This window comes from Augochlora pura, chromosome 6 (genome assembly GCF_028453695.1).
Source record: "Augochlora pura isolate Apur16 chromosome 6, APUR_v2.2.1, whole genome shotgun sequence".
In the NCBI taxonomy this organism is placed as follows: Eukaryota; Metazoa; Arthropoda; class Insecta; order Hymenoptera; family Halictidae; genus Augochlora; species Augochlora pura.
The window spans coordinates 10883518-10954841 of NC_135777.1; the positions used below are offsets into that span (position 1 = coordinate 10883518).

Here is a 71324-nt window from a genome sequence, read left to right on the forward strand (position 1 = left end):
TATATAGTGAAGTAAAGGATTGAAAATGAAAGTACCTGTTTTGTACGCTGGTGGAAACTTAGCAAAGGGACCGTGAAAGGATAATCTGTTTGAGAAGCGAATAAAGAAGGCAGATCGCGGGATCGGAACGAGCAGAGACTGAAGAGCGAGGATTCGAAGCGTCGTCGTACAGCCCGGTAACCTTGCTCTATTATTCCCCTAAATAAAAGAAACCATAAATCGCGGGTGTATGGGGCCGTGGAGGAGCCACGGCGCGGCTCCATTATATCTTTCGCGATGAACGGTGCCCTTCTTCGTCGGCCATTATGCCGCGGAGAGATAGTAAGGAAGGAGCCACCCCTTTATCTCGGCAGACTCCGCGGAGAGAGAGAGACTAATGCCCGGAAATCAAGGGTTAATTCCTCGGCGTCGTAAAGCATTTTATCTGGCCCCGGTTCTGGCTGCCGCTGCCGCGCCGCACCGCGGGAAATATTAAAATATAGCGATACACCGACAGAGACTAACGCAGCCGTACACTTTTTCGAAATGGCGGACGGCGGACTTAATCGTGAGCGAGCCCACCGATTTCAAAAGATTTAACAAGAATAACTTAAACTATGTACAGTTCGAATGACCATTACTATTGTCTTAAATAATAATAATAATGTTTATTGTGTCAACAGAATGGACTTTTTGTTACATTAATACGAACAGTAATGATGGAAATAATCAAGCAGCGGGTTTTATGTATCTTTGACAAAAATGACTAGGTTCAATAAAAAACTTGTAAAGACACTAAATGAAGTTAAGAATGCTTTGATATTATTAGACAATTTAGTGAAATGATTCAGATTATTTTTATCGATGCCGCGATTCTCGCAATTAATTTGAGCCAAATTCGTTTTGCATTAAAATCCTCGGACTAGTGATAACAATAATAACAGTAAGATAACTGTGATGGTGGAGAATAGCAATAACGAATTAATTTGTATACAGACAATAGTCAGAGATGTTGCGCCGTTGACCAAGAAGAGTAAACTTTAGACGAAGTGATATGTTATAATTATATCTTAAGATTGTCATATATGTCTCAATGAAATAAGATGCAAGCCTTAGAAATCTGTGTTAAACACTCACAGTTAACAGTAAGAGATATTTTGTGTAGGAAGCACATATTACTTTATTTATTTACCTATAGATAAATAAATAAATAAATGAATCATTCAATAGTGAAATGAACTAAAGAAATATAGAGATGCTGAAATGTGATTATACGTGAAGAAAATACAATGAAAGACTTTATAATACAAATCGATTAGGAGAAACAGCGAGTTGCCAAAAAGCTGGCGACAATGTTTCGATAATGAAATGTAAATCATTCAATGACTCGGTATAGTCGCCGAATAAAATGTTACATTGGAGCGAATGAGTGTATGAGAACGCAGCAAGCGGAACGCGAGAGGACCACAATGATTTCACGAGGCCACAATGCGAACATGCCAGGCCGGAAGGGGGTGCGGACCTTCGACACCTGATCCCCACTAAAGATCGTATCTGGAAAATTGGATTCGGTGTCAGGGTGACCGCTGAAACGTATAAGCAGCTCGTAAAATACTTTTTAGCGCCCGACCGACTTCGCCGCGGAGGATTAAGCTTTGCGGACAGATAAGAATTCCGAATCTGGATCGACGAGCGTTTATTCACCCCCGTAGGATCGTAACGATTAACGGCGATCCCTGACTCGACTCGACTCACGCGCATATTCAATCAGAACCGATCTTTCACGCCAGGAAACTGCAGGGTGCCTCCGCTGGATTCGGGGTTCGATTGGAAACCATATCTCTTATTTGTTAACGCCATGTCCGTCCCTCGTGTCTACTTTCGCTCGTCTCTTCTCGCTTTCCGGGAAGCTCTGTATCAGATAATGCGAAAAGGAAGCGTTACTCGCTAAAACGATTAAATATTGCTGCGATGGTTTCGTTGCTTGTTCTTTTTTATTTCTCTGAAATCCCTTTTCAGAGCCACTAAAACGTGTTTTCATATTTTCAATGAAATAAATGTCTACGGCATCAATTTTGCACGATTGAGTCAATTTGTTACGATCAAGCAAATGAAGCTGGAAAAACGAGGGACGAACGAGGGTTAAAGGTTGTAGTTTCTCTGTAGATATCGTGGGACCCTTTCGAGAACGGGCAACTAGCAAAATATCGCCTTGGAAAGTCATTCTTTCCATGGCAATGGAGTCAATTCGGGTCAGCGAATTGCCTTATTGAGGAGCAGGCCGGAGGGACCTTCAGTGTCTCAGATGGAACGCAAAATCGAGTTACGTCGGCGCCATTGCCGCTGCAATAAGTGACGTAGGAAAGGTGCCGAGGTAGTATACGTGAAGGATGGCTATTACCGTTCCCGAACCGGTCGCTCGTCTCCGTCGAATATGGAACTTTCTCAATTTTATATTATTCATATGTGCGTTCTTTTCAATCGTGCGATCGAAATCACAGATAGAATCAAAATAGGAGAATGCCTAAAGAAAAGAATCGATGCCGAATTAACGTGAAGGTGTCGCGAGGCGAATTATAAAGCGAATTTTTTCAATCGAAAATGATTGGAAAATGGAAGATCGCTGCTGAATTCAAAAGTATTCAAGGGACGGAAATGAAATTGAGAACCCGGACGAGCTCGTCGGTAGAACGGTGTTGGGACAGCAGGGTCGGCCGATGACGTAAAAAAGCGCCCGGGGACAGTGGGACGCGGTGGGATGCAGGGTGACGCGGGGGGAGGGGGGGGGGGGGGGGGGGGGGGGGGGGGGGGGGGACACGGGGTAGCTCGGAATAAGGCGCGGAGACGTTTATTCGCTCGGACAGGAGCCGAGTGACCGAGTCAAGTTGAACGTACAGCTTGGTCACACTCGGTTTCATCTAATAAAAAGGCAAGACTTCTCCATCCTTCTGCGATTCCCCGACCGTCCCCGGTTACCCCCAGTCACCAGATCAGAGTGTGCTTCACTTCCAGCTCCACGATTCCAACATTTCCAACCGGCCGCGATACCCTCGGGCACGGCCGTCGAGCTTCGTTTCGATGGACCGCCCCAGAGACAGATATACCGATGAATATCAACAGACAATCTTAGTTTTCTTCCCACCCTATCAATATCTGTAGTCCTTCATCAGCGTGAACGCGCCTATCAAAAGCTGAAACGTTTGATGACCAATCGTAACCAAAACTGCTATTTTATCTAGCTTTGCTTTAGATGTATGTATCATGAATCGTATCGTTGACACAGTCTAACCGTTTTAGAAAAATTACACAGAACACTCTATGGCCTATTTAATGCCTTCAATCGTGTCATCGTTAACGTTAACGATTTTAATAGATTTTTCATGATTCCTCTGATTTTTCTATTTTATTTTCACGTTTTAGATAATCTTGTTATGTATTTTGTATTATTATAAGATTCTCCCACATTTTGTCTTGAGATTCTTCTAGTATCAGGGTTTCGCGTTCATTATTAAACAAATAAATAAAGCTTAATAGAATCTGGGTTTGGCCCGAAGTACACCGGATAAGGTGTTAAGTGTTTTAACCAGATCCACATCAGACGTTTGGTCGAAGGGAATTGTTACTTGCCCGGTTCTGGGCTAAGTGGTGAACGATCTATAACATGGCGCGGCCACATTCTTCAAAAAAGTATTCCTGTTCTTTAAGGAAGCAGTTCCTACCATAAATTAGCCGAGGGCGAGATAGCGTCGGAACACGTGCCCTCAATCTCCCTTAAAAATAAGCTGTCGCTAACATCCATCGTGACGAAAGTTAAATTCTGAACGTGGCCAAAGTTTCGCCGTGCTTCCAAGTATCTTGACACTTGTAGCAGCCATAAAAAGATGTATTAAAACCAGAGCTTAACTATCCGAGTTCTAGCTCGATATTTTTGAAACTACAAAGTTTACGAGTAACTTGTATTTCTATTAACAGGAAAAATCTATCGCAGAGTTGCGCGAGGGGCGTAGAGGGAAAATCGAGGGTCCACGGAAACATCGCGAAACCCCCTTCGAGAACTCTACGAGGATCTGAGCGCAGTACGTCGTCGTCGTCGTCGTCGTCGTCGTGATTTTTTCTCGTGGCGCTCGTCAGGGTGCTGTCCGATATAATCCGCAGTTGATCAGATTAAACGGCGCGCAGAGGGCGAACCGTACCGAACCGAACCGGAGACAGCCGCGAGGGTGTGGCGGTCCGCTAGGAGCAACCACCACCACCGTTTGCCACCACTGCCGTCGCCACCACCGCCAACGCCAACGCCAACCATTACCGTCGGAATCGCAGCGCGAGCACCGTGTCGCCGGATGAAAGAGGCTCAAACTCACCGTGCCGTAAAATAACATTGTCCCGGGCGGTGGTACAGCCCCGAGGACACTCGCTGGAAGCTGGAAAAAGGGTGGACGAGGCGAAAACTCGAGAGGTTTCTTTATTTTCTCCGCCGAACTCGACGTACTTACGTTAAGTACCACGCCGCGTTCCGCGATGGCGAACGAACCACCGAAAGAACGCCATTGGCGCGGCCTTGGGTGGCTCCTTCAACCCTTGCGCAATAATTCCTCGAAAATTCTGACCCCTCGTCCTATGCTTACCAATTCCTTACCTCGCGATCAACAATTTGAACCTAGAATTTCTCTACCTTTCGTAGAGCCGCAACCACTTTGAAGTAACTCAATATCGAGTCTCGATTGGAAACCATGAAATTAGGAAGGTGAACTTCGTCGGACAATCGTAAATGGAAAATGTTGACGGAAAACTATCGCGGTGCAGCGACAGTTGAACGGCAGGTGACTGTAATGATCACCGTCGGTAAGGAAAGGAGAATATTTTCGGCTACGCTACTGCGGCCGAAAGGGGTGGCAGGGGTAGTGGAGCGAAACGCGATGGGCGGTGGTCTGGGGAAACAGGGTGTCGGGGGTGGAGATTACGGCGGGACAAGCAATATTAAGCGGCCAGGAACAAAAAGACGATACAGCACGCCGGATTACCCGCGATGCACCGCGTTGTCCCGTGAAATTGATACGCGAGTTGCTTTTTAACGGGAACGCCGGCGAGCACGGAACCCCGAGCGTGCGCCGCCCCGGAAATATTCGTCGCGATTTAGATAACGCGACACTGGTACAAAAGGGGCGATTTGCTCTGCGGAAGGGGGACCGTCGAGGGGGAGGGCAGCTAACGAGGAAAGACTGAAAATAATTAGATCGTCGATCACTCGGGAGACGACGATGCTCTCTTTCGGCGGGCTTGCTTTTAACGCGCCTTCGAACGCGATCCCGTTAACTCTAGGTCGCGACGCAACAACTTTATCAACGAATATATCCGCTTAAGATAGTTCCTAAAGATTCTACGAACCTTATCGGATAAGTCCAGGAAGTTCCGGAAGGATACGCGTGATAACTCTAATCGCTGGAACCCTTTGGACCAAACTCTATTTCGCAGTCCTTCGTGAAGAACCGGACGAAGTACGAGATCGCGAATACGGTGTTCAATTGGAAACCGAACTCCTAGCTGTTTGCTCGTTTGCCGCCCTCCCGAAAACTGATTAAAACCGGCGGGCAAGAAATCGGCAATAAAACGTTTCGAAACGTTTCCCGTGTGTATCCGCGGTTGCTTCCCAGTCCGCGCACGTACCGCGGTTTATCTAAATATTGCTATGGAAGAAAAAAGGAACGGGTTCGCAGCGAGAGCAGCGGTATCGGTCGCGTGGGAAACATTACTCTCTCAAGCGGGTACGATCCCTATCCTCGTGGACCGATTCGAGCCTCGAAATTTTGAGTACCGCGCCCAGGAAACCCGCCGCCGACGAACGAACTCGCTAAGAATCGCGTGAAACAGTGTACCGAGGACTATCAAGGACGCGCCCTAAGGGAATATTATTTCTGACCATAATGAGGCTCACCCTATCCAATCGTCTCCCTTGGCGAAACCTAACCGGATTCGCAATATGCGGGCCACGATCCGATTCCACGATCTCTCGAGTCCGATCGATTCCACGATTACAGAATAATAAGCGGGACACACAAAGGGAGCCTCTGCGAACCCTTCGGCTACAAGGATCAATCGGCGCGCAAACGCTCGTCACCGCAATTAGCTCTTGTAAATATCCGATCTTGTAAATATCAGATTTTGGTCGATAATCGATCGATTCGAATCGCGAAACCCGTGCAACTTCCGCTAATTGTTCTTCTAGGCCTTCTTTGTTCGGCACTTTACACCTTCTTTCGCAGGTGATTTGAAGTTTGTAAGCCTTATACGCTACCTGGTATAGACTTTTGGACACTTGTGCACTATTTATTTATTTATCTATTTTATTGGATTGTTATGAAAATATGAGTTATGTTATTAGTACAATTCTGTGGTACAAATTTGATTCGAGATTTCATCTTAGATGATTTGAGGAAAGGATAAAGCATGATTTAGAATCATTTTAAAATTGGTTTTGCGGTGACGTTTAAGTCTGTTCATTACGAGAGCTTCGCAATTGCTTTTTATTTATTGTTTGAACGTCTACATTGTTTTCAATTGTTACAATGTGTTATACATGGTGAAAGACACTTGGAAAAAATGCAGAAAGACACCCTAAAAACTGTAGATACCGTGAGTAATAGAAGCTATTATTGCCCAGAAAAGCGGACACATAGATGAGCGTAATGTTTAATAATTTTCATTAATTTATTACGGAATTTTTCAATCTACAATACATTTAACGCTATCAACACTTTAATAAAATTCATAAATGTTCATTGTATGTGAATATATAACAATAAAATAAAGTTATAAATCTTTGTAGCGTATCTTAGTCAGTGTTCAAATACTCTCGCAAATAGTTTTTTTATTCAACGTGGTATATTAAATCTTAAACAATGGGGAGCGCCAGAAGACTCTTGCTTAATTTTTCTAAATTATACTACTCTACATAAATAATAATAATAATCATAATAATACTTTACATAAATGTGTCGCTAACAACGTATCTATACGTTAGATAAACGAAGCTACTGCTACTAATAATAATAATTAAACCGTAGATCTTCATACAAAATAAAAATAGTTTTCAATCTTTTCCCTTTCTTAAATAATTTTAATAAATTTAAATTAATAGATAAAAGTTCTTAATCCTTTTTCATCTTTTCATTACTTTTTATTCCATTTCTGCCATAAAGGCATGTAATCCCCAGTCTAATAATAATAATAATAATAATAATAATAATAATCATAATAATAATAATAATAATATCTACTCGCGCGAAAAGAATTCAACTCGCAAGTTCAGGAACCGGCTGATCGATGCCTGAGCGCAGCATTATTCACCCTTTATTGGATTTGCCGATTTTTCCACCACGATGTGCGATACGCGGCCTACCGTGACGACTCATGACCTGCAACGCTGCAACGTGATCTTACACCGATGCGACAACCACATAAATCCAACTATCTCTCCCCCGATTGCAACCACCGCGACGTTAAAGTCGCAACAGGATCGTCGATAATGGATTTTGGACGGTTCCGCGACGATTCTTTGAGATACGAAATACTTCATCGACTACGTTCAACGTCGATTTAGACAGTCGTTCGATTCGAGTACAGTGGCGTTCGAATCGATAATTTCGGTTGGTTTTATTCGACGAGATATATTGTATGCGTCAACTGTTGCATCGTATCCATGTTTCCCTATATATTTATTTATCTAATATATTTATCCCTGTTTTCCAATGTGTTATTTATTTATTTTTTTATTTGTTTACGTGTAAAAGTAACAGCGAAGAATACACGTTACAGAAACTGAGTAAACTCAAATAGAAATATTGCCAGGTAAAAATTAGAGCACGGAAGGCTTTGAAAAGATTAGCATGCGTGTGAACATTGTTGGTAAGCATAAACATACGGTTGTAAGCGTCGAAAAATCCACGATAAGTGCGATGCTGTTCGACATTGTAACTGTTCATGGTAACGAAGATACGAAGTCATGGAATATAGTTACTTAAAACTTTGTTAGCAATCAAAACGTTGATTAACTGCCTTCTATTTTGTAATGTTTAACATCTCTTTCTACCTTAACTGTAATTTTAAGTATAACTCAATTATATCAATGTATTCGCAATAAAAAGTATGCGTGATTATTAATAACTTTACAGTTATCTTATATTACATAAAACGAAGACGAGAATCAAAGTCGTAGAAACTGCACAGAGTCGAGGTCACTCGATAACCGTTATGCGAACGTTCGTATGGCCGGCGTGTCACGTCGTTTCGATGATCACCCGTATTGTCTGAATTTCTGAATCATCTTCCGGCTCGTCTCGGCCGCGATATGGCCGAAGAAGGTGGCTGGCTCTGTACTTCCGTGCGAGCTATTCGTCCAGATCTAAAGATTTGGAACGCACCGCGCACCGCATTTGCATACACCACCGATTTCAATGCTTTCCGCGCCTGCAATCCCCCCACCCCCCTCCCCCTCCCAACCCCCCACCCTATCCGCGCCCCTCCCAACCCCGACAATTCGCCCAGGACTTAGTTCTTTCCACCGTCTCCGATGCAAATTACAATATTCCCGTGCTATTCGCTCGGATATGAAAATATATGCGTCTCCTGATCAAAATAACGCGCTTTCCTCCCCATCGCGCCCGAACCGAACAGCCAGCCAACCTTCTCTTTTCCTGCACCTGAACAACTTTTCAACTGTTCAGTTCTGCAAAAATTCTCATCCTTAATTCGAATATTCCGGCAACGAGTATCCAACGAACACCTGAGAGATCACCTAGAAAGCAATTCATTTCATTTCATTAAGAGAAGGCAATACGTAAGAAAAACAAATGAAAATTTAGGCAATAGCAGGTACTATCGCTTATTGACATTTGCAAAGTGATTTATTGTACAATATGCATGATCTTCCTGGTACAATTAGCCATCATTCTTCCGATACAATTTTGAGATCCATATGTTTTGCGAATATTGTTTTTGGAATAAAATCGTGTGTAACACAGGGATGACAATTGAATAAATTACCAGAGACGAAATATGAATTCTGATTACAGTACTTAAAAACAAGGTATTGGTAATTTTTTTTCTTCCATTACGTACGGTTTAAAGATTTCTATTTTTAGGTAAGTCTTCATAGTCACGTAATTCAAAACTGATGGAATAACCGCTACGACAAGCTACAAGGCGAAGAAGTGTTGCAATGTTATTGCAAGAATTAGCAGGAAAAATATAAAACGCCAGAGAAATTCTAAAAACTCAACATCGTTTGCGAATTATTTTTCAGCTTACTAAATTGATTAAAGGAAGAAAGGAACTCGGTGCTTGTTTACTATGATTATATAAGATCCGTAATCCAGTGATCGCAGTATAGAGAGGTAGAATGATACTGCCATATTCGAGAATAAGTCCTGGTCAGAGTACAGTAGAGAATCGTAAGTGAATTGGTGTTGTTGAAGAATTTGGATGGTCTACGAACAAGTTCTAGATAGCTGAGAGTACGTGAGCTAATTTCTTAAACGATAAGCCGGCGAGACCGCGAAAACGAATAAGGCGTGGAACGGAAGAGTTCCAGGCGGAGTGGGGCGACGCGGAAAGGAATCAGTGGAAGGGAGGATGGGGTTCTGAAACGGGAAATTTGCAATCGAGAGAAACACCCGTGAATATATGGCCGCCTTCCGCAGCCACGACGGATTTTACTAATAACCGATACTCGAAGCGAACCGTGGAATATTATAATTGATTTATTGGGGGAAGGATGCGCGGCGTCGGATTTATCAGCGCCTCCGTTGAATTCTGCTCTTCGGGCCGATCGAACGGAACGACGGGGAACGATAGACCGCATCCGGTTTCGCTTGCGACCGTGGCAAGCACGAAGGCCGTATCGCATTCATTTCGCGCGTTGTTTCTGGCCTGCGCGCGGTGTCGCGTATCAACCGCGCCATGAGAATTCATTCGTCGCCGCTTAGGCCTCCAAGTGGCAAAGTTCGCCAGCATTTATTCCCGATAATCGATACCCGAAGCCAACCGTGAAATATTATAATTGATTTATAGGGACAACAACGTCGGATTTATCAGCCGCCTCCGTTCTGCTCTGTTCCGCTTCGTTCTGTGCCGCGGAACCGATCGAACGTAACGACACGACCGACGATAGACCGCGTCCGGTGATGAAATCGTGGAGTGCACCGGCGCATTCGTTCGATGCCGTGCTCGGTTATGCAATTAGCTATTGTCGAGCGTGCGGCCGGCGAGCCGTGAGAACGAGGACCCCAGGAATCTGCCCTGTGCTCCACCCAACCCGAAGAAAACCCCTCCTCCAGCTTCGAATCAGACTTCGCCTTTCCGCGGACATCCAATCGCAGACTTGCGCGCAAAACTTTTCGAAGCAAGTTTAGGGAAAAGAACAGCTCCGCAGCGTAGACGAAACGGCGCGGAACAAAGAGAAGATTTTTCGGAAGCTGAGCGAAGAAGGAACGTACAGGAAGGCGAACGTAAAAGGACCGCGATCCGCGATGCATCTTGCCGGAATTATGACGATACCTTGCAACGGCGACGAGTCGCGACGGCTCCGGAGCTCAGCTCGAATTTCACCGGGGACTGTACTCTCTGATTTACTTCGCAGCGATTTGCCGGGAAATCGAATTACCTCCGCGGCGAGCACGCGGAGCAACCTCGAATTAAGAAACACTGAGACTTGCGGAAAATATCGAGCCGATATAAATCAAGGCACCCCGGATACCTTCTTTTTCTCGTCCACGATTTCGCTGGGAATTCATTATTGCCGGGATCGATGCTCGATGCCGTTCTTCCCTCTTAACAAACAACGCGTCATCATTGGCCGCGAGTTACGAACAGCGACAGCCGCGAAACTTCGACCAGACGAAGAGATCGGAGGGAGGACTATTTTATTAATTAATCGTCGGGACTCCAAGGAGAACGTCCTCTCTCTCTCTCTCCCTCTCTCTTCCTCTCTCTCTCCTTTTCTCTCTTTCTCTCTGAGCGACCCCGATATTCCTAGGCACTTTATGTCCCGGAAAGGAACATCTAGACAGTTAAAAACTTGGTTCGATTGTCCATAAAGCGTGCATCGTTCGGCATTCTGTTTCCAAGGTACTTAGGTCGGCTTTATTTCGCGTGCTTTACGACCAGGACATATCTGTCGTACGAGTCAATTCGGGAGACGCACGGATTTTTGTGCATACGTCTTGCCGTCCTTGCCGGCCAATCGACGACATCCGCGGATTTCGTCGCCGTTCCGCGAACACGGCTCCCCGGCATTTACAACCTCTGTAAAAAAGTTTACAATATCCTGCTTTAATCGTTCCGTCGCGCGACGGTTGAAACGCTCCGGAACATATCCGCGAACGATCGTGTTGCTGGCAATGTTTGTTTCGCTCGCGACTACACAGATTGATGACACGTTCGATGGAAGAACAAGTACATAGTGCGACGATTAATTCTTAAGTTAAAATCTGTCGAGCATTAGCATCCATAGAATGGTTAATTATTTGTCTCTTTAATGTGCCTGCCAATTGAATGATAAACGACAAAGTTGTGACAGTTCTTCCTGGCCAAATCTTTAATCGGCGTTGAAACTGTATTATGGAACAAAAAATGGTCATTAAATTTAATGTAAGACTTGGTAAAAGTGCATTGGAAACGTTCCGCTTAATGCAGCAAGTGCATAGCTATGCTTGTGGCATAAACGACTTTTGGATGATAAAGAATCGCTAATAGACGACCAACGTACAGGGAGGTCGATTTCAATTGGAAAACCTGAAATAATAAATTAAATACGTAATTTTTGTTGCGTATTATTAATGGTCCAGTCTTAAAAATGAATTGTTACAGTTTATATTTCAATGGTCGAACTGGAGGGGGCACGTTCAACCGTTTGTTGCATTTCGGGAGAGGCGAGAGGAGAAAGGAGAGAGAGAGACGAAAGACGAAAGGCGGTCCAGATTTTCGGATCCGAGAGCCGAGCGGCTGTCGATGGCCGGATTAAGACGAGGACTGCACTTTGTCCCGTCGTTCGGAGGCCGTGCTGATTGCATCTGGCATTTGTGTCACGCCCTTGAGTGCCCAGTCGATATGCCTGGACAAATTGGGAATTGGTATTCCGTTCGTGGCGGCCGCGACCACGGCCAGACGGATTTGCGAAGGAACACCTTAGGCTAAAGAAGGATACCTAAAGGGGTCGGGCTAGGGTGGTTCCGTGGATCCGCTAAACTTGGTCAAATCGCTTCCCGACGATCACCTCGCGCCGGAATACTAAGCTCTCGGCAAAAGAGAAGCGTACGTTGCCAAGCGTTCCTTTTCTCTCGGATCGTTAACTGTCGTAACCGGTCGCGACCGTGGATTCTCTTGGCCAGCAGGGGAATGCGACCCAGCTGGTAATCTCTCGTTCCGATTACTCCCGCGAGGTTAACGGATCGACCGGGTCCGTGATCATCGATCACTCCTCTGCTCCTTATGTTGCCCTTGTGACGAGATACTCGAACGAAGAAGACATTCTCTCGTTCCCCCGGCTTGACTGAAACGCTTCGCTCGAGCTTTTTGTTATCAGCAGGCCACAGCTCGACGCTACCCTCCCGCTCTGGGTATCGATATCCCTCGACCGGATTCTGACCCTTTTCGGGAATATGGCTGACCGAGCCACCGGAAGGATCGCCGTGTAAAAACTCGAACGCCGTATTTCGGGCTGTCTCGAAACTTTCCGACGACGTCCCTCGCCGGAACATCCGCGAGCACATGCGCCTCGAATCCGATTTCGCGGGCAAATCCCGGAATATACGCGGTCTCGTTCCCTGGAAATGGTTCTTGGGCCGCGGGAACCACGAGCTGGAAATTTTTATCGGAACCGCGTTGATCCGCGGTCGGCCGAGCAGCAGTTAATCGCCGTCGAGCTGTTCCCGTGTCTCCGTCGGAAACCAACAATTATCGCGATCGTCGCGATTATCGCGACTACCGCTCGCGACAATTGCTCGCTTCCGGTGCCGAAAGCAGGGAGTCGCTCTCTCCCCGATCGACGCGAGGGAATTATTCTTTCGACCGTACGATCGCCATCCGAGCCACAGCACGGCGCTCGTTTCGGCACGGGCAAGGGTTGATAATAAATTCAAATTTAGGGGTGCGCGCAATCTGTGATTCAGCGCCATTAAGCACAGGATTCCGTAAAGGACGCCCGCGGTGCCGGGCCTCGTACTTTCTCTCAACTTGGCACGTCCGCGAGTGGCCGGGTCTTTAAACCCGCTAAGAGGTGAAAGAGATCGCCCCTCCTACTCTCCACCCGGCGCATCAATTCATACTTTCGGTAATTTTACAACCGCCGGCCGGCGGAAAGATAAATATCCTTGTCGCCGTTTCGTTTTTTTCTGGTCGAACACGATGGAATTAATACGTGGCGATCGCGTCGATCTTAATCTTACCATCGCATTGCATCGATAAAAATTATTGAGACGGCCTGTGATTCGTAGCCAATCCTTGAGGCCCTTCTTGAGAACAATCACAAGTTCTGCTTTCGCGAAGACGATCTTATTTGTGCAACGATTAATCTAGGTGGTGTCTTAAGATCATGCTTAGCACAATATAGTCCAGACTGTTTGTGCGAAAACTTTTGTCTGTAGTCGACATATTTTAAGGTTGTCTCATCATTTCACAAAGTAATAATTTTTAAAGATTACTTTATGTATAAAAAGACAGTTATGTTAAATTATAAGAAATATTGCAGCATTAAAGATCTTCTACTTTGTTTACTGCTTTTACTGCAACAAAATTACTACATATTTACAGTCATCCGGCAATGTACGAACAGTCAAGAAAATGACTACTGTTTGTCATTCGGACGGTAATGTATGAAGACGGTCTTACAAATGAGACCCTGCTATGAATACGACCCAGTCTTGTCTACTCAATAACACTGCTTCCATTTCACTCTGCGACTCAGTCGAAACGAAAAAATTGATATTCGATAGCATTGATCTCGCAGCGAACGCTTTATCGTCGATTACCGGGTAGCCCCCGGTCGTTAATGCGTTTTCGATCGCGAAACAACACTCCCTTGGATTCGCGATAGTGACGGCGCACCGGGGATTCGTCGTCGAAGAGATTGCAAAAAGGAGAAACGAGGGCCGCAGCTCGCCGGAGACGCGTTCGCGAGGAGGAAGAAAATCCAGTTGGTTTTCTTCGAGGCTTCCAGCCGCCTCAATATTGTCGCTATCTCTTGTATACAGTTGCCGCCATATTCCTCGGGAAGCCGCCATATTACCAGAAACTTCCACCCCCTTTTATGTGGCTCGCCGCGGACCGTCACCGCGAAAACTACCCCTATAAAAGTTGACGACTTAGATCGCGGGGCGTATGCCTTGGCGCTTCTCTGGCGCTCCTCTGGTCGAAGCCAGCCACGGTAACGTCGAACACACTTACGATCCTGCGGAACGCCTCGAAATATTTCCCCGTACACCCTCCGCGGCTTTCGCGGAGAACGGAAGAGGAGGAGAGACCCGACAAACGAGCACTCGCTGCGGAGAAACCTCGGGATGACATCTTTAAATCGGTACCGGTTTCGAACAACCGAGAATTGAATTACAGTCCTTAAAATAACGAAGAGGTTCTGAATTTCTAAAAGTAATGCAGGCTGACTAGCCGATCAATGATTTTGCAGATTTCTTTTTGCCGATTCCGAGTCGCGGAAATCTTATGTCGCTGAAGCACAGACGGTTGCAGCAGTTTTCAGTCGTGTAGAACATTAAATGGACATATCCTAGCACTAACTATGAGAGAGAGAGAGAGAGAGTGACAAGGCTGATTACTTCGATGATAGCTAGATTCAGATGTGGAGAAAAAGAGAGAGTGAAGAGGGGGCAGGGACTGAAAGAAAGAAGAAGAAAATTTATGTAGATTTTGCAATGAAAATCGACATTGCATGTAATTAATGAATGTAAAGAAATGAAAGAGGATATCGTATAAACAATATATATGATATACTCGAGGCAATGTCGAAAACCTGTATGAGGAATATAATCATAAGGAAAAGACAGAAGTAGAGGGAGGGAAAATGGGTTAATGATTTATTGACTTTGTAAATTTCACATATAGGAAGCAAAATGTACACTGCCTTTCAAAGGCTGAGAAGCAAGTTTAATAGACGTTTTGCTACTACGTCACATGTAGGCTATGGAAGACAGCCCCAATATCGAAGCTTCTTTCCAACTACAGCACATTTACGCGATACCGTCGGGTCCGCCTCGCGTAAATTGGAATGATTCGAAAAGCGACAGAGAACCCTACGGGATGTTCTTTCCGGAGAGTTAATACAGTCGCCCTGCAAAAAAAAATGATCGTGAAGGAGGTTCGATTATGCCAGCCGGGACTTTATCATACTGCTCGTAAATTCCCCTCCCGCGAGAAGCAATCTGCGTCTTCGGCCTTCGAGTAGAGGAGAAGAGGTCGGTAATCCCGTAGATACCGAACGATAAAACGGGAAAGAAGAAGGCGAAACGAGGCGATCCTGAAGTGGCCCGTAATGAAGGAGGCCAAGATAAATATGGAAAGAGGGCTCGCGCTACCCATCCGGCCTCAATATGCTGGAAAGTGTCCCGCTGACGTAGCGTTTCCGAATGGGACCGAATGTCCGAGGGATTAGTTCGACGTCATCGTGGCCTGTACAAGCTGAAATAAAGAAATCAAAACGAGCCGACACTCGGTAACAGCGAGGGCTTCGAAGCACGGACAATATCGAGATTCTTCTCAACTTCGTACAAGGCACCGTAAATTTTAATTCGTTTCGATAGAATCTGTCCCGAAAAAATGCCATTTTTGTCGAGTTTCGATATCGATCGTTCCGAACAAGGTCCCGATTCGTGATTGAAAGCGCGAACGATAAGTCTCGCTAAGTAAGTAACGACTCGACACCGAGGCTGGCTTAAATAAACGGAAGCGGGGTAGTCCGCTTTGCGGCTAATATCACCGATGTATGTATGAGGGCACGATATGTATAGGGGAGGGGTGCATAAATATGTGCGTATGCGTCACCGCACGCATAAGTGCCGATGAGGGGATTTGTAAATGATCTGAACGTCGCGCGTCAATCACTTACGCCGCACGGTCTCCTAACAAGCATGGAACATCTCACACTTTGACCTTCCTCGACGAAGCAAATAATTTCTTTATTTCAATTCGCAACAGAGTATATATTGCAATAAACGATCTCGCGCATTTGCCGTTGCTCGTGTAGAGAATAATAACGGGAAGAAGAAAATCGTAGAAAAAAACTTGAGAGTGGATACGGGTTCGGTTAAAAGTTCTGAAACGCGTAGGAAACGTCTTTCCGCGATTCCAAGGGTATCCGATGAGGCCCCGTGGCTCTTTGGAAGGGAAGTCGGCTTAGACTCGTTTTCCCCGCAAAGCAGGTCGCGACATCCGGCGAGGATCCGCAAAAAAATATATTCCGCCGTCTGATATACCGTAAAGAAGGAGCCCGGGATGGGTCTCTGTTAAGACGTCGGAAACAGCGCAAAAAGAATCTTTCGAGGCGGCGAAGGGGCGAAATTACGTCGAAAAGTCTGGAGAATTTATCGGGGCACTTTTTAAACTCCGCCTTCGCGCGATTAGCATATTATTTCTATGGAAGCCCCGGGTGGAAAGACCGGGCACGGCTCCTGCGCCGGTGTAACGCGGCCAGGAGCATATCAAATATGTTGATAAATGATCCCTTTGAGCGATGAATAGACGGCCGTCGAGCGCCGGGCTATCCGTATCCTTTTTCTCGTTCTGCGCGGCGAACATTTGAATGTCAGAAGAAAACGCCTTTACTGGCTGTGCTCTGCGTTCTACGGTTGCTCCTATCCTTCCTCTCATCGTCCATTTCATCCCCAAACCCGGGAACAAAATCACAAGCGTCTGCGTCTTCTCTGCTCGCGAGTATTCCGACCGAACCGAAAATATCTTGATTCGTTAGACCTCCGATCGAATATTGAATTCGCCTGCTTCTCCCCTGAGTATTACGCTCGCGGAATTCCGCGGCGCAACTGTGGCCGCGAGCTCAACCTTTGGAACCCCTTGCGAATCGCTCCTAGGAAATTGCTTCTACGGGTAGCTGCATTCGTATTTAACCCTTCGACGATTTTATCTGGGTTTACCTTGACCTAACAATATGGAGACTCCGTCTATTTTCTTTAATATTTAATGCTTAATGAGTAATGTAATGCTCTAATGTAATGTAAATGTAAGTGAAGTAATAGTAATGTAATAATAATGTAATTTTTCATTTTTAACGTTTAATGTTTAATATTTAATGCATGGGTTATGTCCGAATATAATTACATTGTGTGAGGTAACTGGGAATAGATCACATAATTTGATGGCCGAAAGAAAAGACATTGAATTAAGAAATTGATAGAATTAACGTTTGATCTTCAAATGTAGTTCACGATGCGCCAAAAAAGTCGATATTCGGATCAAGTTTGTTTGCATACATATTTACATATCCTATTAACGGGGTCGGATATTTTAACGACTGTTTCAATCAACAAACTCGGTCGGAAACCAGGCGAAATTCGTGAAAGCTGCCCACTTTCGATAAGTTGAATAACTAAACTAGAATATAAAGAAAACGATTCTACATGTTTCAGAAGTACATTTTGGCAATGGCTCTTGGAAGAGCTCTAAGGCAAAATCAGGATGTAGCTTTGATCAAGAACTCCTTGACGAGAAGATAGAGATGGGGCCAGTTTGAATGCCGGTTGCCGATGCTAAACAGTCGGATTTCCGTTTCGCCAATCAGTTCTGACCAACCGCCCTTTACCAATTTCCATACGATTCTCGTTGGAAGACAGAAAAGGGGAACAGAAGGACAATATTCCATGTCCGTTGGTGGCCGAATTCGTCGATAGACTTCGCGTTTTGGTTTGCGTGCTCGATAATTAAAGAGCAACGACGAAACGATAAAAGTTTCGCAACAAACCGACCGCGTGAAATCGCAAAAATACGGTGCTGGCGGAAAATTGCGATATTTCACCGTGCTCGCGATACTGCTGTACCGAGATACAGCGATACAGCGAAAGCGGGTGTACAGGGGATCGAAATATTTCGGCTGGATGTTGAACAAATTTTATCGTTCGATTGTGTTTTACGGGCCGCGAACAATAACGTTCTGACAATTAGCATCATAAAAGGAGGAACACACGTCGGAGAGCATAACGAGAACAGAATAAATTTTCTTGCTCGGCCAAATTAATTGTTAAGCACTGCGGGGGTGGATTATTATTATACCGGTGACGGCACAGTTCGATGCAATGTTCGCATCCCAATAATAGATCTCTGCATTGTTAGCAAGGGATATAGAATCGTCGATTTTATCCCACGAGGTCGAAAACACGGGGAATAGCTGCGGGATAACTTATCGACGACCGTTCCGAACGATACATCACCAAGAATTGTGCGATCGTATGCCACCGTGGCATTATCATAATTATCACCGCATAATTCCATCGTTTGCGAGCCAGGTGGGCCGTCGTCGAGAGAGATTTAACACTCTAGCTTACAATCCTATTGCAATTTCTGTGTCTGTCGGTGCGATTACGCAGCAAAAGTTACGTATAAAACTAAAGCACGCGAAATAGTACAGATTAATTGGATGTTTTTCTCGATAATGCATTTAAATTTCCCGCCAATTCCAAATCGTATTGACCACCTATGAACAAGTACAAGAAACTATTTTATGTGTTAACATCAGTCTATAATACAGTGAACTACAAAGCGTTTACCAGTACTGTCGATAGATGACTCCTCGCAGCGTTGAATTTCGCGGCAATCGAATGATAATTTACAATTCGATTTAACCGTTCGAGAAATGATAATTAAATATTAATCAGCGATACTGATGCACGACTAAATGTCATCAAATTCAAATCATTGAGAACAATTGGGAAATTGCACATTTTCTTCTGTACACACTGTTAGCCTAGTGAAGATTTAACGATATTCTAAATATGGTGGTCCAAGGGTCTGAAAGGTACGAGCCTCTGACTGCGTCCTTCGATGAATTAATTTCCTTAGCGTAAGAAAATCAATGTGTAAAATTAGTTTCAATGATCGTTGGAATCTTGGTAATGTTCCGCGACATTTCACAGTAACTGTGAAGATTGAAATTTGTAAAATGCTCGGCAACTTTCGCATCTTGTCCTCAATGCTTGTCAGCGGGCGTTATCGAGAACCTAAAAAAAAAAAGAACAGTACTACTCATAACGATGTTCTGCTCAGCGAGCATCTCTTTCTCTCTCGTCGGAACGATCACTAAAGTTAGAAATAAATTGAACGTGTGTTAGTGCGGCTGGTCTATTTCTGTATCCGCACCCTAGAACAAAGTCATGACGGTACATACTGATCGCGGCTAAAGTCGAGCTAACGTCTTTCTTTCTCGATGCTTTTTTGTACGAGCAGCAACTGCTAAGCTGATATTCCGAATTCCGACAGTGACGTTCTCGAGGAACAGATAACTTGGCTGCCGGCGATCGACAATCAACAATTTCCCGTTGATAATCAAACTCGACAATAACATCAGTGTTTCTCCAACTGTGCGCAGTAAATCGCAATGATCAACCGGCTCTAACAAACGAACATCGAACAGTATTAAACAGGTGCGTAATTGGTACTCAATTAGTACTTGCCAAGGGTTATTACACCAACAAATACCTTTTGCCGCCTCGTTTGCCACTACATGTTCTGAACAATTGTGTGTAAGTGTCAACACCAAATTAATAAATGTTCATCTTATAAAAGTGACAGTGCTACTAGTAAAATAACGAAACTCGTCGCCGACTCGTCATCCCTTTTCTTCGAGTTGTTAAAGATATCGATATTCGATACAGCTTGCGATTATTTTTGTAATGTACTCTGTCCGCCGGAATGTTTCTATCTCTATTGTGCGTAGACAGAAGAACGTCGTAGATCTCACTCCCCCTCCCCTCCCTTTCACATTTTATATTTAACATAAAACTAGTTTAAGTACAGTACATACATAAGTTAGAACTTGCCTTGTACAGTGCTTTACAATACTTACGAAAATTTGAATCCAATAATGTTTGAATTGAAAAGGTACAAGATCGAGTTTCGAGAACGACTTCGTGTAGTGGCAGACAGTCGATAAAATTCATTGTGGTGTTCGCTGTGGAGATCGATGAGCCTATCAAATCCTTAATGTTGTGAGGTTATCCGCTGTTTATATTTCTCTTCACAGAATCATTTCTCAAGACTACCATGACGATACACCGAACGCGTGTAGAGATTCTATTATTTCTGATTGCGATTCTCGGATTCTTCTCATGTGGAAATGCAGCATCCGCACATATCCACACTCACCAGCATAACAAATCCAACAGTAATGAAAGAACAGAAGATGGTGCGTTTAGTCCGCGAGATATGGACCATTATGCAGGAGGAGAACACCATCAGGAATTCGATCATGAAGCTATTCTTGGTAATTTTTTAAATACTGTGTGTGAAAGTATACGGTTCAAACATAGTGTTTTAGCTATATATGTAATGCGAACAATGTTGTCTTACATTTATGTTTATAGGAAGCGTGAAAGAGGCAGAAGAATTTGACAAGCTTCCTATAGAGGAATCTAAAAGACGCTTAGGAATTTTACTGACCAAAATGGATTTAAATAACAACAAATTTATCGAGAGAAATGAACTAAAAGCATGGATCTTAAGATCATTTAGGTACACATATTTGAATGGTTGTAATTTAGTTAAAAGAAATGTTAATGGGTATTTATCTTATCTTCAGCATGCTTTCTGACGAGGACTCTCAAGACCGATTGGAAGATACAGATTCAGATAAGGATGGTAAAGTCAGTTGGGCTGAAGTTTTACAAGATATGTATGGCTCGGATTCGGAAGACCTAGAAGCAGATGTTAAACTTATTACTGATGACAAGCAAACATTCGAGGCAGCTGATATGAACAAAGATGGATATCTTGATCCGGATGAGTTCAAAGCTTATACTCATCCTGAGGAAACACCTAGAATGTTTCCACTACTTTTAAGACAAGCTTTGGATGACAAAGACATAGACAAGGATGGATACATTAGTTTTCAGGAGTTCATTGGTAACAGAGCTAAATCAGAAAATAAAGAATGGTTGTTGGTAGAAAAGGATAAATTTGATTTCGAACATGACAAAGATAAGGATGGGAGACTCGATTCAGATGAAATACTTTCTTGGCTAGTACCTAGTAACGAGTACGTTGAAAACTTCCATTATTTTTTATCAATTTCTTATTATATCTTGATGATGTCTGTATTAATTGGACAATAAATATTACAGTGAAATCGCAAGCGATGAAGTTGATCATCTGTTTGCTGCGTCTGACGACGATCACGACGATAGATTGTCTTTTGAAGAAGTCTTGGACCATCACGATGCTTTCGTCGGAAGTGAAGCTACTGATTATGGAGATCACTTACAAGATATTGAGCGTTTCCAAGATGAACTATGAGAAGCAGTGGCTAAGCAAGTTAGCGAAATCTTCATCTTTTGCGTAATATCTGTCAGAATTTTACGTCTATGAAAGTATTTTTAATAGTTCTGAATGCCGCCCTTTCAGCTATAATATGTTTTGGTGTTCCTATTTATGCTGCATTTAGCGTACGTTTGTATTAAGATCGAACAGAATCGCACAAAACTTATTTAAAATACTCAAAGCATAATTTCGCCAGTCTTCCAATTTTTATGAATTTTTGGTGCCATAAATACGGTGATACATTGCTTTAGCACAAGTAGAATTTACATTTCTTCTAAGTAGTAAGAGTTACCAAAAACATATTGTCTCATTTTTATTACTTTTCAGTAAATGATTATGTTCATGCACTAATTTCAAATTCTTCTCTACATGTAACGATTATTAGAGAGAAAGTTATGGACTTTGAGGAACCTTGTAATTTATCTAAACAGCGAATTAAGTCATTCAATTCCTCCGATATTATAAATCATCATAACATACGTAATAAAAATTAAAATCTTTAGTAGTCATTCAGACATACTCCTTGAAATAAATTTGTCTACTTTTCGTATTCTATGACGAACAATATGTATTGTGATGAATTTTTGTAATAAAATATGCTTTATATCTTAGATATTCTCGTGCCATTAAAAAAAAAAAACAGAAAGTATTTAAAGGATATAACAAGATAAACGAGTCAAAAGTTATTTTAAAAAAAAAACATTTCCAGGCCATTTCTAAACCTCTTACCTTGTTATATCTTTTAAACGTCACATTTTTGTTGATAACATATTAAATAAACGAATTATATATACACAGTGTCTATAAATTTTTTAACATATAATAAATTATTAAATCGGTTTCACAGACTTGAAGTCCCTAGAGATTTTACTAGAAGAGGCGCCACCATTACTGGTATAATTTACTCCGTCGATTTCTTTTGGTTAACAGTTTGAGCATTTCGCCGCCATTTACTAACTGGCGCTCTACAGAAATTAAAAGAAACTTCTTAATGTCACCGTAAGAGGTGCGACTGTAATGCTGTATAATAGTATTACTTGACATATCGTTTATATGTTTTGAGTCAGAAATATTAACTATAAAATATTTTTGTCCACTTATTGAGTATTAATACAGAATTTCTTAAAATGCCTTACGCTAATCAACCATCAGTCCACATTTCAGACTTAACCGAGGAGAATGTAAAGTTTCAAGTTGAGGATACCGAGTTAAGGTACAAAAGGTTATGCTGGAATTTATGATCTTATAATCGAATTTAACATAACAAGCATTTAAAATAATTGCAGTGTAGCGAATAGTATGAGACGCGTATTTATTGCTGAAACGCCTACTATGGCTATCGATTGGATTCAATTGGAAGCTAATTCGACTGTTTTAAGTGATGAATTCTTGGCTCATAGAATCGGTATGATACCGTTGATTAGTGACGACGTAAGTAATAAAACGATTAATGAACTATAAGTTTCACAGTTAAAATGAAAGATTTATATTAAATTATTTAGGTTGTCGATAGGATACAATATACAAGAGACTGTCAATGTATGGATTTTTGTCCAGAATGTAGCGTAGAGTTTACCCTTGATGTGAAGTGTACAGAGGATCAAACAAGACATGTAACTACAGCAGATTTTAAGTCCAGTGACCCTCGAGTTCTTCCTGTTACATCGAGACACAGAGAAGATGATGCTAGCGAATATGGAGAAACAGATGGTTGGTGCTTTTGGAAATAATATTAATGTCTTAAGGCATATATTGTGATTATTTATTGTACAATAGAATAAATGAATGTTTCTTCTTTCAAGAGATACTAATAGTAAAGCTACGTAAGGGACAAGAATTAAAATTAAGGGCATATGCGAAAAAAGGTTTCGGGAAGGAGCATGCAAAGTGGAACCCAACTGCAGGAGTGAGCTTTGAGTATGATCCAGACAATTCTATGAGGCACACTTTGTTCCCGAAACCTGACGAATGGCCAAAATCAGAATATAGTGAATTAGAAGAAGATCAATGTAAGTATTAAGAAGTTTGTGTGGATTGAGTAATCTATTCAATTAATTATTTTAAATCATTTTAGATGAAGCACCATTTAATTGGGAAGCTAAACCAAATAAATACTATTTTAATGTCGAAAGCAGTGGTGCCTTGAAACCTGAAAACATTGTAATGATGGGAATTGCAGCATTAAAGAACAAATTGTCTAATTTACAGACACAATTGAGTCATGAAGTTCAAAGTGATGCATTGAGCATTCATCACTAAAGAATATATAGGATTAATATTTTTGAAATCAAATCATTCCCAATCATTCATTATAAAATAAAATTTTCATTACAATAATTGTTCGTAATTATTCTCTCCTAGTTGTAACGATCAACATATAGTGTTCTGTTTTTGTGTAGTGGCAATGGAATGACGTTTCCCGCCCAAATCTAGGAACTTTTCCTTATTATGTGCTGCCAAACCACGGACTATATATGGTTTAAGACAAGGTTCGGAATTAATATTACAGACTATTCTGTAATGTGCTTCAGAGTGGTATCATCCAATTTCATTTGTAAGATTTTTATTACAGTAAATTTTAGAGCAATTTCCGAAAACGTCTCTACCATATGCAGTTAATTCCAAGTTCTGGTCTAAGATACAGTAATGGGACCTACTACTGCACGCTTTTCTTACTCAAATTGACGCGCATATCCCATCCATTTTACAACGCATTCAATCCACAGTGAATCCTGTTTCAGCAATTTGTACATCGATCCTCGCTAATAAATCAAGCTGCGGCCTAGAAATGTGCGGGAGTAAAAGTTATTACTGTATACTTATAAATATGGATTCAGATAATCTAGCTGTACCGAGATAAACCATTTACGCGACGACATGTGAACGAGATATATAAGCTATGCTTCGATTTCAATATCTTGTTAATTTTTGCAAGAAATAAATAAATAGATGTATACATATGTTCCTTTTATAGTATTTAGGATAATAGTTGTAGCTTTATCTGTACGATTTTAAATAGTATTCATAACATATGCACTTTGGAGATTATAATATAGTATTGATAATACTACAAGAAATGTTTGACTAATTATTTTCTTAAAACTTATTCTAGTTTAAATAAATAGAAAGAATTATTCATTTTCATTGACATTATTAAATTATACGTTTAGATTTATTGATTAAAAAATATAATATGTTTTGTCAGTTTACTGCGAAATTTTGAATTTTAGCCATTTTGAATTATCTTTTTCCACATATGGCGTCACAAGTTCTTCATTATCTTTGCTTCACTGGATTCTTAAATTTTCTCAATTTTCTGTACGTGTACTATACACAGGTTGTATGTATTATGTTTTGTATAATTTATGGTCCTGTGCACGGTGTATAATATTATACATGTATGTACCGTGGTTTACGATATGGTCTAAGGACGCGACGCTTAAAAAATCTTTGTTCACTGTGTTCAGTTCAGTGACGAAGTAACAGAACTTGTTTTCCCTATTGAGTTACCGTAAAGTGATAACACGAGAAACACTCGTGTAATTTTCCCTGCAGTATGTACATCAAACAGGTACTGAAATCTAACGATTAACTCTATTTTCGAATGATTGTTACCTTTTGCGCGCTTTATATTAGTTCCTCTTCGACTGACGCTCATCATTAGAAACAAATGTCATGTATTGTTCTAGTTTAACGCGAACAAATTTTGTTATTGATGAATTGTATTTAATAAATACAAAATATTTTTTCTCCTCGTTAAAATTATAAGTAAAGTATTAATGACAACGAAAACTGTCTGTCGATACGTTTGTACACAAACGCATTAAAAATATTACTACTTCATAAATGTGCCCAAAGTTGATCAAATGATTAAATGCATGACAGAACGGTTTTTTGATTGATTTTACAGTATTTTAATTCTATAAGTATGAATGTTACTATTCTATGTAATAAATTTGTTTACATTTAGGTGATTATTCAAGGATTTAAATCATATCGTGAACAGACAGTTGTAGAACCTTTTGATCCGAGGCACAATGTAGTAGGTACGTGAAAATGTTCTATTAAATTTATGCTAAATAATTTCTTCATGAAATTCATGTAATTTGTGTCTTATTTCAAGTGGGCAGAAATGGTTCTGGCAAGAGTAACTTCTTTTATGCGATACAATTTGTTTTGAGTGATGAGTTTTCTCACCTCAGACCAGAACAGAGGCAGGCTTTATTGCATGAGGGCACAGGACCAAGAGTTATTTCAGCACATGTGGAAATTATATTTGACAATTCTGATGGAAGACTGCCGGTACATAATATTTAAATTAACATTATTAATGTGTTTTGTAATTTTATTTTATATCTTAATTATTTCTTGTAGATTGATAAAGAAGAAATATATTTGAGGCGAGTGATTGGCTCAAAGAAGGACCAATATTTCCTTAATAAGAGAATAGTGACTAGAAATGATGTAATGAACTTGTTGGAGTCTGCAGGATTTTCAAGATCAAATCCATATTATATTGTAAAGCAAGGAAAGGTACGTTTTGTAATAAATTTTTGACTTGTGCAAAGAAGTGGAAGATATAATCGATTATTCTTCGTAGATAAATCAAATGGCAACGGCACCTGATTCTCAGAGACTTAAATTATTGAGAGAAGTAGCTGGTACTAGAGTATACGATGACAGAAGAGAAGAATCAAAATTTATTTTAAAGGAAACAGAAGGAAAATTGGAAAAAATTCAAGATTTTTTACGAACAATAGGTAAGTCTTAATTACAATTTGCAATTACATTTTGAAGTGTGATCAAATTATAATGGAATTTCAGAGGAACGTTTAAAAACATTGGAAGAAGAGAAAGAAGAGCTCAAGGAGTATCAATGTTGGGATAAACAACGTCGTTGTTTGGAATATACTATTCATGAACGAGAGCTGAAAGAGAATAAAAGGAAATTGGAGGAGCTTGAGAAATCCAGAGCAAATAGCGGAGCCGAACAAGCGCGTTTAGGAGCGGAAGCAAAAACTGCACAAGAGATGGTTAGAGGTGCAACAAAACGCCTCAAAGAAGCAAAGAAAGAAGTGCAAACTGCGAAAGAAGAAAGAGATACACTCAGGTAATATCAACGAAGTTATTTGGAGACTATGGTTGTATCGTAAATGCTTACAAAAATTTCATCCATAGTGCTGAACAACAACAGCTACTCAAAGAAAAAACCAAATTAACACTAACTATTAATGATTTGTTGGAAGAAGTAAAAGGAGATAATGACAGTAGAAAACGTGCCCAACAGGAGTTAGAAAAATTGAAAGGAAATATCGCAGGACGAGAAGCTGAATTGGAAGAACTCAAACCTGAAGTAAGTTATACCCCGCCTATGGTGCTCTACAATTTTTAAAATAAAATTGACGTCAACATCGTATTTGTAGTATGAGGAAATGAAGCGAGTGGAAGAGGAATGTACACGCGAATTACAATTGAAAGAGCAAAAACGGAAAGAATTATATGCCAAACAGGGACGTGGCAGTCAATTTACTAGCAGGGTATTCAATTTTACTTTATTACTAAGCCAAAAATTGTGAACCCTATTGTTTAATATTTCCTTGGTGCTAGGATGAGAGAGACAAATGGATACAAAATGAGCTTAAACAACTCACCAAACAAATTAGAGATAAAGAAGAACATCAGAGAAAGATTAGTGAGGATTTGAAGAAAGATGCGGAGAAGCAAGTTATTTTAGAGAAAAAGATTGACGAGCATACACGTGAAATGGAACAACAACGAGTATCTATAGATGAACATAATAAGCAATACTATGAACTAACTAAAGCAAAGGACCAATGTCAAGCCACACGAAAAGAACAGTTTGTTCACTGTACAATGTTTTACATTTATGAAATTTTGGCGAAGTATTAATGACATTTGTTGCATTGCAGGTATCGTCAGGAGAGTGTGTTGCAACTTAATTTGTCAGGGCTCAAAGAAGACTTGGCTAAGGCGGATCAAAGTTTGCGGTCCATGGCTGGAAAGCCTATTCTAAACGGTCGAGATAGCGTTCGAAAAGTGCTGGATACGTTTAGGTAATTAACATTATTTTATTTACAAAGTATAATCTTCGCTAATGACCGCTTGTATGTCCAGAACACGTAAAGAAATGGCTCACGAGGTAAGTAGTTACTATGGGCCTGTAATAGAGAATTTCAGTTGCGAGAAGAATTTTTATATGGCTGTGGAAGTGACTGCTGGAAATCGATTGTTCCACCATATCGTGGAAACAGATAAATTCGGGACGAAAATTTTGAAAGAGATGAATAATCAACGGCTTCCGGGAGAAGTCACGTTTATGCCTTTGAACCGTCTACACGTAAAAGATATAGACTATCCAAAGACTGGCGACGCTATGCCTATGATATCAAAATTAGAGTACGACGAGAAGTACGACAAAGCTTTGAGGTGAAAAACGAACATAAAACATGTAAATGTTAGTAGTATGTAATTGATTGTAGCACATTGGTATAATATGAATTTTTCGAAGCGCAGATATATTTTTGGAAAAACATTAATCTGCCGTAACTTAGAGACTGCGACGAATTTGGCACGTACGTCCGGATTGGACTGCGTAACTCTGGAGGGTGACCAAGTATCGTCAAAGGGATCATTAACGGGTGGATACTTTAATACGCTAAGGTCGCGTTTGGAAATACAAAAGACCAGATCAGAATTAATGGCGCAAATTTCGTCCCTCGAATCTCAATTGACCACTCTTAAAGACGAGATTAGAAAAGCAGATCAAAACATTAGTTCTTATGTTAGCGAAATGCAGAGAACTGAAACCAAAAACAGCAAAGCAAAGTGAGTTATCGTTACTATGTTTTACATTGGCACTAGTATGGTTTCCGAAATATTAGTTTGTTTCTTTTATTACAGAGACGTGTACGATAAAATGAAAGCGGAAATACGACTCATGAAGGAAGAGTTAAGTGCAATCGGAAGATACCGCACGCCAAAAGAAAGAAGCCTTGCTCAGTGCACATCAAGTTTGGAAGCCATGCGCGCAACAAAAGAAGGTTTGGAAAGCGAACTGCATCAAGAACTTATGGCACAATTATCTGTTGCTGACCAGCGCCAGGTATTAAAAGTCAAAGTAGAAAAATGTTTGAATTAGAGCTATTGATTTGCTTACTGCTTACTATATTCTAGGTAGACACATTGAACGACGATATAAGACGTCTAACAAAAGACAATAAAGAAGCATTCGCGAAGCGTATGAGGCTAGAAGCCGAGAAAAACAAGCTGGAGAATCTGTTGACTAATAACTTGGTAAGAAGGAAAGACGAGTTAGTTCAAGCTTTGCAAGAAATATCGGTGGAAGATCGGCAACGACAATTGGAATCCTCGAAAGCACAATTAGCAGATATCGAGAAGAGATTACTAAAAGTGAATTCAGATTTTAAGTCTCAGAACGAACGAGTAACCAATGCAATAAAAAAGGTAAAAATGTGGCATGTGTCAATTGAAGATTATATATTAATTTATCGTTTTTCTCATATTAGCAAAAAGCCGAGTCATCAGAAGTTGAGAAGTGGAAGATTAAAGAAAAAGAGGCACAAGAAGAAATAGAAGCTGATGCTAAGAATTTGGAAAAGTTAGCCAGCAAATTGAACATTTTAGAACAGAAAATAGTGGAATGTACGCAGAAAATCACAGAACTTGGAGCATTGCCTAGTCACGAAGTGTACTCTCAATTTAGCGCAATGTCTACGAAACAGTTGTTTAAAGAAATGGAGAAGGCAAACAATCATTTAAAGAAATACAGGTACAATATTAATTGAATTTTAACTACGAGTGAAAATACATATAAAGTGTAATATAATGATATGTTTAATCTTGTTTCAGTCATGTAAATAAAAAAGCGTTGGATCAATTCATGTCGTTTAGTGATCAGAAGGAGAAATTAGTAAAAAGGAAAGAAGAATTAGATAGGGGCGATGAAAAAATTAAAGAATTGATGTCTGTATTGGAACAGCGTAAATGCGAAGCTATACAATTCACCTTTAAACAAGTATGTAGTTCAGTGATACTTTGTACTCTTCTTCTTTTTTTATTTCCTGCATGTCAACTTCAATCTGTTCTTTTTAGGTAAGCAAATATTTCAGTGAGGTTTTCAAAAAACTTGTTCCATCGGGACACGCGCAATTAGTCATGAAAACAGCCGATGGTGAAGAAGGAGATGATACGACAACAGAATCAGCTGATTCTGACAGGTTTATTGGAGTTGGTAAGTTTTTATATCCGTTATTAATATTAGGTGTCAAGAGTGTAAGGAGAGAGTAATCGTTAGATCTTCTGAATCTGGCTAGGTATACGAGTTTCTTTCACCGGTCACAGAGCTGAAATGAGAGAAATGAACCAATTGTCTGGTGGACAAAAATCATTGGTAGCGTTGGCATTAATATTTGCGATTCAAAAATGCGATCCAGCACCGTTTTATTTGTTCGATGAAATTGATCAAGCTTTGGATGCACAACACAGAAAAGCTGTAGCGGATATGATTCACGAGCTTAGTTCCGATGCCCAATTTATCACAACAACATTTAGGTAATCTTCTTCTTATACTTAAGTTTACAATGTATTTTATTTATTTGCGTTTAATTTTGTAACTTTTTAACAGGCCTGAGTTGTTACAACATGCGAACAAATTTTATGGCGTCAAATTCAGGAATAAAGTATCTCACGTTGTATGCGTAACGCGAGAAGAAGCAGCCGATTTTGTAGAGGATGACACAACGCATGGTTAATCTAGGTTATAGATTGTTAACTAAACTGCGAATCTTTATGTAAATACCTATTTTCGTAAGATGTATTATACAAATACGGAAGTATTATTATTAATTAAAGAAATATTAATAATCTTTGTTTGTATGCATGATTCTACATAATTTAAAAGATTGGATGTACCATAAATGCATAAAGGTTCGCAGACTATTTATAACTATGTAAAAGTTTATATTTGTTTTTCTATTGTATTTAAACACGTATAATAATATATACGTCATTTTGAACTGATGGACTTTATTCTCACATCGTATTTACACCAATGAGAAGTACATAAAAATGTGAAAAATTATAGGGAGAATGAAAAAATTTAATTACTGAAAATCATTAGATCCTCCTGCTACTTTTCTTTTCGTTGACTCGTCAAACTGTCGTGCATACTTGTTACAGTGCTCTCTATCAATTCTGGTATAACAACACCATTTACATCAATAAAGTTTGCTACAGATTTTGTAACACTAGTTTCGCTTATGCTTCCAGTAGATGCATTTTTAACGGACAGTACCAGATTATACTTGTCGTCATATTTTTTTAAGTATGAACTAGCTTCCCAAATAAGATCAGGATTAAAACTTGCTGGATCTCTGGAAGATAAGAAATATCAATTAATACAACTTTTACAAGCATTAAGTATAATACAACTTTAATAGTAATATTAATGATACATTAATAGTAATATAACTTTTTTGCATTAAGAATTAAATCTATCATTATTTACCTTTGGATAGCAACAACAAATATTCCTTTCTCTTTGTATGTTGTATACAATGATAAAAGACCCGTCGAAAAGAAATATAATGTAACACAGACAGCTAAAGCGGGTTTAGATGCTGGGAATGGATACAGATAATCGCAGAGTACAGCTATAAGTGCCAATGTCACAGTAACTCCACAAAGAGCTAGTCGTCCATCAAATAGTGCAAAATTTTCCAAATAATTATATTTTTTAATAAGTATATGTTTAACCGCATCATCTAACGCATTCTTGACAGCAGAACCATCCCACTTATTGATTTGTACCACCTGTAACATTAAACCTTGTTAATTTACAATATAAGTAGTGCATTTAAAAATTAACACAATTGAAAAATTAGAAACAATATAAAAACTAATCGCCAAGCCGGTATCTACATAAATTCAAAAAAAATATATAATTTATGAAAGATGACAGACAAATATAATATACAAAAAAATTATACATCATATAGAATGTATAAGTTATTAAATCTTTACAATTCCATTGAAAAATGAAATTGTAACTATCTAACGGTACCATACGCGACGACATACAATTTCAGTTTTTCTAGAAAATATATTAAAAATCATCAAATTTAACTGTTTTATGAATCAATTAAGTACGTATTAGTTTACAGCGTTCTTCGAATCAATGTTATGGAACTTACGAGATTTTCAGGATTTTTATCTGCACCCATGTTGAACACAACCTTAATTCAAAATACTTGTGGTTACCTATTTTACTGGTACACAGTTTTGTACACGTCAAATCATTAAAAACTTTTGGGCTGATTCATAATATTTCTGGCTAGAACATTTACAATACTCCCGCAATAAGAACTCCCTTACTAGTTTTGCACTTGGCGATAGTAATACCTCTTGTGGAGACAAAGTAAAGCTTAATTTGGAGATCGCACAGCGCCTATTTGAATAGTGACAAAACATTGAAACTGTTAGCTAAATTATGGACAGTCGATTTTGACTAACATTTTGAGCGTTTGGTCACAACCTCAGTCAGCATTGTACGGACATTAAACGGAGTTTCATCTTTTCTCTCACAAAGAACGTCACAGTCGCCCTCGTGTTCACGATGTTGAGATGTTTAAAAGCAATAATTATGATAAAATTTAGTAACCAAAAAGTATACAAAAGGGTACAGAAATGTTCATAAGAATTTGTTGCATATATATCGTAAAAAAAACCAAACGACTACAACACAGACTATAATTAATTAATGTAATGGATAGTTAAACATCAAAGAGCAATAAATTTTGTTTTACAATGTTATTATTTGTTTTTTTTTTACATGTTCCCGAAGCAGTAGATCTTCCTTAATTTTGTTATAGTTTGTGTTTTTAGGCGATCCTGTGTTGTGCCCATATGGGCGATGGTGGCGCCTCTTTTAAGAAAAAACACGAAGCTTCATTCGTGTTCTGTACAGCACCAATGGGGATAATAACAAAGCACTCAAATTATGAACCAAATTACTGTCAGTCGACATTGGCTGACAGTTTAAGCGTTTTGCCACTATCTCAATTGGCGCTGTCAGAACGGAACTTCATTTTTTGTCCACAAGGGTCGCTGCAAGCGCCCACGTGTGCATGGTGCAAGGCCGCTTAAAAATATCAATTATGGCAAAATTAGGCAACCATAAAATAAACCAAGGGCACAGATTTTTTTAGAAGAATCTACCAGGTCGTTATTGTGTAAAAAAGAAATCGGCAGCGACGTAAAATGTAAATAATTAATTAAAACAGTGGTTAAAACACTGTTAATAGTAACAAATTTTTGTCATATTTATCGATACTCGGTCGTAGCTGACCGAGGTTGTTTTATTTTCCAGAGTGTGAGGTCAACGGCCTCGAAGTGCCATTGATTGTATGGAGACTCATAACCGATAACTATAAAGTTTTCCATCGGTTAACCGATCTTCACAAAATATTCGAATTCGCAATACACCTCGCGTTCAGAGGAAGAAAGAATGGAACCGATAAGCGGAGTAATTATCGAAACGCGTACATGGCGAGTTAACGAGGTTGTTATTGGTCGAATATGATCACCGGTAAAATTGAAACAGAGAATTTACGGCCAGGAAGAATCGTACAGGTCGTTCTTGGGGAGAGCATAGGGGGACAGGCCGACACGAACACGTAACAGTTATTTCCAGAAAAATTCCGCTGGGTATGTTTTCGTCCGGTGCACCAGGCGAACGCAGTCGCTTAATTAAAACCCGTGTAAATCGACTAGCAGCGTGCAAGCGCGCCCGCGACCAAGCGCCAGCCATCGCTACGCCAATTAATTTTATACCGGAACGGGCGAAGAGAGAGGAACCAAGGGAAAAATAAGCGGACGCGGCTCAAGGGAGTGACTATTCCGTGAAAACCCTGCTGGCAAATTGGTTCGCTCTTCAGGCTTCTAGATCGCGACGCGTCGAAAACGATCCAATTATCGTCGGCCACCGAATTGCATTCCCTGTGATTTTTCCTTGAATCGAACAGTTTATGCTGCCCAGAACCGAGAAAGCTTTAGGTCAATGCTCGGCGAAGAGAGCCGGAAGGTTGGTCGAACGCGATTGTTTGACTAGCTCGCCGCGTGGCTCTCAACGGTGGTCCTTCCCTCGAAATGAATCGAACAATCACAGAACAATCGTTCTGCCCTTCTTTCATAACACTTGTAAAACGCGATGTTTCAGGTGGTATTTTTCTCCGTGGACCGTCTCGTCTCATCAATGAACATTTCAGAAATGGAAAATACGTGCCCTCTGATTTGAAATTAAAGGTCGGTCTTGGAACATCCTGAAATATTCAAGAGTCAAATATTCTTTCGGGTAACGTGCCGAGAGCAAGGCGAGCAAGGGTTGAAGGCTGGAGAGGGGCAACATAATTTTCTGCTTCCACTTGCAGCGGATTTCCAGCGAAAAAGTGGCATGGTTCCTTTTACCTTGCCCAGAGTCTTGGCTGGAATACAAACTCCATCTAATCTCCTTTTCCCGGGGTTCACTGGATTCAGACGATACAATTTCCCTTCTCGTTCGCCGAGGGATTTTGAGATGGGTCTAGGGACTTCCGACGGAATTAATAATAATCATGGCTTCTTAATTCGCCGCACAAGATCGACCGGTAGGCTGTTCGGCGTTTACAGAAATCGAGGCGAGATCCCGTTACGAGAGGAACACGGGGGATGGGGGTTCGATCGGAGCGAAAAGAAAATTATCGGGGAGACTTCCGTCATGCTCGAGCAGCGCGCGCAGCCGCGACGTTCGCGAACGCTCGCATACAAGACCCGCGAGCACACGCACGCCGGGCGAGGTGAAGCGAGGTCGATGGAAAGTGGCATAATCGCGGATGTGGATCGGCTCAAGGAGAGCAGAAGAAGAGATCCTTTACCTTACTTATGTAACGAGCGGCCGGTCTGTGTGTCTCGTGTCTTCGACCGTCTCCCGAACACGCAAAGACCCTTTCTCGATCGTATTCCCCTCTACCTCATCCCCCGTTTGGGAGCCCCTTCTCTCTCCCTTTCTCTCTTCCTTTCTCTCCTCCAGGTCCTTTCCTCCTCTTTCGTTTTTCGATAGTTTGTAAACCTAACCCGGTGTCCCTGAAAATCTCTCGGCTTTATTGGATCGCCGACCGCGAATCATCCCCGTTTCTTCGTTTCGAGCAAACGCAACGGTGATTAGCTGTTAGTGTCCCATGGGCCCGAAGACAATGCTCCACGATCGCTTCTTTCTTCGCACTGGTCGATAATTCATTTATTTATTCATATATACGGGTGGAACGTCCATTTTTACAATATAAAAGTAGAAGGTAATATTAATGTAATACAGAATTTGTGATCTTTAATTTGGTATGTGTAAAAACGAATCTTCCGATGTTGATGGCAAATATGTTTATTTGATTGCTGCTGTTACTAACAATTTCAAGTGTCTTGTAAAACGGATCAGTCGCATTAGACCTCGATGAGTATAGTGCAGTGTCGATCTAGCAAATCGGGAAGAAGTATCGAAGTTGACAAGTAAGACGAAGCTTGGATTATTGATCAAGTAATACAGGGTATCCCGGAAATCGTAGTACAACCGGGCAGAGGGGTGATTCTACATAAAAGAGAAGAAAATATTTTGGTATAACATTTTTTCATCCGGTGCTCCGTTTTCGTGATGATCGACATCAAAGTTCGTTGAACTTGTAAATGATTTAATACAATTTGCTCGTCGTGTATTATTAATCAAGTCAAGTGTCGTGTTCATGTATAGCAAGTTTATAACATAAATGATGTAATTTCCATATAGCAAATGTTACACATATGAAACATAAGATTGCTGAGGCATTCGAAAAATTAAAAAGCGATAACAACTTACAATCTGTCCAGATGTCATTAATTCATCGAGTAAACTTATGTATGCAGCAGCGAGGAGGACATTTTCACCAATTATTGTAGCATTGTAATTGTTAGTAGTAAGAATAAAAAATAAAGAATAAAAAATGAGTAATCAGTAGACACATTTTGTATTGTTTCAACCGCACAATTATCACTGTTTGTAAACACTATCCCGAACAGAGAGAAGCAAATTGTATTGAATGGTTTACAAGTTCAACGAACTTTGGAGTCGATTATCACGAAAACGGAGCACCGGATGAAAAAATCTTATACCAAAATATTTTCTTCTTTTTTTATGTAGAATCACCCCCTGCCCGGTTGTACTACGATTTCCGGGACACCCTGTATATAAATTTGTACAAAAATCATGGATCCTTAATGATTCTTCTGCACCCCAGGAATTTCTTCGCACTTCATTTCCATTTTATATGATTTATTAGTGCAGTTTATGGATATGAAATTGAGTCTATACAACAGGTACCCTTTGAACAGTTGATAACGTAAAAGTTTGATTGGTATATTATATGACAATTTTGAGTGGCAGCTTAAAGCTTCCATTCGAGTACAAAGGATTAAGCGAGGGTATTAGAGGGCCGTAGTTGTGATCAATTCGCGAAAATGTTTGACCCATTTTATAGACAACAAAATGAAAAAACTTAACAATGCATATTCAAGGATGGGGCGTGTGATTATATAGTATTATATATGTAGACATTTTAGTTGCCTGAAGAATGGGCTCGATAGTGACGCGGAATAAAATGTTCGTAGAAATCAGAACCGTTGAAAAGATGAATTTTATTCCAGTTAATCATAATTACGGTAACACTGGTAACAAGTGCGTCGAAGACGTAAACATGGCTCCAGCTGGATGCTACGTTTTTTTGTAGCCAGAATCCTCGAAACATAATGTTATATCTCCAAGCGGTTGCTACTCGCTTATTCTTTTTCTCCCTTCCGCTTCATCCCTTGACCGGCTGTTCCCTGGCAGCGGCCGGATATCGCTCAACGACCATCTTCGAGCGGTCGAGTAGCGACTTGGTGACTAAGCGGGTTCCGCGGGCGCATGTGTGAACCGTTTCTTCGGAAACTCGAACTCGTACGTCATTCCCTGTAGTCTTTTTCCTGGGTGATCGAACATCTTGGCACTCGGTCACCTGCGCAACAATAGTAACATATACATTCGAACTCACAGTATCAGCGATTTCACGGGCATCCTTACGTTCGTTTCCATGCCTTTATTTATGTAAACATTCGGAACTCAAATTTTGTTGTTGTTATCATCATCATTATTATTACTACTGTTATTATTACCACTATTATCGTACCTTTCTTTTAAATTTCTAAGAAAAATTGCACTAATCGAACAATTACAAGAGTATTAGAAAATAACATTTACTTTTACAATGTATGCACAAAATTTGACGACTCGAAACTCGAAAGTATTCTTTACATACATATGGTAGAAAATTATGCTAAATAGTTAAGACGGTTGCTGCTTTTCGAGGTTCTGGGGCAGTGCCACGCGGTCCAACACAGTGCTCTTACCGGAAAGCAACCCTGCCTTCCCCACTCCGTGGCTAGATCCTCCACGAACAGAGTTCTTATTCTTTGGCAATACAATGACGGTTGCTTGCCTTCCCTAAACACATTTCTCACAAACAGTCAATGCCTTGACATTCGATAGCTGGAAGAGCCAATGTGGTCATCAGCCGTCGCGTCGCCTGTCGCCAGGACTGTTTAGTCTCGCTCACTCTCCGGGCCATACGCATTCTTAGATCCTGCCATAAATCCATCGACGGCCGAGCATCGTTCGGTCGTCCCTATCTCCAATTTTCTTAAATTAATACATTGCCGCTAACGCATACTATTTGCATACGCTACATTTTGTTATGTGATTGTTGTCTTTTCTCTAACGTAAATGAACGGCATCAAGAGTCAAACAATAAAGTCAGGCCCGAAGAGCTCCAGGCCCGAAAGAAGAAGCTCAGCCGTATTACGGCGAGGGTTAAAGACCATTTTAAAAGGCTTATTCGACGGTCGATCGCGTCGAATTCGGAAAAGGAGACGGACGAGTCTCGCTTTCTTAAGAACCGCGAGCCCCTGGCTGGTTTCCAGCGGCGGAGGGTCCAGCTTCCTTCGACGGATGTCCTTTTTTCGCGCGTCGAAACGAGCCGGAAAGCTCGGGTGGGCTGGAGAGGAGAATCATTTAACGGCGGCTCGTAAAAGTCAGAAGCACGGGGCCGTAAAGGCGTTATTCCGGCGCACCGGTGATTTCGACACCGAAAACCGAAGAGGGGAGGGGAGCTGTTGTTGTCGGAGGTCATTCGTCGGTTCAACGTTCGGGCCGTTTACCTGGCCGCAGAGCCGGCCCACAGAACCTTGGCCATCGAGGTTCCGCCACGCGTCTAATTACCATTTGTCCAGGGACACCGATGTTCCTGAGGCGCGTTCGCGACTCTTCCCGATCCTCGACACCGTCCCGGCGAACCCACCGGTGACCGTACCGGTGAAAGAGAGACCGGGGAGAAGCGAGAGGCGACAAGATCAATCGACGATCAAGGGAACCGTGTTTCGGAATTAATCGTGCACGCTCGGAGCGAGGTGGAGAGGCAGCTCGCGCGTACACCTGAGACAGCCGACCGCCGAAGAGTGCCTTGACCCTGACAGAGGATTCCGCGCGGCGAAGAAAAGTGCAAAGGAACCGATGACTCGGCCCCAGTCGCGATTCGGGTCGAGTCACCTTGCCTAGCAACTTTCCGCGGCCGTTCGCGCACGGATGCGCCGAGGAAACGAACTACGGAGGAAGAAGCGGCGACAGTGACGCAACTTTTCACCGTCAACGTCTCTCCGCGGACGCCATCCGAGCCCGCAAAATTCACGGCGAAGAAAGACAGCGTCTCGGGACGCGGAAACGAATCTAACAGTTTCAGCCTGTTTGGCTGGGACGGGCCTTAAAGGCGTACTATTTCATCGCTCGAATCCTCCAGGATGAATTGGATGGGGTATCATTCTTCTTTCTTAAACCTAGCTGCCTTTGCAGGGAGCGATCCGAGCAGGCGGGGACTCTGGTGCTCTTGCTTTCGACGAAGTCAGGCCAATGTCCGCAGGGCAATTTCTGCTTCGGATCACGCATGTTCGTACAAATTCCCATTTTTGTAGACAGTTTTTTTAAGACAGTGGAGAGCATTAATCCTCGCTTGTACCGGAGGTTGAGCGTCCCCCCATGATTTGGTCCAAACGGACCCATTGTTTTATGTATACAAACATTTCGAGCTAAAATTTTGTCATGTTATCATTACCATCATTACCATTAGTATTATTATTACCGTTATCTTACCGTACTTCGTTTTATATAGCAATTACATTTACTGTAATCGATGGTATTAAGCAAACGGCAACGACTGTTAAATAGTCATCGCCGGCATCGAGATCTAGGTCCGAAAAAAACCCGGACGTGATTCGGCGAGGGGTTGAAATCGAAGCCTCCTTAATAGATTGAAAACAGCATCCGGAACTGAGAGATCAAAGACCGCACCCCTCAAGAAAGAGAAAGAGACGAATGCGGGGGAAGGGAAAGAAGGGAAGAGAGAAGGTAGGCGTCGACGAGGTTACGACTTATCGACTCGGCGACTCGTCGACTCGGAACCATTTCCCTTTTCCTGGATCCCCGTTATAATAGCCCGTTCGAGGGCCGATCGAGCGGGCTCCGGCCGATTCGATCGGCTTTCGGAATTCGAATAAGTCACGCCAATGAAAGAAGCGTCCTCGGCCGGAGTAGGGGACACGCGGAATGGGGAATGGAAGGAAATGGGACTGCCGAAGAAGGAGAAAAGCCGAAGAAGCGGGTGGGGATCGGATCGCGGTGGAGGTGGCGAACCGAGGACGACGGAGCCAGAAACGAAACGAGAAGAACGGGACGACGGGGACGGTAGTGGTGGCGGTGGTGGTGGTGGTGGTGGTGGTGGTGATGATGGTGGTGGTGGTGATGGTGGCTGCGACCGTAGTTGTGGTCGTGGTTGTGGCCGTAGCTCCGCCGGCAGGGGAGACAGTAGAGGTGGCAGGAAGAAGGACGAAGGAGACGAGGAAGGAGAACCGAAGGGAGACGACCGAAGCGGCGAGCCGAACGAAGACACAAGTTCATATCCAAGGAGATGTGGGACGATGGCCCGAAGTAACCTCCATCAAGGATGGACTTCCATCCACCGACGACCGGGACGTACTATACATCCAGGCCTTTCCTCGCCAGTTATGCGAGCCTGGATAATCATCCTGTAGCGAGCGGCCCCGATCCTCCTCGAGCCTCGACTATGCGTTTGGCGCGCCGCGGAAACGCGATTCGGATCGTTTTCAATCTTTTCCGCGCGTTTTCCCCTGACGTAATATTTTCCCAAAAAGACTCTCGATTTTCTTTCCCGACGCCTCCTAAAGGATCGCTTCAACGGGCTTGTCGATACAAGAAAACGTTCCGTCCGATCCGGCACACTATTTGCGAATTACAGATCGGGCTGAATTCGCATATTTAGTGGACAAAAATCAGCCAAGTTTGAAAGAATCGGCTTCTTAAGAAACATTTAATATTTTCAAAACTGACGATAAAATTTTGATAACAAGTATGTAACGAGGATTTTTAGATTTTCAAAAGGGGAAAGTTTCCAATATATACAATATAATACATCGATCTGCACCAGACTGTGAAAAAGGTATTAAACTCTTTGCAGTCATATCTCTACTCTCAACCATCAAAATTATTTACTTATTATTTTTTTTTTCTTTTACGTGAAATTAAAACGTATTATCGTGTTACATATACTTGAACTTTAAAAAAGAATTCTTAAATTTTATTTTTCCTTCTCAATCTTGAATATTACGTATCACTTCAACGGAAATTAATTCCGACCAGCGTGACACCTATGTATAAACTTAATACGACCACAAAGGGTTAATACCTTCACCGACCTTAACGTGCCGGGGTTCGTTTGCGTTCGTTGACAGCGTACAAACACGTCCTTGCTATTTCTGTAATCTCCGGGAGCTTCTTCGCGAAAGATCTTTCGATGGGCCGCGACGTTTTTTGGCGATGAGCGTAGCGTGTGGATCGCAACAGGAAACGCATGGTTCCGCGGTGGAAAATATAGAGCGGAACAGGGCGAAAATCTATTTATTCTCGTGCGGGATCGGTTTCTACTTTCAAGACAGTTTGGTAAGGAGACCAGGATTATTGGACCTGAAAATGGTCCTCGATCGTCGATCGTCGCCGACGAGCCATTCGGACCAGCAGCGGCGCACGGTCGATTAATAATTCGTTTGTCGGCGAACTGGTGCCGAACGATGGACTACGCGGGGTCGGTGACCGCCGAGAAAAAAAGTATTGTTGTTTTCTTTCGACGGTCGTGGACGCCTCGGGCGAGAAATGACGCTCGCACGCTCGCGCGAAATCTGGAACAGGAACCGCGGAACAGAAAACGAGGGAAATTCTCGTTTAGTCTTTAGACCACCGATCCGTGATCGCTCGTTCCAAATTTGCCGAGCGTTTGCTTTCGCCTTGCCTTTGGCCATGGCCGATCCAAAGATGGCGCGGACCACTGACGAAATTTTCGTAGCTATTACAGCACCGCGCGAGCATTGGATCGAAAGTGTTTGGCGCAGCATGCGCGGGGGTATTCTGTCTCCGTCTCCGCCTAATGATTCATCAGAAGTCGTGCCTCGCCCCACTCCGTTACGCCGAAATGCCACCTCGATCTAACTTTCGCTAATTGCGATCGAGATGTCAAAGGCTCCGGACCACCCCGCCAATGTTTGCTCTTTGGGTCGCTGCCGAGCTCGAGTGGTCCCGCGATCATTTCCAACCCCCTGGGGGGTTCCGATCGAAGACCATCCAGCAACGCCCCATTACTAAAATTACCAAAATGACTGTGGAACATCGAAACGAGGTTGATCGTCCAATATCAATATGAAATATCGCATCCGAAATACAGTAATTTCTCTCGCATGATTCCTCAGCTTTATACTTGCTAATAATCGGCAACTATAAAAACGAGCCACGCGTCCTCGTATAATCGTATCTTATATTTCCAAATCGTCCATTTTTGTCCCTAATCTGGGCGACAATGTAAGAGAGGTATCGTTGTTCGGCGAACACAGGAACACAGGAGGTCGAACGACGTCGGCAGCAATGAGGAATCTTCCGGAAGACCTAGTCGGAAACGCAAAGAGCATAAATCGCGTTCCTGGAGAGCATCGAATGCCGGAGGAAAGGCGATCACTGTAAAAAGCTACGCGTCCTAGTAGAGAAGACGGTCGCCTAAGAAGGAAATCGTGACAAGTCGGTACAATTCCGAGGCATTCCGCGAGATGGTCAGGCCGACGAACCCCATGCGCGTTCGAGCATCGACGAGCTTCGACGAGACGCGACGCGATGCGATGCGATGCGACGCGACGCGGCGCGGCGCGACGCGACACGACACGACACGACGCATACGCGTGAAAGTAATGGCCCGAGGCTGGTGTGCGTGGCGCAGAGCGCTCGTTTGAAACTCGCGTGTGTGCGCATATGTGCGCGCGTGTTGCGCACGACTCGCTCGTTCTGTGTGCCTGCACCGCGTCACATGACTTCGCCTTAACCCAGTGCCAGTGGCAGTGCCCATGGAACGAGCGCTTTTTGGGTCTAGGTCTATCGAGGGCGTTCACCCTGCTTACGTTGTTAACACACTTACCATGCTACTTCGCTCGACGAACCGAGCCTGGTCGCTGCCACTGCCACTGCCACTGCCAGTGCCACCACCGCCGACTACACCGCCGTTGCTGCCTTTGCCGCCGTCACCGCCACCAGACCGAGAGAGTAACGTCTGCCTACGCCATCGCTATGACCTCCGGCCACGTGGTCAAGAGGCTTCACTTTTAATCGCGCTCCGCTCGGACAAACTTCATCCTGCCCGTTCGGCTGCTGCGTCTGGAAACCAAAACACAGACGTTTTGATCGTTTTGAACGTGCCCGTTATACGATCCATTCCTAGATCGTACCACGAGGCGTCGTCGCATCAGTTACCCCGATCCACGCATTAGATAGATGTAGCAAACGAGCCCTAAACATTGCAGGCAATCAAGGGGCACAACTTACAAAGCCTCCCAACCATTTGCAAAGCCTTCCGTTCCAATTAAGCAGTTAGCTGTTTTTAACGGGCGTACTCGTCATAACGCAAAATGTAGCCATCTTTTTCATGACGAGCGTGCTCGTGAAAAAAACTAATTGATCGAGGAAGTTATATACTTTTAAACAATTCTTATGGAAAATAAAAGTTGTTTTAGTTAATTGTGAGCAACTTAAATTAATCAAAAGCGCCTTCTTTCAAATTCTTCTAATGACGTTATTGTTTTATATTTGATTCATTTTTGTAGCAAATGTATAATATCCACAGTGTAATAATTGCATTATCTGGCACACTTTCAAAATGGTAGCAACAGTTAACCGATTAAAAACTAAGATCGGAGATGTCTGTGCTTGGACAGGAAATACCATTTTCTCCGACAAAATGGACAAACGTCGGCGGCCGCTGTTCTTCACAGTTTCATTTGGAAAACAAATTCTACACCCTTTAAAACGGCTTCGCCCACGTTTCAACTGTCCCAAAGAGATCCGATTTCCAGCCACCGGAGTTCAGTCACCGGTTTTTCCGATGACAGGCAATTCGACAGACCGTGAATCCCGTGGTGGAGCAGCACGGGAGGGCACGTGGAATTTTTCTGGTTCTCGATCGCGATACTATACGGCGCGCGAAAGACAACCGATGACACGATTCCGCGGCTAAGCGCGCCCGAAGTAGATCGGTGAAAAGCGAACGGCGTCCGTCAAATTTGATGGGGTCGTTGTCCTGGGACGATCGCCAGATCCGGAGGCCGACGCTCCTCCCGTTGGCATTGTAATCGCGGCACCGCGTTCATCTTCGCGACAGACGGAAAAATTCTCGTCTGCCCACGCTACAGAGGCCCGGGAATCTGTTGCCCGTTCGTTGCTCGTCGGGATCCCACGTCGACGTCGTTTCGAAATGATTCATGGCCTTCGGCGAGTTCAAGGATCATCGCGGAACGCTGTCGCGCGGCCGCGGCCGGGATGACTGGACGATTCCCCGAAAAATCTTACTTCCCTTGATCGTTGTTCGATCTTTGGCATTGTCTCGGAGGGAGTCGCAGGAAATGGACCGTATCACCGCGGAGCGGGGGATTGTCTCTTTCGTCGCCCAGCGAAATCTCATCGCGGATGCCCCGCGGATGTTGCAACGTGGAACGCGCGCACTTGACAATGGAAAGCTTCCAGTTCCAAATACATCACTTAGCCTCTTTGCAGTCTCTTTGCAATATTGATTCAGTTCCGAATATATCGCGTACTCTCTTTGTATAAAATAAAAATACGAGGTCGAGTCATAAAAAACTTCCGACGCAGCTAGGTAGCATCTACTGCTCTTATCTACCCAGTGTCAGTATCGAGTTTTTTCGTTCACTAAATAGATAAGGCTTCGAAATACACCAAATAAAAAAAAATAAAAGAAAACAAAAAAATGAATGGAGGAAACAAAATAAATGTCTGATACGTAAGCGGAAGTAATTTATGACTCGACCTAACACATTGTGGATCCTCCACGTTTCACTGACACAACAAAATCCCATGCATTATGCGGACCATAACTATTCGCCTGTTATGTACGGTTTTCTTTTCGAAGTTTTCAATAACTTCGTAAATTGTGCGAAGCTTCTTCCTAATGTAGCTTCCATGCTATAGAGTAATAAGGTTTACTTGTCCGTTTAAACCTTTAAATGGTGACTTTGTGGCACCGGTAAAAATGGTCGTATCATGTTTCCAGGTGACTTGATGCAACTTTTACCTTAGCGAAAATTTAATCCGCGACTTCGTTTACGAGTTATTAATGAAATACCAGTGACCAATGAGAGGCGAACCAACCAACGGGGGATCGAAACCAAGTTCTGCTAATTGGCTGGGCTCCTTCACACTACTCGAGCTTGCGTCATATTGGTTAACATCTTTTCTTAATAACTCGCAAACAAAGATGCGGTTTATATTCGAGCTAAGGAAAAAGTTACTTCAAATGATTTCAGGAACCCCTCGTTTCCTCATTGCGAGTGACTTTTAAGACATCGTGTGTAACGTGAAAATAGTTTAGAATTATTCCGAGTTTCACGTTAAAATAGCTTCTACCACAAAAGGTGAATGTACAAGTGAAATTTTCTATATTCGAATTAGCAAGAATTACTACCCTAACGATCTAATTGATCGTTTCGGTGTCTCTATTGTTAAATGTCGAAGTAAAATGAGAAATCTGTTACTCTCTCATTTGTAAATATACATATAAATGGATAGAACCGATGTCGGTGGGAGGATCACCTTCGCTTTGAGTGGCACCTGACGCGCATCTTTCGGATGTAAATTCGATTCGGTCGGGTTCGAGTGACGAAATTCACTCTCCCGCTCGGCCGAACCCAAACGGGGCCCGGGCCCACTACTTTCGTTGTCGGCGAGTGGAAAAGTTTCCTAAACACGACCGAAACGAGACGAAATGACGCCGAGATACCGTTAGCCCTCAGCCGGCGATAGTCGATAGCTCGAACAACGCGGGATATCCCTGCGTATCTCGCGGGAGCGAGACTCGGCCGGAGGGAAAAGGGTGAGGGCCCTACTGGAAGGTCCGTGATGGATGGACGGGCCCGTCCCGGGGACCGTTATCGTTATCGCCACCGAACCACGGAAGCTGGATGCAGGTACGACGAGTTCTCGAGCAAACGAAAGGAACTTTCGAATCCGTGTGCGAGAGCACGGCGATTCGTAATCGATAACTACGTATTGAGAGCCTTCTTTGACCTGCTAACTGGGCGATGTTTTCCCACCTGGGTGCTCGGGAGAACGTGATTAACCGTGCGATTAATCAAAAAGGTAGATCACGATTAGAACGATAATATGAGTAAATTGAATATCGTATCGCTACGCCAAGGAGAAATTGTCGACGACTTTTGCCTGCTGCGTAGAGATATGCACGGCAGAGTAAACAACCATAGCGTTACCAAATTGATCAACTTTTTAGAACTCGCTAAATGTTCGTGTCTCATCGACAGACTGCGGATCTTCATGTTGCGTATAGATTACAATACAAGATATAGACATTTATATTCGTTCTCAATAATTTTAATAAGTCATAAACGGTGTAATAAAACTGTTGAATTCATAAATAGTAATAAATAAGTGCATAAAATCCGCAGTCTATTCGTCAATACGAGTCATGATTTCTGTACACTGATCCTTTGAATAGGATCTCATCACTGTGGCTGACACTTATTCTAACGGTTCCTATTTCGCCACTGATGATTTTACTGAAATTAAAAGTCAACTCTGTAACGTTGTCAGTGAATAACGGATATTGTGTACTTATGAGAACAATGAGCATGCGAAACATGGAATAATGGAAACAGTCAAAGATTTATAAAATACTGTTGTGTCACTTTCATCACAATAAATTTATTGACAGAGGAAATAGGTTTTTGTACAACTTCCGTTTATTGTAATCAAAATAGACAATTCTTATTTTGCATAAAGTTTCAAATTTTGCTGTCTAGTTATCAGAAGCTACGGTGCTTAAGTTTGTCTTGCATATTCTATGCTGACATAACCACTTAGTTTGGTTTCAGTTCTTAACACTTTTTGCCAACCGAATGTAATCATTGTTTTCCTTTCATTATCACTATTATTACCACGCTGAATTTTTTAAATAAACTAAGGGGGCAACTGACCCGTTGATGCCAAGTAACAAAACGATTTATTCATTTCGCTGGAAGGGGAAACAGAAACGTTTTAGCAAATTTTGCTAGAAAGCAAATGGTGTCGCGAGATTCAACGATTTATTTTGAATTTTATGCACGTCTGATAAGCTCGCACCACAAGCAGTGGAACGATTTCGGATTCGTGTGAATCGGTAAGGGAAGAATTTTGATTCAACTACTGCTTCTCGGTCGTTGCGGAACACGGTTCATTTTGCGAACGTTTATCGTTATTTTGGAACTGAGTGGAGGTATGACGGACCTGATTGAGTAGGGCATAGGACCCGGACCCGACACGTTTCGAGAAGCAAATGCGCGGCGAGCGCAATAGTCCACCGGCGCGGTCTAAATCTCGAACGTTCGAAATTTCACGAGTTCGATCGCAAGGAGGAAGGCGTCGGGCGAACACGTCGGACCGGCGACTATCGTCGTGCTCTCCCGATCGAGTATGCGTGCCGCGTACGGTGCTCGATGCACATGCACATGCACATGCACGTGCGCGGTCGCGCTTCCACGCAAACGCGCACGCACACGCGCATGGAGGCGCGCACGTAGACGAACGTTCGCTCCGTTCAGGAACTGCGATGCGTGACCTAGTGCCGTTGCAAGCGTTCTACCTTCGAACTAGGTCTTCCTCGTTCCCAACTAAGTCCACGAGCGAGCGAACAAACGCGCGCGCGTCCTCGCAACACGGTCGCGCGAGCACATCGACCGAAGAGGCTAACCGGCGTACAAAGCCGACGAGAATGCATCGGCGACGAGACTGCGAGATCCTCTCGAATCGAATCGAATCCGTCTGGCACGAAATCTTCAGACGCACCTGCGGTCAACGGGCCCGTCGCGTCTCGTCGGCCCGACGAAAAAGGATCGATCGATCGCGAGGAAATTGCAGCCTCGTGCGATTTCCGCGACTTTGACCGGAGCCCGTCGACGAGACGCGAACAGGGCCGTATTGTTCGTTTAGCCGCGAATTGCTAGAGATGTCGTTTCCCCTAGGAACGAATCGCGATAGTCTGGAAACCTGTTTATCATGTCCGAAATTATTTTAGCGTTATTACAAGATTTAACCATTTAGATACTACGCGCCACTATAGTGGCTTTCGCGAATGGCTCGTGCTTTACTCAATTGTTTTATTATTTATTAAAGCAAACAATTCAAGTGAAAGTGTGTATATACAATATATTAAGAAAAGAATATATGTTGTTAGTACTATATATAGATATCCGGAAAAAATATATATTAAGAGAAAATCGTAATTTAGTTACGAAAAACTTTATTTGCGCAAAATCCTGCCGTATCTAAAAGGTTAATGTCATAGTGTAGTGGGTCATTCAACCCGACTGGGCACCAGTTATGGTATTGAAAAGTACAAAATGCACTACAGTATTTAAAATGTTGTGATTAACGATTATTCTGTGTTTAAGTCATTTATTATATAGATGAGATTTCTGGGATGCACGTCATCGATGAAGTGAATTATTGCCTTCAGAAGTTTTCTAACAGGACATATAACTGAACATAAGTATGATTAACGGGAAATGAAAGGTTTGTTTTTGAAATTTTGTATATTAAAATTTGTAGCGAATGGATACCGATGAACTTTTGTTGGAAACATTTTTCAATCATTTCACAATCATCGGAGATGCGTGAAAAATTGTTAAATGTCTCAGTTCGTGGCAATCAGTCCGTGAAATTAAGTTTACACACATTGCATTTCATATTTTATAGGAATAGCAGAAATAATTAATTTTAGTTTCTCTTTATGATGATATACCACCGCATGGAACGATCCGAAGGGACAAACATTTCATACTTATTAACTTCGACTTATTTGAAAGAACTCCCGTGAGCAATTCTAAAAGTCCTCGTTATATACTTGTTATCATAACTTTATTATCAGTTCTGCAAATATTAAATGATTCCTTAATTAAAAAATATTAAATTTTTTAGACTTCTCCCGCACTTAATACGAAAGTCAAAAACCTGACCTTAGGTCACGAATTACCGTTTACGGTCTAGTGTGCAATGGCTCGGGCAAATCGATCCGAAGGGTCCGAGCGTTGTCCACGAGGGGAGTCCCGTCGAATCTAGTGGAAGAAGACAAAGCAACCGGCGCCTCCTTCCATCGATATATCGAGCGATGACTCGCCGAAATGCGTAACATCTCCTGACGTCATCCTCTTACTCGCCCGGGTCCTGGTTAATATGTAATCACCGAATCCGAGAATGACGATCGCGAACGCTGCGTCTAACTCCGGAGAAGTCGAGAATGGATTAACCCTCTTGCCGCTAAAGGTGACTACGGTCTTGTCGAGATCCCCATTAAAATTTCATTGTTCCACTGGCATTATCGGCGGTGTCTTCGGCGCGAGCTTTGCGTCTGCTATATAAAAAGTTCACCGTTATCTTTTAGGTCGACGGCCGTCGCGCGTTAAATTGCTACAAAAATTACAGATGCCCACGAGTCAACGGAAACATCGGCCGACGTTTCGACGCGCGATTAAGCGTCCTACATCCGGTATTGCACGACCAAAGACCCGTGAAAAAAACGGTGACAGACAGACAGACAGGCAAATTTGCAATTCGGTCCAACGGATTGCGGTACTAGGCATATCCCGAATTAGCACGCCATTGACAAACGGTTGGCAGACGAACCTCGGCCGGCTCCGACGGATCTAAAATCCTCGGTTGAATGGCACCTCGGCCGATGGCAGGCATTTCATCGACGGAGCCAGAGTTCTCCAGAAAACTCCATTTCTTCGGGACTTTCTCGCGTTGGGCCCGGCTGGCGGGGAGAGCGACGAATTCAGGCCCGGTACCGCAAGCGGTCGCGCCGAAATCAGCGATTACGTAAGATCGGCTCTTACGTTGTCCTGTATTCGTCGAGCGGAACGCTATCGAAATGTTTTCGGGGGGGCCCGTTAGACGCGGATTTGTTTACGCCGGAAGAACAGGTACACACACCTGCAACACCGGCAGCAGGAGCCGAACCGGGTGAAGGGGAGGAGGCAGAGAGGTGTATAAGGAGATAGAGAGAGTGTGCGAGACAGACAGAAAGAAAAAAAAAGAGAGAGAGAGAGAGAGAGAGCGGGCGCGATTCCATAGGAGCGTGGCGAGGTGCGACGAAACCCAGCGCGGCTGGGTCAATGCCTCGTATACAGAGCAGCATACGACTCGCCGACTCGCCGACTTTCCGTATATGCTCAGAAACCTCTGCAGAGATTCGCGGCCGAACCGGCCGGCGAAATAAAAACGAATGTGTCACGGGAGAATTCCCTTTTCAAAGCGGAATCATCCGCGCTGTGCCGCGCGGCGCGCCGCGAACCTACTCGCTCCCGTTCTCATCCCGAAACCGTGCCGGAACACTCGCCGCGCTAATTCATTTTCACACGACCGATTAACCATCCTTTCCCTTCCCTCCCCTCCCCACCCCTCCGTGGCATCCTCGCCGCTTCGCCGACGTGAAAAGCATCGAAAAACAGGCGAAAACGTACGGACTTAGATTCCTCGAACCTAGTTGCCGTAGGGTAGCAGAGCCGATTAGGGTGGGGGTGATCAATTGCCTCTACGTTTACCGATCAAGGTGTATTAAATTTTTGTATTAAAAAATAAAGGAAATAAAAGAACAACATATATTACATTTTTGTATTAGAAAAGTAGCTTTTAATTCGAATTTAGTAACTCTTATTATTGGATTCTATTTATTTGTTAATATAAACATTTCATGTGTTCTTTTCTCTTATTTTGTTCATACTTTAAAAAAAAAACATTGAACATGTCTTATTCCAAAAACATAAAGTTAGTCATACCTTAAAACAAACCAAAGGTCACCCCCACCGTAATCAGTTCCACTACCCTAACTAGCTCACAGCCAGTCCGACGAACGAACAGTAGCCGCTGAAAAACCATGACTAAGAATTTCTCTGCATGAATCACTTTTTCGAAGAAAACTTTGGCAGACATCGGGAACTCGAAAAATATTTAACAATTTGCACTCGACGCTACTTTAATTCGAAATCGGACATATATTTGTAGACCAACAATAATCACATTGTACATGTTTTACTACAACTTGTACATATCAAATGGAACGTGTTAACACGTACAATGTTTGCAGCTTCAAAAGTTTGGTACTTACTAATTGTAACACGGTGGACCTAAACTAGGTATTACATATGTTTGAACTATTTTTATATCTTGCGTACACTAATGGGACCCGATCCCGTTTACAATAAACAAAGTAAAACAGAATTTTCAGCTGTCTCAGTACGATGAACCGATCGAACGCTACAGTTATCTCTGTTAACGTTCCGACGTTAATTGTACAAGCAAATAGTCACTCTTGAAAATATTGATGTACCCCTTTTGAGGATTTGCAATCTATCGGGTGAGCGTTGCATAAAACTTTCAATGCTTTAACCCTTTTAGAGCCGGAGGCCGATATATCGGTCCGCGCTGCACTGGCGAAAACTGCCTTATACTTATACCTTTGTTATTTATGCAATTTCCAATGAATATAGAAAAATTGGTGTCACTGTTTCATTCTCAATTTCGTCCTTAATACACTCCTTTTTGAATTACGTGAATATTGCTTTTCGTTTCGTTTTTATCAGCCTTTTTCCAAACCTTAACCCTTCTTTGCATGATTTTTCCTATTTTTTAAAAATAAATCAGGTTGATGTAATTAATGCTCTAGATTAAAGGAAAAATATTTAAAAAAATCCTAGTATAAATAAGAATTTGAATTATTTAAAAAACAGTATGATGGAAATTTACATCATTATGCATTGTTACATATATAGCTCAGTACTAAATAAATCAAAAGATATTGTTTACTTATTCTCCTTTGTTCTAAATGATAATTTAAAAAACAATTATTATTTTTATTCAAGCACAAATTAACTCCACATTTATTACACGAAATTGTGGAATAGCCTTTACATTTGGAAAATTTACACCGAAGTGGAATGACAAGTTCTAGGCTTGTTAATTGACAGTGACGTTTGCTATTTTTTGACAACTGCGTTTTGTTGTACGCAATAGTCATTTATAAAGTTGCCAGCAACAACAAATTTAAAGTTTACAGTTTTTGAGTACCTTTTTTTCTTCACTAAATGTTATGATTGAAATTTCCATCATCATGCAAAGAAGGGTTAATAAAACCGTGAAATTTGGCTTTTTCGCCCGGCACTAAGAGGGTTAAGTACACCGTATGCGAATCGAGGGGTTGCAATGCTTCTTCCGTGTATTTTTGATGCAACAGAGACAATGCGACGAAGGTCGACGACGACAGCAACATCGATCCTTGCTTTCCGTGAATTTAAACGCGTCGGAGAACGTTCATGATGGCGGGCACTCTTCTGGGTCAGCGGAGTTTCCGTTGCGCCGGTCGCCGATTTACGAAGACGCGGGGAACAACCGTTTTCCCGGCCTATCGTTACTGGAAATTTCGATCCGCACTGCGGAACCTCGACCGTGGTGGCTCGCGGGCGAGAGTTACGAAACAGTTTGACGATCCGGCGCCGCAAATTCGAGATTAACGGAGGCTTAGTCACGAGCCGGGCACGGCTACGAATTCGACAGGTTGGATGTTTCAGGGTCGGCCGTTTAACCTCGAACGTTGAACCCTGCGCGCGAAAAAGGCCTCAGCCGTGGATAATGTATAATGTCACACTACATGGCGATACTTGAACAGGATTTTTAAATAGATTCAGATCTACCGGGAACTGCTGGATTTCTTTCTGCACCAGAAATTGTGTTGTCTTCTTGACTACTATCTTTAATTTTTAACCATTTTACATGCTTCGTAAAGTCAACAAATTTTGTATCTTTTTCCCGTTGACGAATAAATAAACGGTAGACCAGAGTGGTCCAAGATCTGTCAATCTCCTCGAGAGATCGTCTCGTGACGCCGATGAGTTTTTAAGCGTGATTAACTCTTCTGCGTAGAGCATGAATAATCGAATTTGTATAGCAAGTGCATAGTCGGTTTTTTTATATAATTGGTAACGTGTCGTTGCGGGGATTTGTTTGAACGAAATGTGAGAAAACGGTCGCGGAGACGGGAGGGGAAAGTGGGCGAAAATATCGGGGAACCGTAACCTCGCAGAATTCTCGTGTGCTGTTCGTTTGGCCATGAATTTCGCGCGAGAAGCAAAGATCGATAGTCGAGGATGACGCATGGCGTTCGATTGTAGCGGGCCACGAACACCTCCCGCGTTGAATTCGTTGACGCAACAGCTTCCGACGAGCCGGGAACGAGTCAGCGGTGACGCGAATCGAGAGAACGAACGGACCATAAGCCCACGAGCTAGGAAAAAGCTTGGAAGACAAAGGAGCCGGGCGATCGGATCGCAAAGGTTTCAGGGTCGAAGAGATCTGAAGAAAGGGAGGAGAGGGTAAGAATCGTTCGCAGTGTGAAGAAAGGTTCGGTACTTTCAGTAATTGAACTGTAATCTTTTTCGCGACACGCTAAACTTTTTTAATCGACTAGCGGAGCCGGTTACTGTGGGGTGAACAATTGCTGTGACTTTCGGCTTGTTTTTCGGCATAATTAACACTAAACCTACCACGTCAGTCAAAACAGCGATTCCATACTTAAAGTTGTTGAGATTGTAAAGTCTCTTTCATACGAAATAATTGAATGAATATCTCAATTATGACAGGTTATGTCAGAAAATCTAAATAAAGCCAGTCTTGTCATTCTTATAAAGTAAAACGCGTTAGTTACTGTTAGAGCTCGGTAGGTTTAGTGTTAACTTTATATTTGCTGAATAAGTGGAATTAAATTTTTTATGAAAAAAATAAACGAGACAAAAGAAACCACTGTCCTATTTCGTCCAGTTTATTCATTATCGCTACGATTCGTCATTTACCCTAACATTTTAACCGTTTCAATCCTAGTCTTGAGCACTGGTCCTTATTCTGAGTCTGCTGATTCTTTCAATAATTTCCACTTCTCTGTCTTTGAGAACGAAGCGTTAACCCGCTAAATAGGGATAATTGAAAAATTGAAGCGTTAATTCGCTAAATAAATAGATAAAAAAAGAAATGAATATTTCGTAGGAATCCCGTAAGTTAGTAAATATGTTGGGTGGTCGCGGGTCCGCGAATCGGTATTCTCAACCACCCCTGGCTGCGCGCAAATGGGAGCGCGTGCACGGCAGTGCGAAAATCGGCAAAAATAACTACGGAGGGAGCGCGGCGCGAGGAGCGTCCTTTGGGGTCCGAGGGGTCCGCGGGGCGGCGAAAAAAATCCCGTTGGATGGCCCGGGAGGACGCCTCTGGGGTCCGGCTCTGTTCGTGAGCTCGGTATTCGCGCGGTTTCTCGAGAGGAGAGTCGATACCGTTTGGTTCACGGTCGAAGCCATCGCTAGGGACAGCCTCGAGGAAGCAGAGCGGTCGTCGACCCCTGAAAATACTCTTACGCATTGTGTGCCACTTCACTTCTGAGCGGTCTCGAGGCGAGCGAGGACGATGAACGAGCGAACGAGCGAACGAGCGAGCGAGCGAGCGAGCGGCCGAGCGACCAGCGAGCGTCGACGCCGAGCGAGGACGAACCTCGATGTTTCCGAGTCGGTGTTACATTATGGCTCACTGTAGGATTCCACGCAACCCCCTTCCCTCCGTTTCACCGTCATCGGCCGACCATCCTCCTCCATCGAAGCCACCTCCCTTTCTTCCAGTTCTTTTTCTTCGTCCTCTTCTTCGCGGCGTTCTTGTTCCTCTTCCTTTTATTCCGCCTCTCCTTCTATTATTCTCCGGCGTGTGTGTCTCGTTCCAGCTCGAGCGGCGGGGCCGGCTCGGGACCCGAAACTAACAGTACTCCCGTGCCTAGCCTAGCCAGACATTGCGACCGTCAGGGACGTACCGCTCGGATTTCTGGACCCCAAATGAAAACGAACTGGCCGCGGCCACGACTTGTAACGTTACCGCGCTCAACCCCGACCACCGGTCGCCGGTCACCTTTCGTGCAACAAGAATCGTTCCGGTCCGACGCATTTTTCCCTTTCTTTCGAGACCTGTCTGGGGTCAGTCGGAATTCTACGGAACCCACCAGGCTTAAACGATACTGTAACTCCGTGAGCTCCCCGGTCGAGTCTCAATTAGCAGTTTGCAAATAAAATTCTCGAAATTAGACGTCCGTCTGATCATGGCTCGACGTTTCTCCATTATACACTTGTTTCGTGTAAAATGAAATATACGTCGGAGATCTAGTCGCCAAAGCTGATCAATCTCCTTAATGAAATTGTCGTGTCATTTTCACCCGGGAAGTTCAAGTTTATTTATTCATTTATTTATATATAAGATGAAAAACCCATTTTTATGAGAAGAAACAAAAACTAAAATTAATACTGACTTAATACAAAATCAGCATGTCAGTGAATTGTTCACTTAAGCACTTCATTTTCGATAACTAAATAAAATAGATCTGCAAGAAGCACCTTCGGAAATATGTTTTGAAAAACTATTAAATGAAGCTTAGGATTGTTATAAGCATTGTCAATAGTACACTTGTGAAAGTGGTTTGCCGTTCGGGGGTGGATCTTTGTGTAAAATAAAAATTGTCTTCGTCATTTACAAAACATAGTAGCCACATACAAGTTTCCTTTCTTTCTTTAATTATTGTTATAAGTTCGAGTCGATACACCCTCAATTTCTTTTAATTTTGAAACTGTTTGAAATTATACCTTCTCGCTTTCGCGATAAATTCATAAAATCCGTAAACTACTTATTAAATTTGAGTGCATTGTTGAAGGGGTGCAGCACAGATTTCTCAGACTATCTACATATAATCTGTAAAGTAATGTGATTTTAGACCTGGAGTGCCTTGAGTTTAGCGGTCTTGTTGCTGCCATTTTATTTTTGAACGGCTTAACCACTCGTACTACAATACCGAGTCAGACTCATGGTGAAGTTTTTATTCAAGCTCTACTAAATATGGATATTATTAATTTCTTTTACGTCGAAGTAAAAATAAATTCTTCCGTTATCAAAGTATAGAAACGAAGGTAAAGAAAGACAATATAGGAAAAAAAAATTGTCCGATCCTATTAGGAAAATTATTAAGTACGAATACGTGTTAATCGTCACAGCTTGAAAGGAGCGATAGTGCAAGGGGTTAATAAGTTGTTTCAAATTCAACCTTGCGCAAACTTCTATGCTTCGTTAAGAGTAATAAGGTGTATTCACGAATTTAAATTTTTAACATATAAGTGAAATTTTCGTTATTCATAACCTTGACATAACCTCTACTGCTAAACTGTTAAATGCGGAGTAAAAAAAAGTGAGTTAGGATCACAGTAGTGTAAGTACGATTTTCTAAAATTTTGACTTATGTTTGAAAATATAATCTATACGTGCGAGAACGTGAAAAAGGCGAGCGAAATAAATGATGGAGACTAAATTATCTCAACAATAAATTCGGTCAGTAAACACACATACCATGTTATGTAAACAATAACACTCCATGTTTCTCACGATAATGAAAATGTGACTTACGCCACTATGATTTCCCATGAGAAATCTATTATAACCATTGCGCTAGCATCTTCTTTATTTTATGTACTCCAATGGATTCTCCTGTTTATAAATAAATAAATAAATAAAATCAGGGATTAACACGCTAACACGGTAATGCAAAATGTCCAATTTTTAAGGAACATTTAATATTTTCAAAGCTGTCAATATGATTTTGATAACAAATGTACACAACGAAGAATGTTAGAATTTCGCAATGTGCTTCTTTCAAGTACAGGGAAGTTAAACTCTTGCTCTATAATAACGTGTCAGACACGTTGATGAAAATTTCCTGCTACGAGTAGTATTATTAATTTCTTTTAAATTAAACAAAATTTAGTTCTACTGTCGTCAAAATCTAGGAATGAAATTACGTGATTCAGGAATCAAGTATTGTCCTTTCGATTAGGAAAATTATTATGGTCGAAGAAGTGCTAATCAACTTGGCTGTGAAAGAGATGGTAGTGCAAAGGTTGAAAACGAATTAAATCTTATAAGAAGGTATTAATGCTCTCCCGCGCATAGTGTGTTAAAAGAAGAGGCGAGAATTACGACAGAAGAGCTCGCAAACCCAGCCAGCACCGCCTCGAATAGCCGAGCGCGCGCGCGCGCCGCGCCAGCTTTGAACGAGAAGGTCGAGCTGACGAAATAGACGGACGCGGCTAGGCACGAGAGCGGTTCAAGGATAAAGTCTATTCGGCGTTCAAGGACCTCTCGCAGGTTGTTGGACCTTGGTGCCGCCGGAGCGAAGTCGAATTTTTTTTAACCGGGAAGGACCGGGCTTCCTCTTCCAGCGTGTAACGGTGGCGTTGCCGAAACGGTCGACGTGCGCGAGTCGTCGTCGGCCGCAAAATCTCAAGACCGACCAGCCGAACGTGTTCATCGCCGACCGTTCTTATCCCGCGGCCCGAGACCGTCGACGCGCGATGTCTGCCGGCCGTAATTACTCGTCGCGGGGAAACGAGACGCGTCTTCGCAATGTAGGTGAAGTAGCTTTTCCAGCTAACGGCTCGGAATCAAGAGGAATACTTTCTTTCGCCTCCCGGACTCGTATGTTCGTCCTGCCGCGATCCGTCGAGGAATTCCTGCGGACCAAACGAACTCTCGTTCATCGACAAGTATTATGCAGCAGTCTAACGGTTACAGGGAAGTTTCGTTTTTCGACTAATTAGCCGCTCGGCTCTCACGGAGTGCGATGAGTCGGGTTCGATCCAAGGCGAAGTTTCTCCCGTTTTTCCTCTTTCGCTCTGTCCTCTTTTGTTTTCGAAGAACGTTCTCCTCGCGGTGGATGCAAATCGATGCGAAATTATGTTAACAATGAAGTAATTGCTATTAACAAGTAACAATTATTGTATATCGTAACCGAGTGATGTGCTTGTTCTCCCTTGGGTTTAAGGCAGAGTTACGAGATCTCGTAAGTGTTTCTGTTCGTAATAAATGCTGTTCTAAAATTACAATACATTCTTTACGCGCGTAGAGCTACAATAATTAACAAGTTATTTGGATGATCGGGAGAGAACGCTGGGATAGAAACGAATTTGAAAAATCATAGTAGCGTTTCGCTGGTTCGCAAAGCAGCGGCTTGTTCGCGCTAATCCTTGGCCGAGAGGCAGAGAGGCCTTTCCCGATTGCTCGCGCGCGATGTAGGTGAAGTTTCTAATGCGAAGTACCGGCGAAGACTCCCGGTGTCGTCGGCCGTGTTCGACGGCTAAGCACACCTCCGCTCTGGCTCCTCGTCGCCCAGCAAAACCACCTCCGCGACACGGAAAGAAGGAATCTAGTGCATCCCGACCCGACGCACCGAGCGCGGAGCACGCAACCACGACGCAAGAGAGTATTTTCAGGGGTTAACGAACTCGCCGCGGACATCTCTCGCCGGTCGTGTCATACTTTAGCGCTTCTCTCAGCCGCGATCAAGAGTAGAGTCGGCGAGTCCCACCGTGGGGAAATCGCCGGCGATTATTCTACCGATTCCACAAACGTGATTTTCAAGTCCGAGCTCGGGCTCCGTTCGAAAGTTCTTCGGCCGACGATCGAACCTAGGCTTCTCCTTTTCGATTTCCGGATTGCCAACTTAACTGCCACCTGACGATTTTCATATGAATTCTGCTCCGGACGTCGACGTTTCTTTGACTTTTTTTAGCGAATAGATAATAATTAGCAAAAGATAATGCTAAATGAAAAACAGTAAATGAAAGATATTAACAAGTAAAAAAAAAATACCAATAAGTAAAGAATACTAAGTAAAAAACATTAATAAGCAAAAAATAATAAATCTTTCTGCCTTGTCGGTTAGGAAAACTTTTAACAGACGCGTCGTGTTGGGCGTCTGATACGAGATGACCCGTGGTTGACGGTTAACGCGTTGTTTCACGCGGAAAGTCGGAAAGACCTTCGGAAGCCTAAATCGCAAGGTCACCCGGAACGGAAAAGGGAGCTCCGTGTTCGCAAGAATGACGTAATTACGCGCGATCCTCTACGAGAATACGTCGATCGCTACGCAGCGCGTCGGCGTCTCGAGGCTGTGTTTCTAGCGCGATAGCACAAATATGCGATCTTGCCGGAAACGAATACATAAATAAATAAATAATAAATAAAGGCGGGAGACGGCGGAGGGGAGGGGTGATTAACGCGCGTTTTAATTAAGAATAGGAAAGTACCGGCGGTGGAAACGAAGCGGAGGGTAGGGGGCTGGAATCGTCGCAAACGAGAGGAAGCGAGAATCGAGAAGCGTGAAGCAAGAAACGAGTAAGAAGCGAGTTCTCTGAACGCCGGCTGTCTATGACACAGATTGCAGTATGTACTTCCGGTAGACACGCGAAACACGCTATTGGCCTTCCGTCGTCTCGGTGAGCGGAAGTGGCGTCCGAGGGGTGGGAGGCGGTAGGTGGTAGGCGCAAGGTGAAGGTAAAGGTAACGCCGTAACACTGTAACGCTGTAACGCCGTAACGCCGTAACGCCGTAACGATGCAACGATGCAACGTCGAAGGTACGTCGAGAAAAGTGGCGATTCAGCGTGATCGCGCGAGAGGAGGCGAGCTCGGTAACGACGAGCTGGAGCCTAAGTAGTGCAAGCGTAAGAGTGCTCGATGCAAGAGGTCAGTAACCACTCGCAAACGCTCGACTCCGCTCCGTTCCGTTCCGGTTACTCGCTCCGCGCGGCTCCTCGCGACTCCTCGCGACTCCTCTCGGATTCTCGCGACTCAGACCGATCGCTCTCCTCCTCTTCTTCTTCTTCTTCCTACTTGTACTCGTCCTCGTTCGTCTCTTCGGGGCGGATCGGACTCGCATCCCGATCAACAATTCATGTCCTAGGCAAAGCGCCCGGGAAACGAGCGAATTCGAGAGGGCTTCGGTTTTTTTGCACCGCTCGGAATTCAGTTTCCCTTTCCTCTTCGCGTGGACGAAGCTCTTCGGTTTTCCCACGAAAAATATTACCATCGGAATTCACGATAAGAGCGCCACAGTCGGGGAAAACACGATCGCAGATTCCCCACGTGCACGTTCACGGGATCGAATATCTTGATCGACGATCCCACAGCCGCGGCCTTAACGACGACGCTGCACGTTGTACGACGTCTCAACGCGTTGACTTATCTCGACGCGAACGAGCCGCCGGCGTGCCAGTCGAATTCGACGATTGCGCGCGGAATGGGAAAAAATCGGCTCGGTAATTCGACGGGACACGCTCGATCGAGCGCGGATGCGCGACGTTATGCAAAGGCGGCGATCGCGTCCTGTCGCGACTCGTTATCGTTGCGATTTCCTGCCTCGTATCGTTCCTTCTGGATTTCACGAGCCTCTCTCTCTCCCATTCGAAGATCGTCGAGAATCGCCGAGGATCGTCGAGAACGAACGCGATCCGCCACGGGGATTAAAATTCATTCACGGCGTCTCGCCAAGGTTGCCGGCCCCGCGCTTCGCACCGCGTTACTTTCGATCGACTTTCAATTTACGATTCGCACGCGTCCATGGGGACATCGGCGAGCCGCTCGCGAGCATTATTCGACCAAGGACCTCTTGCGCAACCGCTTAAACCGTGATAAATCGACAGGAGAGGGCCGGGGCCTCGTGCGGATCGCCGCGGAGCCCGGAGACCCTGGAGATCTCGGAGACTTTAACGCCCGCAACAGCAGCAACAGTCGGTTCACGGTGAACGCTCGCTACGCGCCAATCCCTTCGCCGCGCTTAAATTCTCTCTGGCGTTACATTATTCTAATTAATTATCTCACCTTCGTTCGTTCCTGCTCCCGCTCGCTAGCAACTATTCTTCCTCGTATATCGATCCGAAACTTTGACAATGCGTAACTAGTTCTCCTATATTCGCTCCTCATCCGACTCGTCACATTCCTTTCCCATCCATTTTCTTCTTTTTCTCTATACCTTCTATTTCTTCACATTTCCTTACGTCGATCGTTATTTTCATTATTGCTATAATTGTTGTTTTGTATTGTATGCTTCTTATTGTACTTATATTGATGTACTAGTTACTCTCTCTCTCTCTCTCTCTTTCCCTCTTTCTCTTCAAACATGTCATATTTTGTTTATATCGTCATATATTTCTCTTGTCCGTTATTAACAAACAATTTTTATCCACGAGACGCCTATTTTGAACAAAGGAATCGTATGCCACTATACGACGGTAATTCAAACAAGATTTTTAGGACTTATGATAACTTGTAATTTGTTATCAAAGGGGATTTCGTTCCGTAAATGAATAAATATCAAACAGATATCAAATAAATATTATACTTTTTAGTGATTACACTTGCGTCATTGCTTTTATGTCGTTTATATTGCAAAGGTCCGTTCAGTATGCGTAAATAGATCAAATTATTATTATTATTATTATTATTATTGCTGTTGTTGTTACTGATATTGCTATTATTAACGTTTTCAAAATCATATATCATCCCATTGACCGTGCATTGGGAACGGTTTAACGATCGCAGATCCTACGAAGTAACATTGGTTGCTTCGACGAAAGCTACCAGAGTGGATAAAGAAGTGGAGACTGTCGGGAGAGTATTCGAACGTTGTAGACATTTCGCAGGCCGGATCGAAAACTCGCGTTAATGGTTACACTCTCGACAAAGCGAGATCGCTTCGGCTGCTAACGGTAGCGAGTCCTCGCCGGCGATAATCATCGAGGAACGGAAGACACGAAATCGATCCGCGAGTTTTTCCGTCGTCATCGACACCAGATTCCCCGTCGTCGCTCCTCGGCCGTTAAGAGCGTAGCCCGAAGAAGCGCGAAAAGAAATCGAGTACCGGCCGATAGCTCGGATTTCCGAAGGTCAGTAACCAGATGCAAGAAACGCGGAAGCGGCGCATGGCGCGCGGCTGCTCGCGCAAAAACGCCGCGCCGATTAAAATTATATAATTACTCGCCGCCGTTGCGCCGTCCGCCTGGCAATAAAAGTTCTTTCTTTTTTTGCACGAGCCGCTTGTTGCTGGTCCCATCTTCCTCGGCAGAATCCCTCGGGTTTTCTCGTCGGGACAGCGGGAAATCGATTGAAAAGTGAAAGAGGAGGAAAATAGAAGAAGAAGAAGAAGAAGAAGAAGAAGAACAAGAACAAGAAGAAGAAGAAGAAAAAGAAGAAGAAGAGCACGAAGAGGAGGAGGAGGAGGTGGTGGTGGAAGGAATAGAGGACCTTGGTACTCCGTGTTGGTTCAGGGACCTTGACGTGGTGCCGGACTAGAAGTTCGGTGGTCTGTAGACAGGGTTCGAGGGGTCTACAAACGGCTGGGTCCTTCGACTCGTATTTTCGGAGGTCAGTAACCAGAGGAGCGCGGAAGACACGGTCGCGCGCGCGGCCGAGAAGGGAGACGGAAGAAGAAGCGAGCGCGTGTGGCAGCGAGAAAAACAGAGAGCGACGGCGAGCGACGAGGGGAGGACAGGGGAAGCCTGTTGCCGAGGGAAAAGGACAAGTAGAGGAGACCGGGGTTCATGTTCCGTTGGTCGGACAGAGATCTCGTCACGAGGAGGAGCCATCGGATTGTAGACGCAACACGAACAAGCGAGAAAGAGGAGGAGGAGGAGGAGGAGGAAGAGAAGAAGAAGGAGGAGGAGGAGGCGGCAGCCTTCTCGCTGAGGAGAACTCGAAGTCGAGCGAGCCGGAGGGGGTGGGGAAGAGTACCGTTGCTTCTGTCGATGGGGAATACTGAACCGAACACACCGAACCAAGCTGAACCGAACCGAACCGAGCCGAGCCAGCGGAACATAGCCGGCTCTGTAACGTCCTCCTGCGTTACTCGCGGATCGCGGATCGCGGATCGCGAAGTGCGGATCGTGGATCGCGAATCGCCGCGGCCCCCATGAGAATTCAAGGACGAGAACGAAGGAAAGGATAGAACGGGGAAGAGGGTGCATGTCTGACGAAGAGAGAACGGCGGAGGATCGAAAGGATTGAAAAGAAGGATTCAGTGTCGAACACGCGCGACGCTCTTCTCGAAGACGGACAGTAGAGTGTAGGGGGCAGGAGAACCAACCCGGGGAGAAGGCCAAGAGAACTCGAGGAGAGTCCAGGGAGAACGGGAGGCGAGAGCAGCCAGAGAGACAAGAGAAAAGAAGAGAATCGAGGGGAAGAGAAAAAGAAGCGGCGAGAGCTCGCGAGTCGAGAGGCCGATCCGAGCCGAGCCGAGTCGAGCCAAGCGGAGGAGCAGGCCGGGGCCCGGGGCCTCCTCTTCCTTCCTCGCGCCCTCCACCAGACCTCCAGTCCTCCACCAGTCCTCCAGTCCTCCCGGCAACGCACACCACCGCGCACCACCGTCCACCATCGCACACCAACGCGCCCACGGTGTAACGCGGTTACATTGGTGCGTACACGCGCGCACGCTGCGGCCCGTACACAACGAGACACCTAGACTCACCTTACCCGCCGTGCTCGTCAGTTCGAACCACGCGGCTTCGCACAGTGTACACGACCGTACGTCAAGGACGAGCCAGTCCTCCGAAAACAACCCAAGAGAGGTCCTACGCGCGCGATACCGATCGACGACCTAACCCAGACTCGCGCCAAATTCTTCGACCACCCTCTGAAAGGAAAACTCGGGGACAACCGAAGGGTAACCCTTCCGCGGCGACGTTGACCAGGCACCCACCGGGAGCAACGATTCACCAGGAGCAGGTCCGGACGCGATCGCCGATCGCCGATCGCGGATCGAGCGAAGTGCGGCAGGAGGAGAATCGAGACCAGGCCCAGGGAAATTTCTTGCTCGCTCCCGCGAGGTTCCTCGTTCGAGACAGACACGCGCCAACAGGAAGCGACGTTCAGTGCCCCCAGGAACTCGCTTGGAACTCGATCGTTTTCCAGCCCCGTCGTTCGATGACACTGAATCTTCGTCGATTCCGCCTCGTCGAATCAACGAAGTCACCGCGCGTGTTCGCGAGTCCACCCTTTCGGGGGCTGGAGATATGTCAGTGACTGTTGCTTGTGAACTTTGACGGTTTGTCGTGGTGGTGACAGGATTCGCCGGCTGGCTTCCAGGGATACAGCTAAGGTGAGTGAGATCAGCGCGCCAAGTCTTTTTATCTTTCCCGCGAACGGACGGACACCTTGTCTGCCGCCGAAAACTGCGGACTCTGGTCGTAGGAGTTAGCAGTTACAGCGATCGACATCGAGGAAGAAACCGGAGGTTTTCTGGAGTGTTCCGGAAAACACCCGGTGACCTGACATAGTTCCAATAGCAAACGGCGCAAAACCGTTGCGAGGAAAGTTTGGCTCGCGGTAACTCTCATTAGCGGAGAATGTTCGCACGACGGAGCTAGTTCGCGCGAAAGGAAAGGGTGGTAGTTTCGGTCTAGGTTATCGCGACAAGGGACGTTCCGCAGGGAGGAGGGTTTCCTCGGACCGGTTAAAGAGACTTCGAAGATCCAGCGATCGGAGCAACGCAAGAAACAGGATGTTACCTGAACGGTGAAGGCCCTTAGGTGCGCGGGGTTACGTCATAGAAGGTGCACTTCGAATACGGAAAGTGTTTGCTCGCGCTGTGTTCGAGGGCCCCGTGCCCCTAACGGTACCAGGACCAAAGTTAAGCCTGGAAACGGAAAGGGAACGGTAAAGGCAACACTGCGATCCGCGTATCGTCTGCTCGATCGTTCGTCGATTTCTCAAGTATGTTCGAGAGTAACCATTGAAAATATTCGAACGATGATCGACGATGACAGGATGTTTCTTTCGCTCTCGAACGTACTGGAAAAATTGCTTTCGCGGCTGACATTGATGGAGATGATTTGCGCGTCGCCTATAGAGGAACACCGTTAAACGCGCGTATTTCCTAATATGACATAACGGTGCACCTTTTCCCCCCACCCCCCTCCATCCAGGCTCACCCCTTCGAAAATCTCTCGAAGATCCCTCGGGAACACATGGCACCAGAGTTTCCATTTCTTTCCTGTTTTCTTCTTCGCTTTACCTGCAAACCTGCTACCTTTCCTCGAAAAGGAGGACCCCATCGCCCCATTAATCGCAGTGAAAAGCGAAGAAGAAGAAGAAGAAGATCGTGGGAGGATGACCCCCTACCATTGTCCCCCGACACTTTTTCTATAGAGCAACCGGACACTCGAAGGGTGAAACTCCTCGAAAGTTTTTCTCGACGAACACGAAGGGGAAGCGGCGGTGGCGTTAGATGACAGAGGGGTTCCGAAGAGTTCCGAAACTCGGCGGAACGCGACGACGGAGGGAGGGGGGAGGGTCGACGGAACGATTTCTATCGGATTGCTGGCCGAGTGGTTTTCGATTTTGAGAATGGCACGCCGCGGGAGAGGATAATGACGCCTGCAGGTGCCTACCAATGTGACATAACGGGATCCGCAGACCGCGGCTCGTAGCCACGGTCATTGCGAACTCGCACTCGCGTGTATGTAATCATTTCGGGGTGGGGGACGGGGGCGGTCGATTTATTGGAACGGTCGTTGCACTTTTCAAACGGGCCACTCGCCGATGGGGTCGCCGCCGCCGCCGCACTGCGCCGCGCAGCGCCGCGTCGGTCCTCCGTTTCCGCGATCGGCGAACGCGAAGATCGGAGACGATCGATCGCATCGATTCTTCTCGCCGATCGTCGCCGCACGGTCCAACGATTTTTTGCGACGCTGCCCTTGATTCGTCGTCTCTCCGTCTTGCGCCCAAACAATCGCTGGAAAGCCATTTGATCGGCACGGTGTAATATTAGGCTATAGATTTAATTTAGTATTAGTGGATTTACAATTGCGAGCCCTTCGTATAATGATAATCATAATCTGTTTACTTAACCCTTTGCACTCCGTTATCTCCTCTCAGGGGACATCATAGTTCTAGTATATGATTAAACATTAAAGATTATTAGCGATTTGCAACTATTCCTCGATTTCTACAAATTCATATAAATCGAATATTATTACAATATAATATATATATATATAATAATAATATATAATATAATAATATATATAATAAATATTATATATACATATGTAACGTATACTATATAATAATATAGATGTTCATAAGCGGTGGCAGGTAACATCCATAATGGTGCGGAGTGCAATTTGCTAATCCACTGATTCTCGATTAGTCTAAATATGATAAATTCCTGTACTGTTGTAAAAATCGGTGTTCATCTGTATATGTAAATACATTAAGATCAAATTGATCTAAACAATCCTAATAGGTGAGATACATTACGGTGATGCAAGATAATTAGGTCGAGTCTGTAAAATTCAAGCGAAAAAGAGAAATCGATCAAATCCTTAAAATTATTAATAAAGACACGAAACAAAGAGTTAAGTCGGCCATAGAGTGTTCGGTGAAATTCTTTCGCGAAGGCTTCGAGCAGAAAATATATTCTATTGTTTTGTAACGAATAAGCAAAGTTTCCTCTTATCCGAAGAGGCTGCTAGACGATTGGTAGGAAGCTGCCGAATTCGACAAAATAAATTGCCGGTCGCAATTGTGTCACGGTCGCATCGTGGACGCAACGAGAAGTTCGCGGAGCATCGTCGGATTAGAAATTAATCGATTCTTCGATCCCGTCATAATTGAATTAGTAGGATGTGAACGCGGTGTCGCTTTCTCCGTCTTTGGAAAAGAGAAAAACGAAGAAAAAGAAAGAATGAAGGGTGGTCGATGACCGTGTCGCTCGTAGGCCTAGCCTAGATTCGTGCGCTGCGTTCCGCGCTCGCCGCGGGCAAACGGCGAGGCTGAAAGTACCGTAGCGGCATTTTCCATGCAAAAATTGCGCTTGTCCTGCGATTCCGCGATAATACATACGCCGAACCGTAAAGTATTACGCGCTACCGTAACGATGACCGTCCGGTATATACACGGTGTCCCGTTTCACACGCGCCGATATCGCTCTTACGTTGGCGATCGTCGCGATTACGTGCCCATTAATCTTGCGACAGCTCTCTGCGATTTTTATGCAAACATTTTATGGAACGACAGGTGGTAATCGGACAATTCTTAATGAGTTCCTTCGAAACGAGAGGGAACTCGTCGATCGAAAACAACGGAACGTATTTGGAGGAGGAAAACATGAAACGCGTTCCGCATGTTTTGCTAGGCGACAGGCCAGTCACCGAAGTATTACATGGTACCATAACCCCGATTACGATACTGGCTCGGTTAGACGAACTCGAACTACCGGGCATCGAACGATCGAGAGACTCGATGGTGGGACCGAGGAGAGAGAGAGAGAGAGAGGGGGGGGGGGAGGGAGGCAGAGAGGGGGGGGGAGGGGGGGGGGGGGGGGAGTGAGAGAGAGAGAGAGAGAGAGAGAGAGAGAGAGAGGCGAGAGAGCCACTTCTCGTTTTGGGTCGTGAAGAATTTAACGCGTTCATAACCCCCTCCCCTCTTGCATCCACCGAATTCCGTGCATCGATTAATTGACATGGCATCGTTCTTGAACGATGAATGCTCGTAATTATCAGCGTGATTATTTTTCTCGTAGCTGCCGTTAATATTATCGCGATAGGCGGCGCTTGATCGCGCTCGCGACGAGCGCATAGGACCGGTTAAAAGAGCGGCTGCGAGCGCAAGTGCGATTGCAAACGCGCGAGTGCGCGATCGTCCGCGTGGATACTATAAACGCCATTATACTCACTTCCTCATTCTCACTTACCCCGTTCTTACCTGCGCGAGAATTCCGCGGCGATAAAAGCTCGCGGTTGCGCGTAAATCTTCCATAAAAATATCGTAAAATTCCTGGTTCGCCGGATTCCAAGGTCGGCCGGCAAAAACCCGAAGGAACACGTTCGTATTCCGCGGCCGAAACGCCATTAACACGAGCCACGTAGCAGTTTATATCTTGCGAGTACGTGTTCATTCCGCGACGTTTTATCGCCGCTCTGCGGAGATTCTGTCCACCAGGCAGCCTGATATCGGTCGAAGTAACTAAACGAGAGGAAGAAGAACAGAGAAAAACCGAGAAAACGAACAGAGAGAGGGGGAGAGAGAGAGAGAGAGAGAGAGAGAGAGAGAGAGAGAGAGAAATTATTGTGCACCGAAAGAGCCTGAAGTATCACGGCATCAACGAAGCCTCGTGTCACGTACCGGGTGGCTAATTTCTGGGCCTACACGTACAAGGATACGGGCCGCGAGTCTAGCGCAACGAGCCAATAACCGTCCTACATCGGCGCTCTGTTATCCAGCGAACAACGAGCACCGAGCCTCGAACCATCTCGAACAGTTTCGACCCGAATCGAATCGAACGTTCGTGCGATTTTGTTTCCACAGCCAGGTAAAGTTTCGAGAATTCTGATTGGATATCTCCGCAGTTTACTATGCGTCGTGCTTTCGCTTCGTTTGGTTCTAGGTAATTCTAGAAGCAGGTGCGCATCTCGCGCCAGTCGAAAGCGCGACCTTCCGAATTTGTCGGATGCATTTGTTGTCAAATGGCATTGCAGTCTGCTGAAACAAGAGAAGGACGTTTCCACGAGTCGAGTTGTCGAAAGAAATAGAAAGAGAGGATATCGCATCCGTCGAGGAGATGCAAGCTCGGAAGCGCGACGCATCCGAGAAATAAATAAACGTGACAAAAAGGAAGCGGATTCGATGATCGCGGCGGCGAACATCGAACGGCGAAGTATCACGAGGAACGGCAAAGCACGTAGAGCCACGTACCGGGTGTCCGGATAGCAGGGACTCGCGGGAGCCGGGGAACTAGGGAAGCGGCGAGTTGCTGAAGAAGGAGGAAGCCTCGAAGCTCGTGCTCGCACGTATATAGAAGGCTCGGCTCGGCTCGCAGGCTCGCAGGCCCGCAAGCCGAGCCGAGCCGAGTCGAGCACCGGGAGTCAATGACCGTTCTACATTGACGCGTTGCGCCGGCCCGAGTGCCGGCTGAGTCGAGTAAAGTCACGGCCAGCCATCAGCCGTGAGATTCCCTCCCTTCGCTTCACTTCGCTTCGTTGTAGCCTTGCTCTACCTGTCGACGGCCGTGAGCGACGCTAGAGTTCGATCAAACGAGCTTTTCCTCTCTGATTCCGATGCGTGTCAACGGAGCATCGTTCCTCGGAGGAGACTTATAGTCCTCGGAATATGGAATGTTCAATGTTCAAATCACGGTGCAAGAAGAGCCGGACCAACTACTATTCCCCATCGCATAATGTCTGATATGCTAAAAGTTTACTTCCACGAGCTCGAAGGAGAGATGCTAAAGTTTCTCCCGCATTTTGCTTTTCTCAATTATTGATTTTATTGTACTTAACCATTAGAATTGTTTAAACCAGTTACCCATCAATGCCAATTGTTATCACCATTCTCTTTCGATTCCTTCTGCAATAAGGTTTGCTCTATTCGAACCATGGCCGTTTCACGTAACATTCTTCTTATTATTATTGTCATTATTACTATTGAAGCGCAGATCTTTATGTACAATAAAAATGTCCTAAGTCAATTGTAAGAAGGGGAGAACGAAAAGAAATTAATTTTTCCTTTCACAATTTTTGCAAGTCAACATTTCTTCCAGCATCTTCGCGGTTTTTGTATTACGTAAAATCTACAGTCTACTTATTGTACACTCTTACTCGTATGCCCGCTATTGTTACGCTTTATGTAACAAAAGCTCCGCCGCGTTGACGATAAACATTAAGCAGTAAACGTTATTAATATACGTTATTTTATTTGCCACCGAATACCCATTATGAGGTGAAACAAAGTAAACCAGAGCAGAACGAGTACGGTAACAGCGAGTATATAATTAAGAAAATGTAGTAAAAATGAAATGAGTAATTTTCATAAATATAAACTAGACAGACGAAATAATTGAGAGAATATAATTGCCTCACAAATAATACGAAAGTTTTATAGAATACCTAATGGACTATACCAGAAGTAAATCTTTAACATTGAAGAAGCAGTGATAACGTTGGCTCTTTCGGGTGGAGTGGCACACGCATTGACCAGAACAAGAAGGGATGCTCTGTCGGTATTCTAAAGTCCGCTGACCACTCGTTCTTGGCCAACGTCGCAGTAAAGTCGCAGCAACGTCGCAAAGGGGGACGGGATCGTTGCGACACGATTCTGCCCGTTTCCTGGATCACTTTTTCCAGCGGCGGCACCTGGCCAAGGCTGCAATTACGCATCGAGGCTAAATTTAGTGTCGGAGCCTACTGTCGTTTACTCTCTCCACGGCAATAAACGCGTTTTACTATCCCCCGCTGCCAGAGAAGAGGTACACTTACCTAGAAAAGATGCTACGCGGAATTTCCATTTTCTCGAGTACCCGCGAACGAGTTCGAGCAAGCGAGCGATCGAGGAGAGCAAGCGAGGAGATCGCAACGGAGCGAACGAGCTTCGATCGGCGATCCAAAGTTTCAATGGACGGGACGGTGTGTCGGTTTTGATCTGCGTTCGAGCAGATTCGCGCTCCGCTTCGAAACTTTTCCTAGCTGAAATCGATCGTCCTCCGGCCGAGGAACTTGGGCTCGCTCTTCTTCCGTTCGAACGCGAAACTCACGCGACCGAACGGAGATCGAGCATATTCGGAGTCGGCTCTGTTTATCGGTGCGAGTCGAGAGCGTTCGTCGAGCCGGCAATACGCGCCGGCAATACGCTTTGCGCAGCGTTACGAGCGAGAGCACGGCGCACGTTCGCTCGCCCGCTCGCTCGCTTGTTCGGTTGCCCGTTCGCCTGCTGGCTCGTTCGTTATATAAGGTGAAAGGGCGACTGACATTGACATTGAAGTTCGTGCTATTCAACGCGGAAACAGGCGAACTCCGTTATTTAATCTCTTTCACAACGATTACGGGAGAACGCTTTATCGGCTAAAGGTATCGACCGGAAGCGCAAATGCGCGTTACGTGTTCCATCGAACGAGCAGGGCCTGTTCGCGATTCTACGGGCGGCTCCGAGCCGGCGATAATTACTAGTAGAAAATCCTGTAGTTTCTTCCTCGCGATTCGATCCGTTGAAAATCGCTTACGAAACAGTGAGGAAAAAGGGGAAACGGACGACCGACCGGGCAAAAACGGTTTTACGAGCCGTCGAAGGGTCCCGGTAGACTGCGATCGATGCGGCGCCACTTTCGTTCGACGAACTGGAACACCAAATTTCCCTTTGACCCTCTAAAATGTAGGAGGCCGTCCGAGATATTGGAGTGCCTGACCTGCCTTACGCCGAACTGCGCCGCTCAGCACCCCACCGCGCGGCACCGCGACGCGACGCAACGCAACGTGCAGCACAATGCCCGAATTACCGTGGCTCTTATCTCGCCGCAACAATTACTTCTCCATGGCGCAGGTCGGCGCACGACCCCGTACGCGTGCTCCCGGATTATCATCGACCTCGCGCCTATAACCCGTGCGCTCGCAATTCAACCACCCGTTTACGCACAGTGCGTGACCATTGTCAAACGTTCCGTATCGATTTCTACTTTTTCGATATTCGCCTCTTTCCTCTTTCGGTGATGATGCGATTAGCGTGCCGTTTAACCACCTTAGCTTTCTTTTGATAATGTGAAAATTACGATTTTGCTGTACACAGTCTAATCAAGATGAAAATCATTGCGTCGCTGTGAAAATTGTACAAAGATTCCTAGACGAAAGATAATAATTGCGAAGAAATTAAACTTTTAATATTGTTAGGTAGCAGGTGTGATTGATTGACCTAGAAATATACACATAGTGTCGCCGTATCTGCAACGTCCGAGTTAAAAAGATTAATAATAGTATGTGTTTAGTTGATCAGTGGGAGAAAGTTCCTGTATCAGTACCAATAGGTACGATAAATATGTCGTACATGTAGCATACCAAAAAGTGTGGGTAGAATGGGATGATATATTAGATTCTATTTCTCTTTTGCTCATTAAGATAATTTATTTTAATATAACTAAATCTAATCTATATAATAACTCTTTGTCTCTAATTGCGACTCACGCTATCTCACTCTATTCTAGTTGCGGTCCTCTCAACTGCTGGGCACAAAGTGGGCCTTATTCGTACTTGCTCGTGCACACATCACACCATTTACTCTAGATAGGACCATCGCACAAAAATTCCAACCATTCACTCAGTCATAGACCATGCAACATAGACTCATATACAAAACCAACG

At 44.0% G+C, this 71324-nt stretch overlaps 5 protein-coding genes and 1 long non-coding RNA gene across 7 annotated transcripts in view; 4 read left to right on the top strand and 2 right to left on the bottom strand.

The window, feature by feature from the left end:
- Positions 1-17278: 17278 nt before the first annotated feature.
- LOC144471359 (uncharacterized) lies at positions 17279-19820 on the bottom strand. Its single transcript, XR_013494252.1, has 3 exons — positions 19684-19820; positions 18756-19596; positions 17279-18682 (listed from the first exon to the last, which is right to left on the bottom strand). It is a non-coding gene; the product is annotated as an uncharacterized LOC144471359 (long non-coding RNA).
- LOC144471357 (reticulocalbin-2) lies at positions 19495-22312 on the top strand. 2 transcript variants are annotated; one of them, XM_078183316.1, is made up of 5 exons: positions 19495-19628; positions 20228-20467; positions 20568-20715; positions 20783-21238; positions 21324-22312. In XM_078183316.1, the coding sequence occupies exons 2-5, from the start codon at positions 20248-20250 to the stop codon at positions 21493-21495; spliced, it is 996 nt and encodes a 331-aa protein (XP_078039442.1). In that variant the 5' UTR covers positions 19495-19628; positions 20228-20247; the 3' UTR covers positions 21496-22312. The 2 variants fall into 2 exon arrangements, with proteins under 2 accessions (XP_078039442.1, XP_078039444.1); XM_078183318.1 differs by lacking the exon at positions 19495-19628 and adding an exon at positions 19934-20085.
- Positions 22313-22419: 107 nt separating this feature from the next.
- Positions 22420-23847, top strand: Rpii33 (RNA polymerase III subunit RpII33). Its single transcript, XM_078183319.1, has 5 exons — positions 22420-22732; positions 22806-22950; positions 23022-23229; positions 23322-23528; positions 23594-23847. The coding sequence occupies exons 1-5, from the start codon at positions 22647-22649 to the stop codon at positions 23776-23778; spliced, it is 831 nt and encodes a 276-aa protein (XP_078039445.1). The 5' UTR covers positions 22420-22646; the 3' UTR covers positions 23779-23847.
- A 1005-nt stretch (positions 23848-24852) lies between these two features.
- Smc3 (structural maintenance of chromosomes 3) lies at positions 24853-30575 on the top strand. Its single transcript, XM_078182929.1, has 19 exons — positions 24853-25090; positions 25490-25565; positions 25643-25821; positions 25894-26052; positions 26120-26279; positions 26344-26629; positions 26698-26872; positions 26943-27056; positions 27127-27377; positions 27450-27593; positions 27655-27966; positions 28054-28365; positions 28441-28642; positions 28714-29004; positions 29067-29329; positions 29410-29575; positions 29653-29791; positions 29874-30111; positions 30185-30575. Exons 1-19 carry the CDS (start codon positions 25076-25078, stop codon positions 30309-30311), a joined length of 3609 nt encoding a protein of 1202 aa, XP_078039055.1. The 5' UTR covers positions 24853-25075; the 3' UTR covers positions 30312-30575.
- Spase25 (Signal peptidase complex subunit Spase25) lies at positions 30569-31923 on the bottom strand. The gene is made up of 3 exons (XM_078182931.1): positions 31752-31923; positions 31067-31371; positions 30569-30932 (listed from the first exon to the last, which is right to left on the bottom strand). Exons 1-3 carry the CDS (start codon positions 31779-31781, stop codon positions 30689-30691), a joined length of 579 nt encoding a protein of 192 aa, XP_078039057.1. The 5' UTR covers positions 31782-31923; the 3' UTR covers positions 30569-30688.
- Positions 31924-63176: 31253 nt separating this feature from the next.
- Blimp-1 (PR domain zinc finger protein 1) overlaps positions 63177-71324 on the top strand; it is a 30627-nt gene continuing 22479 nt past the window's right edge. Inside the window, exon 1 of the mRNA XM_078183515.1 lies at positions 63177-63298. The gene's annotated coding sequence lies outside the window, so the exon portion shown is untranslated. The remainder of the gene's footprint in view (positions 63299-71324) is intronic.

Coding starts and splice junctions, on each gene's coding strand:
- LOC144471357 (XM_078183316.1), top strand. CDS start 20,248: ATGACGATACACCGAACGCGTGTAGAGATTCTATTATTTCTGATTGCG. Junction 20,468..20,567: donor CGATCATGAAGCTATTCTTG/GTAATTTTTTAA, acceptor TTATGTTTATAG/GAAGCGTGAAAGAGGCAGAA. Junction 21,239..21,323: donor TGGCTAGTACCTAGTAACGA/GTACGTTGAAAA, acceptor TAAATATTACAG/TGAAATCGCAAGCGATGAAG.
- Rpii33 (XM_078183319.1), top strand. CDS start 22,647: ATGCCTTACGCTAATCAACCATCAGTCCACATTTCAGACTTAACCGAG. Junction 22,951..23,021: donor TACCGTTGATTAGTGACGAC/GTAAGTAATAAA, acceptor TAAATTATTTAG/GTTGTCGATAGGATACAATA. Junction 23,529..23,593: donor TGAATTAGAAGAAGATCAAT/GTAAGTATTAAG, acceptor AAATCATTTTAG/ATGAAGCACCATTTAATTGG.
- Smc3 (XM_078182929.1), top strand. Junction 29,005..29,066: donor TAACCAATGCAATAAAAAAG/GTAAAAATGTGG, acceptor TTCTCATATTAG/CAAAAAGCCGAGTCATCAGA. Junction 29,792..29,873: donor TGACAGGTTTATTGGAGTTG/GTAAGTTTTTAT, acceptor GAATCTGGCTAG/GTATACGAGTTTCTTTCACC.
- Spase25 (XM_078182931.1), bottom strand. CDS start 31,781: ATGGGTGCAGATAAAAATCCTGAAAATCTC. Junction 31,372..31,751: donor ATAAAAATCCTGAAAATCTC/GTAAGTTCCATA, acceptor TTAATGTTACAG/GTGGTACAAATCAATAAGTG. Junction 30,933..31,066: donor TTTGTTGTTGCTATCCAAAG/GTAAATAATGAT, acceptor CTTATCTTCCAG/AGATCCAGCAAGTTTTAATC.